We start from the raw sequence: 72,089 nt of genomic DNA on the forward strand, positions 1-72,089 counted from the left end.
CACTTTCAAAATGCCTTTTGTTGCATGCCAATTGTCATTTGCATTTGTCACAGTAGGTTGCTCAGTATTCAGGTATTTGTTGATGGATGCATTTCTGTCGTGCCCATGGATGTTAATATTAACTCCATTTTCCTCAAAATGGTCATATACTTTTCGTGCTCCTATAAGTTCATGTCTCTGACTTACAGGGTCATCGTCACGTGTGACTGTGATTGCACCTACTACCTTGTGTGTCGCAGAACCTAATGCAATCACATCTGACTGGGCTGCATTTTCCTCCATCCATGTCTTGCATCTGTCAGTATGTTTATACCTTTGTATTCCTCATTCTCTTCTTCACATTGGAGGATAGTGTGAGCCACTTCATCGTCAATTGCATCCTGAATACACGTTTTTGTTACATCAGATGTAATGTCACAGTACACATCATGCACACTTCCAAAAAAAGATTCTGAGCACATCCCAATTAATGCACTGTTACACACTCGTTCATATTGAGTATAACGCAGTCCACTGCCAAATACAGCATGCATCATCCGGAGGTTTACGTAATACTTCCCACCCTCTATATGAGGTGATGTGTCACATTTGAAAGTGTGTTTGTCCTCGCACATGAAAGTCACTTTTCCAGCATGTCCACTGCGACGTATGTCCTTGACATCAATATTCTTCCTGCATATCAGACTGTGTTCATGAATTCCAGCAGACATGTTTCTAATAGCAGACTTTTTGCCAAGAAAATTTCTTCCTGTTTCATCTTGAGCACAGTGCAAATATTGCTGAAAAGTAGTGTCACTGTTGCAATCTATGCTGCTGTCATCATATGTCCTCAAGTAAAGGTCAAGTGCTTCATTTAAAATTTCTGCGTTTGTAACATTAGACAACTTTCCCCGAAGCACACGTTTCGCTTTATCCATTTTGTTGAACATTGTTATTTTTTGATCTTCAGAATTAACATAAAATTTGATGTTTCCAAGAATGGCCTTGTTAGTTTTTTCCTTTCTCCTCATATTTCTACTTCTCATCATTTCTCCTGAATCAGATACATGGGTTTCTCTAGAGTTGGTGCTTGCTGGATTATGTTCTGCCATATTGGTCTCTGGAAGTTTACTATGAATGACCCACATGTACAACAGGTTTCTATATTTACTATACATTGACTGGAAGATGTCTACTTATTGAAAAGGGGTGTCAGATGTAAATTATGTACAATATGTTTACATTAAAATAACGAGTTTATATCGTTGTATATTTTGTACATTCAATAGAGCATATCTACATTGGTAAAAAAATGGGAAATGGGAAATGTTACCAGCGTTGCCGTGTACTAAAACATTATTTTTTGTGATGTAACACAACCTGGCATTCCTTGTCAGAATGAACTGACCAAGATCCGGTCATCTCCCGCCAACACATCAAAGTGCCAAAAGTCTTTCTTTGTCCAGTAGAAGTTTCACCACAGCAGTCTTAAGTTTATCACAGTGAGATATGGCAGATGAAAGGAGAGTTGTACAGCTAAGACTAACACTTGAACAGATAGATGTAATTGCATCCCTGTTCAATCATAATAATTGGGACTTTGATAATGTTGTGGTCAGTAACCCGTGGGATATTTCTGAGGAGGAAACACAGCATGTTATCTCAACACATACTGCTGACTACCATAACCTGGAACCACTTGAAACAGCATGTGACCAGAGTGATAAATGTACTGGTGTGGCTGATAATGATCAAGAAGATGAAATAATAGAAGGTTGTAGAGACTGTTTATGTCACCCATGCATTACTACATATGTGCAGGCATGACTTGGAACTGGTGCACCTGCACATGCACGGAATTCTGAAATAAGAAAAACAAGGTACAGGAAATATTGGACATTATTGTCCCGTAGAGGTATATGGACAGACAACAGATACAAACAGAGAAAAAGTACACAAATGGGTAGAAGTGAAAATGATGGTTGTGTGTGGACCAAACGGGAAATTATTTCTGATTGTGTTTTGACACAAGTTCGAAACTTATATCCAAATCCTTCTGGAAAACCATAAATGGGTCATAAATGGGTGTAGTGGTTATTTTTATTACAAGAGGACAGATACAGGGATTGATACAGAGTATAAAAATAGTGTACTTGTATTTTTGTGTATCAACATAAACAGGAAAAAAAAGTACTTTGTGATTAATTCTTGGTGAATGGAGAGATATATCCTTTCAAAGTTGGTGAAATATTTGATGAAAAGCTTTTGCTACAAGGTATGTAAGCATGCAATTTTACTTATCTATGTATACACACTGTATGCATGCATCATAGCTAGAGCCACGTGGGGAAACCATGTGGATTGAAATGAATGTTGTTGTATGGGGTTAGCAAAGGTCAACTTTCCTTATATGGAACAAGCAACTGTCAAATGAACAACACTTCAACATTTGTATTTCAAATTGCTACTTAATCATATTTTTTCAAACAGGATATTTAGCAGATATGTCAACCATACTTTGAGGCAAATGCATGCCAAATTTCAGCATAATAAATGATTGAAGTCTATTGTAATTAAGAAAAAATTGTCTCTGAGCTAAAACCTGCTGAAAAAGTGAAACATTTTGAAATAAGCTCCGCCCATTTCCTTTTATAGTCTCGGCCCCCCTTTAAATATGTGACTACTTATTAGCTATAGTGGAATTGATGTATTCCCCAAGCGGAGCAAATATTCAATCAATGCTATGATGATACAAAGTTCAACAGGATACAATTTCACTGATTGGTGTATTCAGTCAGCCGTACCAGGATACTTAAGTATAAAATATATTACAACAAGGCAAAGTATTGTAAGGCAATCCATAGTCCCCCACCGGTAAGGATTTCGATATTTAACAAACAGTACACTTATGTCAGGAAGCATAGGCCACACTGTGACAAAGATTGGGATGATTATACTTTCACTGCCAAGCGGAGCGAGGCGAATATTTTTTGGTTGAAGATGTAATACTGAACTGTTCAAGCACTGCCGAGCGTAGAAAAGCAAGAATGCATCTGACATTATTTTCATTGACAAACAGATCGAGTGAGGCATAAAAGGGTTTTCTGACTTTCCAAGTTATATTCTATTACTTACAGTATTTATATTTTATGTCTGTAAAAAAAATGGTAAAAATGTGGATGTTTGGTTAAAATGTTGATGTTTGTGTCAGGCCCTCAAAATGGTCATTTTTCGAAGATTAGGGAGGAGGCTTTTTTGTAGATTCAGCTGATAATGCTGTACTGTAAATAATACACTTTGTAACTTTGCGAGTCGAAAGATTTAAGGTAACTTGACATGAACATGTAGTTTAGGCGAGCATTTTGGCAATTTAATATTAATTTATTTTGTCATAAATATGCATTATGATTTGACTGTTTGTCTTTTATTGAACAAGGACAAAACCCTTACACATAATAAATTATGTATATTAAAAACTAATATAATAAAGGATGCACACGCCAAGCTTTTATGCTAACATTGGTTATTAGTCACATGATTAAGTGATGCTTAGGAGGGTGCTTCATTGTCTTTGAAATATATATGTTTTAATTGGTAAAATAAATCAGTCCTGGTGACCATATGTACTTGAAACCACAGGTGAAAATACAGGTATATTAATCATGAGGTAAATTCTACCTTTGAAATAACACTTTACCTATATACCTTGGTCCAGATTATGTTTGGGCAAAGAAAAAAGGGTGTTGCACGGGCAACTAGGACAACATCCGTGGGTCGGCCCCTGCACAGTGACCTACTTCTTGCACTCTGCCATCCCAAGATGTCCATGTGCACAAAAACTGCCTACTCTAGATGAAAAGTATAGAAGATATGACCCGTACAAACATTTTCAAAGGTCAAGGTCAATGGTCAACTCATAGGTCACAGTGACATAATACTTGCACTCAGCAATCCGTCATCCCAAGATGTCCATGTGCACCAAAACTGCCTACTCTAGATGAAAAAGTATAGAAGATATGACCCGTACAAACATTTTCAAAGGTGAAGGTCAAGGGTCAACTCATAGGTAACAGTGACCTAATACTTGCACTCAGCAATCCGTCATCCAAAGATGACCTTGTACCCCAAATCTAGTTACTCCAGGTGAAATAGTACAGAAGCTATGCCCCGGACAAACATTTTCAAAAGTGAAGGTCAAAGCATCCACAACATGTCTTCGGTAGAGCAAACCTAACTTCACCAGTTATGTATGATTTGTCCATAACGCAGTTACGTATGAAGCAATTTTCTTCTAGACAATTTTTTCTTGACCAATAAACTTTTACTGTTTGTACCCTCAGGAGTTACAATGATGACACTTGGTCGAGGGTTTCGTCCTTACTTAAGGGAGTAGTTTTGTAAACAATTTATTACTCCTAATTCTTCATTTGTGACCTTGGCCCAGGGACACTTTTGTTAAAATCAAAACTGCACTTTTAGACTAGTAAGAATTCTAATCCGAAAATTGTCTGTGAGATGTCAATGGGATGAACGTATAATAATCATTACAATCTCTTATATATAATTCATATTATATATAAACATATTTATTGTCATATTTCGTATCAGTTTTCTTCTCATCTTCGTTTACAGGCATCAGCTGCTGAGTGGGCTCCTGGAGCAGCCTTAAGTGCCACATTCGTTTTGGCACTATGCTCTCTACTTCTCCTGCCAGAAACCATAGGGAAGGAACTCCCACAGACATTACACGAGTTTGTGTTGATGGAAGAAAATGACCAAAAATCAAAATTGTGTAAACCATGTACATGTGCGCACTCTTGCTTATGTTGTTAGCTTGTGAAGTCTGTGGTCCAAATTTTAAGTTTCTCTGTAGTTATGTTAGCTAAGTTCAATTAAGTTACGGAACAATTCTTGATCAAAATTGTTCAAGCAATTATTAGCAGAAACTGCTTTCATTCAAATTTTGTTTTTGTTTTATTGAAGTATATATACCGTAATACACTTATCCCTGTATAGTACATGCACATATTAATGCACGTCTCTCTGTCATAAATGGAAACGTTATACTCATTCCACACATCTCTGGCCAAACATGAAGGAGAACCTAATGACTCCGAATATTGTTAATGCAGTAATCCTTGTTAAATATGCTTAGAAATTGCTGATCATCAAACCTGATAAGGCGGCTCGGATAAGTACTACATCAGACAATTTTGATCACAATCTGACTATTCCTTCACAAGATATCACACCGAAAGCAAAAGCCAGACAGATGGATAGACAAGCTGATTACTAAAGGGCAGCACATCTTCGATGCAGGGCTCCAATAAGGTTGTTAACGCCATTACTGTGACATGGCGGCTTATATTAGATTTTCTCTTTCTCTTATTACAAAAAATTGGTGAGTCTGCCCTACCTTGCTTCAAACACTGGATGAATGCTTGAAAAAGGGGGATACCTGAAGTTTGGTTGTAAACTAGTTGTTCTCGGGACGAGGACTTAGACAAGAGATCCCAGAAGAATCTTGGCGCCGACCGTTGTGCAATCTTCATTAGTTCTATGTCAGTTCTATCTTTTCTCTTATTTCTGCACCTTGAGGTAACCATTTTGTTTATTCCATCAAATCTCAAAAGTAAACATGCACAATTAACGACCAAGGAAAACCTACATAACAAATTTGAGAAAACATTTCCAGTATTTCATGTAAAATAGCGAAAACAAACATTCACTGTCAAAATCCAAGATGGCCTCCTGTCAGGCATTTTTTTATCCGAGCCGTCTCAAAATTAAACATGCTCAATTGGAAACTAAGGGGAACAAACATATGGAATTTGAGAAAGATACCCCAAATACTCCTTTAGTAATATAGGGAGAACCAACATTCTGTCAAAATCCAAAAGGGCCGTATGTCGGCCATATTGTTTATCCAATTAGTCTTAAAGAAACATGCACAGCTACAGACCAAGGAGAACCTACATATCAAATTTAAGAAAGATACCTCAAGTACTTCCTGAGTAAAAGCGGTAACAAACATTCAATGTCGAAATCCAAGATGACCACCTGTTGGCCATTTAATATGAAAAGGCAAAGCCTTAAAAGGGCGAAGCTTTTGTTGATCTCTGGTATTTACTGATTCATAATGAGATAATACTACTTTCAGAATGAGGTAAGAGCAAATTTATTTAAAGTCGGCTAGTCGAGGGATAACAATAAAACAAAAACTCTTATGAGATTAATACCGACAAAACAATAGGGGAAATCGGGGCAAATTCGGCCCTTTTTTAAAGTCCGTTTTGGGAAGTATAGCAGCGAGTCCGTTTTTGAACATTATTTAATTTTCCCTGTCGGATGATCGGATGGGCGAAGGAGCCCCGTCATGGGATAAGTTCGGATCGGCATTCTGTTAAGTTCGGCCCCCATTGGAATCAGCTTAATTATGACGTTAAAAAGCATGCAACGTCAGATTTACCGCCAATTTTACGACTTTTTATATGTTACATGGGCCGAACTTGCCATGGTATCATTGGCCTAAACTGTCCGGGCCCAAATTGATATTTCAATAAATTCTTATCGTACAGCAATATGGTTGTGAGTGCTTGGCTTGGCTTTTATGTATATCATTTGAAGCTATCAGTGTGTTACACGTTTGACCGTAAAAAAATACCAATTCCGTTTACAGAAAGTTCGCATAACTCAGTAGAAGCGAGATCGTGATTTTCTTTCTACCCTCTTAAAAGTAATTTTCTCCTATTTAGTAATTTCACATTAGAGTTTTCCTCGCCATTTTTTTCGTGTGAATGCCCAGCCAACTAAACTGCTAAGATATTTAAAGTTGTAAATATTAGCTCAAAAACAAACATATCAGGGGCGGCCGAACTTGCCCCGGTCTGCCGTATGTAGATTTTTTGTATATCGTTGATGATTGGTAAAAATGTATTCGCAATATAATTTTTGCATCAATGACGCCATTTTAAAATTAAAGTAGATATATGTTCCTGTGCGTAACGTATATGATGGGTCGGGTGGCGCAGTGGATAGCGCGCTCGTCTTCACCAAGATGGCCGGATTCCATCCCGGTTACCTGCCCGACCACGCGGGTTTTCTCCGGATACTCAGGCTTCCTCTCACATTAAGATTAAATCCTCTGCGAGCTTCCATCAGGTCACAAAAAGAATGATTGAAATAAGTTGGGGCAAAACTGTTTGGTAATTGCTATAGAAAAAAGTGCATATTACACATTTGACGATAAGTCTATAAAAGTAAATGTATAGAGATGTTAGTTAAAAAAACGAAATTAAAAAAAGAAAACATTGTAATACATTGATGTAACTGAGATTGTCGTTATATTGATATATAGTCTGAATTCCTGTTCCATCCTGAAACACCGGATGGAATTTCAAGTTTTGTAACTGTCACTGAGGTTTGATAGGTAATGATGCCAAATAAAAGTAAACACTTTCTGTCTGTTACTTGTTATAAATCGGCATGCGTTGTGAAAAAGTGATACGTTGCTGAAAAATGGCGTTGAACTCGGGTTCGTTGCCTAGACAATTATTGTTGATTTCGACATAAATGAAATTATCCATTGTTTCTTTTATGAGTGGCGATGCATACATAAATTATGTAAAGACTATAACCAGACTTTCAAAAACGTTAATTATTTCGTTCATATTCTCAACGAATCGAAATCAACAGCTGATGTAATTTTAGACGATGAAAATTAAATGTACACTATTGGTTCAATGCGGCTCTTTTTGAAAATATCTCCCGGTAGAAACATTAACAGAACCTGGTTGATGAAATCATCCGCGTTATTACTTTTTGTGCCTGTGCCAAAATCTGAAATTAAAAGTCATGAAGCACCGACAGAGAGATAAATGCAACGGCAATCAGTTCCAAGATTTTCCGGTTAGTTTTCACAATTCCGGAAATAACTGAAGTAATAGTATGATAATCACTGAACGACGTTGCATGCCTGCTAGTATCAAAATGTATGAGATAGATTTTTTTCACTCAGAATGTATACTAGTTTTTATCTGAATAAACAAGTAATAAAACATGGGTGTTGTTTTCACTATATGAAAATGTTCATGTATGGGTTGAAACACAATTGTCTTTGCTTCAAAGATACACTTCCTGTTTCCCAACTGGACGTCTACATCCGGACGAAAAAAATAAAAGGCAAGGTGTAGCAAGGGGAAGCAACTCTGTTTACGCACGCATGTGTTACCATTAAAGAGCTTCGCTCGGGCGCCTTCGGTGCCCGAGAGCTAAGCTCTTATTATTTTTTTCTTGCACAACTATAGACGAAGGGGAACCTACATATCAAATTTTAGAAAGATCCCTCGAATACTTACTGAGAAATAGCGCTAACAAACATTCATTGTCAAAATCCAAGATGCCCGCCTGTCAAAATATATGAGCCGTCACAAAATTGAACATGCACAACTAGGGACCAAATGGAACCCACATATCAAATTTGAGAAAGATCCCTTCAATACTTTCTGTGAAATAGCGACAACAAGAATTGTTTAAGGACGGACCACGGACGCAGGGCGATTTGATCTTATGGTGGGCTAAAAAAGGAGAGAAGAATCGAATGAAGCGGTACTGGACTAGGTCGTTGGTCGGCGACCAGGTAGTTCAATTGCTAGATAATCTGAGTTCGGAGGGTCCCAGGTTTGAATCCCAGTNCACCAATATTTCTGCGCCAAATAACAAATACAAAATGGTCTATATACATCTTTAAATTTTACTATTTCCAGTCTGTTGTTCTCTTTAACAGAGCCTGCGATCCTGAACAGGTCATGTCATCCATTGGGTATGATAAGGTTATCTAATATAAACAAAATTAAGAGTTTAATACACAAATTACCAAAAACTATCGCCAAACTGAAACTGAAATGTGACATGACCTGGTTGGACTTCGAAATGACGATACTCAAGCCGTCATGATGGTTATTAAAAGGTATCTAATTATGTCTTTCAGCAGGAGATATGCACCAGCGGTTACTACACATCAAATTACTTATAAATTGATATGTTTATGAAAGCAAGTAAATGTTTTATGTAAAATATTGCTAAAATGAATTGATGGATGCCGATATGTGCACACGAGTCATATATTTTTCAATTGATATAGTTATATTATGATCAGTGGTTTTTGGGGATTGTATCTGTTAACATTATTTTTTGAAGAGTATTGGAATATTTTTTAACCTTATTTTATTAGTAAATGTATAGCTAAGGGAGGTAACTGTTTTAATCAATCACATGTGTCAAGTAATGTAAAAGAAGTTAATATAATGATGATATTTGCATAGATCTCCGATATTTTTTGGCAATTTGCTTCAGATGTTTGATTCTTAAATATGATCAGCTGTATGCCAAAGAATTATCTGAATGTTATTTTTTCAAGCATGAAACTGAAAAGTATTGATCAGGATTAAGATACAAGTTTTATAGTGCCCTTTTTAGGAATATGATAACATTATGAGGATGAGAGAAAGGTAGTGAAACTGGTAATTGAATGGCTGTACAAATGAATGGGATGGGAAAATGTGTGGAACTGCTAACAAGAATGTTTTAGAAATATGTGAAGTGTGAGGGATTGAAAATATTAAAATATTTTCTGAATCAGGTTTAAATTTAATACAGCATTACTGTTACATATGTGTATGACCTTCTACAACAAAGTCACAATGCACAAGAATTTGCACATATCATTTTTTTTGCGAATCCCAATCCCTGCTATTTCTTCCGAAACTTTTGGGCAACACCCAAAAATAAATCCTTGGTCCCCCCTGGTTATACATTTTATGATACTGTATTAATTTGCGTTGTCATTTGGTGTCTCTATATAGAAGTTCTATATTAGCTAATCTGGTTCCCCCTGTAGCAATTCTGGCTGCCTCTAGTTGCACACTTTCTAATTTCTCACTTAGATAATTTGGTATATTGTCCTAAACTATATATGTCAGCGTATTCCAGAATTGGTCTAATAAATGATAAATACATTTTCATTATTATCTCTTCTATTTATAATCAGATCTATGTACACTATTTAAGGAAGAAGAAATTTAAACGGGAATCTTACGTGTTGCCATGAGGATAGACTGAGCGCAATATATTAGACAGACAGGCAGACAGACAGACAGACAATCAGAAATACTGATATAAACCATAACACAGACGGACGGACACAGAGAGAGACATATATGTGATTGATGTACTAGATAAACAGGAATCGTGCTGCTGTGTCCTACAGTGAGTGCAGTATACAAAACAGACAGACAGACAGACAGACGGACGGACAGAAATCAAACTTTCAACCTTGCTACAATATAACACATCAAAATTGAAAAACACACCTGAATATGTAGATTTTTTTGTTGTAAATATTTTAGACATGTATTTGATTGGTGTACTAGATTGACGGGAATCGTGTTGGCGTGTCACTCTTCGCTGAATGCAACATACAAATCCGACAGACAGACCGACAGGCAGGTAGGCAGGCAGACATACAGACAGACATCAGAATTCGCACCATGCCACATTATATATCCTCCCAAAAAAGTGAAAATACATCTGAATATATATGAGTTTGTTATGTCATATATATTTCAGACATATTTGTGGTTAATACAAATGATTCATTTTTCATCTTTAATTGATAGTTTAAGGAAAGTGCGAATTCTGATACGGCTCTACATAATGGGAGGCTTCCACGTGCATGCTAGAGCTGGACAACAATATCTAGTGATTATGAAGGCGGATTAAGGCCATTTTTGCTCCTTGTGCTTTGTCCAGATATGACCGTTTTCAGCCCCCATAGATAGTTGTTGACTAACGTCCCTAACGTCTACATGTTACATTTTGGAATAGCGAGTCGAAATATGAAATCCAAGTGATGAATCTAATGATACTAATTCTATTACTCCCTGGAACTGTGTGGTTTTACGTAAAGACTTCTTACGTAATGAATGTATCATTTTTGTGTCCTTGTTTTCTATGTCATGCTACACTTTCTGCAGTATTTTACTCTCTGTAAATGTATATGCATGACTACAGAGCTTCGTTTAGTTTATTTATACATCCACACCTAAACGGTTTAGATGTTTAACTGAGCTGACGATATAACACGCGCGTTTTCAGCTTTATATAATAGCTTATGTTTGAGAAGTAACTAATTTAAAAACATCATAACTGTGCCAAGTTTTAACAAAATCTCACAATTGCTCAGAAGACTCGTTCAACACCAGAAGAGTTTTATTTGAGCAAATACTGATAGTGGTGAAGGCTCGGGCGAACCCGATGTTACAAATAACACTCATGATTTCAGCTTAATCGTACGGTTGAGAAGTAACTACTTTCAAAACAACATAACCGGACGGTGTTTGTATTACAAATAACAAACGTCTGGCTCTACTCCAGCGGGTTGTTGCGATGTTACTTATTTCAAATAACCATAACTCGGTCAAATTTAATGATTTTTTCACCATTTCTTGATTACTACATTCATACTGTTACAAACGCCCGGGCGGTCAATATATGAATACCGGGCTATACCGGGCTGTAATTAGTAGGACCGTCCTCTTCCGGCTTGATTCCATTTTGTTGTAACATGTGCTTATTGTGCGTTGTGTCACATAGTCTTTATCATCAGAACACGGTGTCATTCCTTATTGGCGTGGTGGCAGCGCATTACCCATGCCTAGAAGACTCTAATGAACATGTAGTCAACCAACATCGTGACATCTGTACTTTGAAGTGTAGGCTGTAACGTCAACAACAACCGCGTTTACACAGGGGCTCGTAACGTTAGGGCCTACAGGATTCACATAATCAAATAAGAATTTTCATTCATTCCACGTCATTCCAGCTGTTTTTTCTTGTGAACTGTGATCCAATTCGTCCATTATTTTATGTATTCAACACGATCGTGAATTGTGTCTGTATTTTTGTGTGTTCATTTCATAATCCTGAGCATCTCAATACCATTCAGTGTGATATAGCGACATGGCTGCCCCGAGAGCCCCCAAACAATGGTAATTAACAAAACATGAGACAATAACATCGTATGAAGGTTGGCGACAGCACCTTGTGTATATTCTTTCACTGGTCAAGAATTTTGTTCCTTTCCTAGAGGCAACATGGCAAAAGAATACCGCTACAAACCCCCATAGGGGTTTCACTAATGATAACGACCCCATCCCGGCAGACCAGCGATTGACCGCCGCTCAGAAAAATGCCCACCTATACCTAATGTTAGGGCAGATTGCCATTTTTTTGCCCCGTCATCTCAAGAAACTCAATAGTAAAATGCTCACTTTCCATAAATGATATCTGGCAAAAAATCAGACAACACTACGGCTTCCAGTCCACCGGTGCTCACTTTCTAGATTTGTCGAGCATATCTTTACAGCCAGACGAAAGACCTGAGGATCTGTTCCAACGGCTTACAGCATTTTTTGAGGACAATTTACTTACTGCCAACTGTGGCGTTACACATCACGGTGAGGTTGAGGTAGACGAGGATCTTACTCCTACTCTAGAGAACACCATTCTTGTCACATGGCTCCAACTCGTTCATCCAGGCCTACCCATTCTTGTGAAGCAGAAATATGGTTCTGAGCTTCGTAATAAGTCACTCGCCTCCTTAAAGCCTGAAAATTATCAGGTCCTCAATTCTCTCCTCGATGAGCTCCGTTGTATAGAGGATACCAAGGCTATGCGTGTCAGCAACACATTCTCAAAGGGGTACAGTTTCAAGGGTAAGAACAGATCACGGCAGAGACCCGCATTTCATGCATCTGATGCAAAACAGCCAACCGAGCCTTTACCACACATGATCTCATAAATTGTCGCTTCCTTCCTGAACGTGACAGGAAGTCCATAAGTCGCTCGCTTCTTGTGACCGAGGGTGATGCCGAATCCTGTCACGAGGAAGAAAATGAAGTCATAGACTCTGATTTCGACAGCATCGCTCAGTCAGTGAGCGTTGAAGGGCCTGTCGCCCACCGTGTGAGCATCGTTCAATCCCCGGTTCTCCATACATTTTTCAATGAACACCCTGTAAAGCTGACATTGGACACCGGCGCTACATCTAACATGGTCCGGGCATCTGCTGCCCGTATGTTTGGTTTTCCAATTACCCCAGCGTCCCAGGTCGCTCGTCATGCAGACGGTGTTACTTCCATTGATGTTGTAGGAGAAGTGCACTGCTCCATCACTCGAGAAAAACTTAACTTTGAGCTCGATGCTCTAGTTGTGTGGCAGTTGGATGTCGATATTCTGGCAGGAAACCCGTTTATGTCCCGAAATGACATTGGCGTTCGCCCAGCGAAGCGGCAGATCGTGATAAATGGTACTGAGGTTATCAATTACGGCGGTTCACCTAGTCGATCTTCACATTCCAGCGTGCGACGTACCCAGGCTTTCCTACTACGCAATCCCAAACGCACTGTGGTTTTACCTGGTGAATACCTTCAGCTCTCTACACCATGTGATTTGGAGCCCGACGCAATTTGGGCCCTTCAGCCTAGATTGGACAGTCCTTCTAATGTGAATTCCTCGTGCGAGGCCTGGCCTCCACCACAAGACATTCTCTCCGTGGATCATACAGTGTGTATCATCAATTCCACTGACTCGCCTATTGTGCTGAAAAGTGGTGAACAGCTTTGCCAAATTAGACACGTTACCAGTCCTCCTATAAAGTCTGTATCGTACGACCCCTACCTTCCACTAGTGTACGTGATACGCCTTCTACCAATGCAAAGCCTTTTTCACGTGATGTCGTCGTTGACCCCGACTCCTGTTTAGACTCAACCACCCGCGATAGATTCAAGTCACTCTACACCGAGTTTGATGATGTTTTCAATTCCTCCATTTCCAATTATAACGGCGCGAGTGGACCTATCGAAGCTGTTGTGAATATGGGTCCAACTCTCCCTCCTCAGCGTAAAGGACGACTTCCCCAATACAACAGGGGCACCATGGAGGAGTTACAGGCAAAGTTTGATGATTTGGAGTCAATGGGTGTCTTCGCTAAACCTGAGCAGGTCAATGTCCAGGATATATATATTTACATGTATACATTTGTTGTGTAGGGTAAATCCGCTGTGTTTACATTTCCTCGACAAGTGCCTTGTTTATCAGAGTCTACTGTACACTGCTACCTTGGGCATTGGAGCTGACATAAAACATTTTTCTCCCTACATCATCCAAGCCTCGAGTACTACTCAGGTTCTGACGGACAGCAGACCATGTGTCCAGGCTTATGAAAAGCTGCAGCGGGGCGAGTTCTCTGCAAGTTCGAGGGTGACTTCCTTCCTGTCTATCGTCAGTCGTTATGCTATACACGTTCGCCATATCGCAGGAATCGCCAATCTCCCATCCGACTTTGCCAGCAGGAACCCCATCGAATGTCTCGACTCTTCATGTCAGGTTTGCAAGTTTATAGCGGAAATGGAAGATTCTGTCGTCCGCGATGTATCTGTGAATGATGTTCTTGAACTGACAATCCACATGCCGTTTACCAGCCGCACCGCATGGCTCGCAACACAACATGAGTATCCAGACTTACGACGCGTTCACTCTCCACTCAGCCAAGGTACTCGTCCTTCTAAGAAGGCCACCAAGATCCCTGATGTCAAGCGCTACCTCAGGGACGTTGTTATAGCTTCCGACGGCTTGTTTGTCGTTAGAGACTCTCAACCGTTCCAACCTACACGCGAACGTATTGCTGTTCCACGCACGGCCCTTGATGGGTTATTGACAGCCTTGTAAATCCGATTCAGCCACCCGTCTAAATATCAGACTAAGCGCCTTTTCAATAGGTACTTCTTTGCCCTGGACGTCGACAAGGCCAATACATCTGTGTCTTCTGCCTGCCATTTCTGTCAGTCTGTAAAGTCTTTTCCATAGCACTTTCAGCCTCAGTCTTCCGTTGAGGCACCCACCTCAATCGGAGTGACATTTGCTGCGGACATGATGCGTCGTTACCGTCAATACATTTTAGTTTTGAGAGAGACGGTTTCATCATACACATTAGCCTCATTGGTCCCAAGTGAGAAGCATGAGGATTTTCGAAATGATTATATCCGCGGAGCTACGCTCATTATGCGACGATGGCATTACCATTCGTGTTGATCCAGCTCCTGCCTTCTGTGCCCTCCAGAAAGACAAAATTCTTCTCTCCCATGGCATTCACATTGAGATTGGGAGAGTGAAGAACACCAATAAGAACCCAGTCGCGGAGCGTGCAATAGAGGAAGTTTGGTTGGGGATTCTTCACCTTTCCCCAGAGGGAGGCACTGTCTCGGCAGTCACTTTAGCCCTCGCCACTGCTCAGATGAATTCATGGATTCGGCGTGATGGTCTCTCTTCTAGCGAACTCTGGACTCAAAGAGACCAGCTTACTGGCAAGCAGTTACCTATCATCAATCGGCAGATCATTCACAGACAGAGTTTGTCTCGCGAACAGAACCACGTACCTAGTGCCAAAACCAAAGACGGTGGTACCATAAAAATATGCCATAGTAGTATTTCCGTCGGCGACTTAGTCTTTCTCATGTGTGATTAGAACAAAACCAAAGTACGCGAAACATATCTTGTCGTTCACATTGTCAATGATCATACGTGCCAGCTACGGAAGTTTACCAGTTCGCAGTACCGCAGTAAGGTGTACACCGTACCCATGTCGCAGTGTTACCCAGTACTACCAACACCTCTTGTGCAGTCGCCTCAGGGACCCATCAGAGGTCAAGTATCAGATGAAACTTTAGACTCTGATGATGACCAGTGTGGCTTAATTCCCCCAGGCCCTGCTCTGACATTTGGTCACCGGTCGTGTCCTCCTCAAATGCCCCCTACAGTTACTTCACATCAGCCGCTACACCTGCAACCGGTCTTGCCAGTACCTCTTGTGTTGACTCAGCCTCCCGCGCCTGCACAGCCTCCTGTACCTCAAGCTATCATCTCCGTTACCGATACGTCTGATCCGATGACTTCTGTTCCGCAAAGTGTGCGAGAGTATCCACTTCGTCGATCAACCCGCTCTTGTAGTACTCCTCATTGGCAAAACCAGGATTGGGACCTCAGCTGATGAAACCGTTGTGTGAACTGTGACTTTTTTCATTACTACAAATTGTATTATCATTTACTGACCCACTTTGTGGTTATTAGTACATGTATAGACATGTATTTTGCAAAGGACAGGTTAATGGACAGAGACACTGCACGTACCCTAGTTATCGTTTTCTTAATGTATTGAGTGTTCACCTTCTTCGTTTTCATGAATACTTGTGCCATTAATATAGGATTAGTTATTATCTCAAAAGGACATATTAGAGATAAAGGCAATCACGCCAGTACGTTATTTTCTTTCTCTTATTCAAGCTGCCTCGTCACTGACTGCTAAGCGGCCCCATGCTGGGCGCTTCCTCCTCCGGCTTGATTCCATTTTGTTGTAACATGTGATTATTGTGCGTTGTGTTACATGAAGTCTTTACCATCAGAACACGGTGTCATTCCTTATTGGCGCAGTTGGAAAAGTGTTTGAAAGAGTAATTTTCAAGTACTTGCATGATTATTTTATTGAAAACTCACTTTTCTTTAAGCACCAGGCAAAGCCTGGTCATTCTATTGTATATCAACTCATTGAAATTTACCTTAACATCTGTATGTAACTAGAGGAAAAAAACATGACTTAATTGTATGTATGGTATTCTGTGATATTTCTAAGGCTTTTGATCAGGTTTGGCATAAGGGTTAGATGATTAAGTTCAATTCCTATGACATTTTATGCGAATTTTAACAATGGTTGGACAATTACAAATTTCTTTTATACAGTAAATCTTGTTGAAAGTCCAGTTTGCAACTGCGGCCATTAATGTGAAAATGCCCTTCACATTTTTTGTGAGTACCTACTTTTTTACAACAAAAGACGCGTCCTGCTCCAAGATTTGAATGCCTTACATGTTGATTTCAATTTATAACTGCTTTTGTTCTGTAATGCTCAACTTTCAGAAAACCTCCACAAAAACAATTTTAGACATGTGCATCATTACATCAAATCCAGCGACAGGTTTTAAATATTACAATTATTTTTATGTAACCCGGGTATATACCGGTATATGATATAGATATATATGGTGTGTGTGTATATATATTACAACGAGTGCTGTCAACTGTCTGTATACACGTGTGTTGTCCCGTCTCGTAAACAGTGTATGTGACGTCATCAGTTCGGAATGTATGTACCTGTGTTGTTATGTTCTGTTTCAACATTCTGACTGAATTGTACTTACAACGTAGACCTTGGACCTGCCCCTTGTACGAATAAAGCACCCTATATTCCCGCCACTATATTTCGGCTACTGGGTAAATACTTACTGCCCAGTGGTCATTCTTACAATCCAACTCGTAAATGAAGGATATCTGCTCCAGATCGGCTGGTTGTATAGAGGCGTAAAGACACATTGCTGCCAGCATTTATTAACAAACTATCCTAAGAACATCATACATCATATCGTATTGCAGTATCAATGTAATAACTAACGTGTGATTGTTATATTTAGTTATTTGAATTAATATATATATAGCGGTCTGTGTTCAGAGGTCCGGTACCTTGGTCGGTGCTGAAGTTGTGTAGTACTTACTGTATTGTCCTGTATTGTAGGTTTCTCGGAGACAGTAAAAGAAAAATGATTGAATACACAACTTGTTCATGTTTTTGGTATTTATACTGAGCAACCGGTGACATTTATTAATCTGTGTACTGTTTTTGTATGTGTTTATGAAATTACATTTCATTATTTTGGCTGATTTCTTTTTTTGACATTTTTACAATTACTCTACCAGACTGCATCTTATAAAATTGTACAATTTATTCAAATGTGGACCCATTACACACTTTACATGATGTCTTTTGGTATGAAAGGGATAATGATGATAGGATGTTATGTTTATCTAACTCTATAGTTAAACACATTATTTATAGATGGAGCATCTCTACATTCTCTAATACTTTGAATGTCATCCATCCTGATGGAGATTTTGTGTCCAGTCATGTGGTTTCCACCACTCAGAAAACTGCAAAACTTTCTTTCTCTGTTCATCGAAACTTTCCTTCTGATTTTTCCTCCACAACCTTGGTTCCACATCCAGCATCCCTCCAATGATCTCCTGGAATTATATGGAGTATATTAGCAACACAACTAGAACTGAGGCTGCCTATAATCTAAACAATTTAAACAGTCCACCGTTTGATATTAAAGATATTCTCTATCAATCCCAATGTATCAACAAACTTGGCCCTAAAAACTCTAAGTGATGTGTTATTGTCTCAGCCAATAAGAGGCCATGACAGCCATCTTGAACCTCAACAATTGAAAGTTGATCATTTAATGTGCAATATATCCCCTATGTATAACTCCTACGAAGTAAAATTAATAAATAAATATTCAACATTTGATATAGCACCCTATCTAGCTAACATAAGCCACTCTAAAGCACTTTACAGTAAAAAATATATACAATTAATAAAATTAGCATATACATTAATCAATACAATTTTGAGGAATTCGCAGGAGCTGCCTTATACTAGTCCTATGCCATCTGGCTAATATCTCCCTATGTGTATATGCCTGCATGTGTGATGGAGATATGTAAGTATACATTTTTCTCTGGACAGGGCTTGAAATGATGAAGTACAGGAGACCTTAAGGGGCCTGTATTCCTCACATGGATAATTGAGCAATCATGGCAAAATATCTCATTTTAAGGAGTATTGCAGATAAGATCCAAAGGATTTGGCCCATCACTGGAGCCCTTATTATATAAGGGAGTAGTTGGATCCAAGACTCAATTCTAATGTCATGGTCGTGTTTGTATCTTAATGTTCAGCAATTGTGGTTATGGAGTGGGTATCTTCACCTTTTCAAAGTTATAACACAGGGATTAAATCTCCAGGGTTGGTTCAGACTCCAAATCCATTTAGGTAACAAAAGTATGTTCATCTCTTGAAGAATAATTGTTTATAGTGTGAGATTTCAGTGGTTTAAAGTTATGACCAAGAGACTAAGTCTACTAGAGTGGGGCCAGATCCTGGCACATAGTGGTAGCATATGTGTATCCATGCCATTATAATGAGCAACTCAATATTTGATTATAGGGAGGGTTCATCTCAACTATTTCTAAATTTTGAATCAGGAACTATATCACTTGGGGTGTGGCATACCCCAGGGTCAATTCATTAATATCATGATTTATTTCATGTCTTTTTACAAAGCAATTGTATATATAGTGATTGGTTTGGGACCTCATCCACTTCATATTGATGACCAAGTCGTCAGGGGTGGGGCCATACCCTGGAAAATCCTGGTAGCATATGTGTATCGATCTCTTCATGCTCAGCAATTGTGCAATTGTTTATATAATTATAGGGGATCTCAACTGTTTCTAAGCTATTAACTCTTTTTTTTTTGCTTCCTACCAGAAATGGCTAATTTCCATTTAATGTTCTAAAGGAAAAGGGTTTAAAGCGATATGACAAATTACCCTTTTAAAAGAATTCTTCATCTGCTGAAAGTATTTCATTTTGTCACCCATTAATTGATTTCACTCTGTTAACTTTGAATAAGCAAAGTCAATGACAACATTTTGATTTTATTCCACTGAAAATTTAAAACAAGAGGCCCAATGGGCATGCATCGCTCATCTGGTATTAAGGTAATAGGATTGTGTCACCATTTCTCAGTAGAATTTCTTCAAATTTTATAGTCATATGGCTTTGAAGTAAAGAACATTTTCTGTCACAAAAAAAAATATAAGTTGTCAGAATTTTAAGGATTTTAAAAGGAAATTTATGTAAAAAAGAGTGATTTAAAAAAAAAAATGAAACACAATTTTTTGCAAAATAATGTCAGTAAAAATGATACTGACATAGATTAGTATTGCATTAATGTATAACAATTTCATAAATGCTGAACTTGTGAATAAGTAATTATCTATAAACGATTAAAAATTGTCATTTTATAATAAAACCATATACACATAGTAATTGCATGTAAGAGTTATCGTTCTTGAACAACTTCACACTAGTGAAATAGATAGCCGGTTCCCTTAAGTACAGAAAAATGGACACATGTGACTCATTGATAAAAAACAACTGAATTAATGCCTGGATTGCTTTGAAATACTTTAATATTGAAAGAACACACTGTTCTAGCTCTGTCAATAATAAACATACAATATTCATCAGTTTAATATTAAACATTATAATACGCAGAAATTGTGATACTGTGTCTCCCTACATTGGATTTTCAACTAGGGATGTACTTCCTATTTCTGTTTATCAATACACTCTTATGACCTTAATCTCTCACTTGTAACTCTAAAGTGGACTAAATTTTATGACTGAGTCATTTGTAACCTTAAAGTGGACCAACATCTATGACTGAGTCATTCAAAAGAACATGTTCAAAGATTTAAACACATTTGACCCAGCATGCAACTTAAGCTTGCCAAATATCACCATCATTAGATATTTTGTGTATTGAGATAAAGGTTTATACACATTTCGCCATATGTGACCTTGAAATTAAAGTGGGTCAAAATCATCCACATGAACAAACTTGATAGCTCATCATCTGAGCATGCTACTAGCAAAATATCACCTCCTGTTGTTTTTGATTATTCAGAAGTTGTTTGAAAGTTTTCATCACATTTGACCCCTGTGACTTTGAATATTAATCAAGGTAATTAATTTGAACAAACTTGGTAGCCATTTGTCCAAGCATGCTACTGGCCAAATACATAATCCTGGGGCTTTTGGTTATTCAGGTGAAGTTGTTAAAAAAGGTTTTAAATATATTTGACCCCATGTGACCTTGAATATAAGTCAAGGTCATTCATTTGAACAAACTTGGTAGCACTTAATCCCAGCATGTTACTGGCCAATTATCATTATCCTGGGCCTCTTGGTTCTTGAGAAGAATTTGTTTAAATTAAAAAGTTCATATATATATATATATATATACTTATAATGTACTTCATAATTAACACATGTATATTACTAACAAGAGGACCATTTCGATTATTAGCCCATGGCTAAACATGTATTTATCCACAATAAAGAATGTCTATTATTATTATTATAAAGTTGATGCCGGATGGACCGAAGACGCACCACGGCGTAAGCGTATTTGGTCCTACGGGCTTGTTGAGCAAAGGAAATCCAGTGTTAGAAGATTCCCGAAAAATAGGCCAGCCCCTTATCCTTCACAAAAATAGGTCAGCCCCTTATCCTTCACAAAAATAGGTCAGCCCCTTATCCTTCAAAAAAAAAGGTCAGCCCCTTATCATTCACAAAAATAGGTCAGCCCCTTATCCTTCACAAAAATAGGTCAGCTCCTTATCTTTCACAAAATGAGGTCAGTCCCATATCTTTCACAAAATGAGGTCAGTCCCTTATCCTTCACAAAAAGAGGTCAGTCCCTTATCCTTCACAAATGATTCCGTCACCTAGGAATAATGTCTACAAAATTCGGTTTAATCATTTTCATTATTTAACTCACCTTTTGATGAGGTGAGCCAAATATTTGATTGACAGAAGACAAATGCCATGTCATGGCATGAGCTCACTAAGCTAGGGTGCTAAATATATACCAACTGCAATGGCCTCTCAATTTTGTTTGTTAGTGTGTTTACCATTCTCTCAACAGCAAGGGTCATATGATAAGGAGTGGACTCGAAAACTACTTACCTTACCAAAATACCTTGGAAAAACTTGCTCATCTTCAATAACATGGGCAAACCCGCCCTGTAGACCAAAGTCCACACTAAAGAATGGAAAGCCCTTTGGTACCTGTAACCAAAACAACAATTTTTTTCAAATCTTTAAGCAATTTTTTTTACCAAATTCGTTAAGACTTTGTTTTAGAAATGTTTTTCTATAACTAGACCTACGGGGAATGTTATAATTCAGATGATTAAAGATTAGGTTGAGTTCTAGAAGTAATGGTCTAATCTTTGTAAATAGGTTTCCGTTTGTAGATGGCATTATCAAAACTTACAGCTCTCCTTATGCTTTTCTGGCTCAGATCAACAACCTTCTTGTTCTGTGTCCATTCTGTCTCCGAATCCTGGATAGCTTTCTGAATAAGAATCAAAACAATGTACTTCACATAAACTAATACATAAAGGTCATTTCACAACAAAAACAAGAGGCCTAATGGTATTTATGATTAAAAGTCATTCAAAAGAACCTGTTAAAAGATTTTAAAACATTTGATCCCTGTGACCTTGAAAGTCGAACAAGGTCTTTACGTTGAACAAACTTTATAGCCCTTTATCTCAGCATGCAACTTGCAAAATATCACCATCCTAGACCTTTTATTTATTGTCCTTATATAATGTCCTTATTTGGAAATAAAAGGAGCATAACTCCACAAAAAATGCACATTAACTTCTGAAATGTGAACTCGTTCAAGCTATATTGGTATGCAATTTGTGTACCAAGTTTCATCAGACGACGGGCGTATAATAACCAGAGATGGTGTCAAAGTCATCCAAAATTTGTTTGTTTATTGGGGTTAAGCGACCCTTTAACTCATGTATAGGTCATATTGAGACGGTGTCTGCTTGCGACAGGTAGACTTATGGTGACTTTATAGTGCTGTCTCACTGAAGTATCATGTCATTGGTGTGCGGCATGATATTTTATATGGTTTAAAAATATGTTTTTTTTATAAACCATATTGGGTCACATTATCCTTAGCAAGGAGTGAGAAGAATGCCTTATTTTAAAGTATTAGGTTTTGACCCGACCTAGATTTGATCCTGTGACCATGGATTCTAGCACCAGTCTACCAGCATGAAGGGAGCGCCCTAACTACTGCAGAGAAGTCATACCATATATCATTACACTAGTCTTTTTTTTTATAAACCATTGCAGTTAAGTCTGACCTAAATGATATTTAATCAATATGTTTTTCTATAAATATGATATTGCCATCAGTAAATGATATATGGGTAGATATAAAACATAAGAAAGAAAATATTGATCAAAACTTTTTAAAAATTAAAAAAAAAAAAGGAAATTTTTTAATTGTGCCTTTGCTACATCAATATTATACCCCACAGGAACATCCATGACAAATATCAGCATCCTAGTACACATATTTAATGAATGAAAAGCTTTTAAATAACTTGCAGGTAAAACTTGAACGTTGATGTGCTTCAAAAAAGGCAAGTACAAAATAGGTCAAAATATTTCAAAATTGAAAGTAATTTTACATTTTCACTTCATTACATCAATATTATACCCCACAGGAACCTCCATGCCAATTATCAGCATCCTAGTACACATATTCAATGAACGACAAGCTTCTAAATAACTTGCAGGTAAAACTTTAACATTTTCACGCTGACACCGACGCTCGCCAGGGGTATCGCTATAGCTCTCTGTTCTTCAACAGGCGAGCTAAAATTGTGAGATTTTGAGGACTTTCCATAATTTCATGTCAAATTCATGAGACTTTAAATCTGTGAGATTTTGTCTCCCCACATTCTATTTTTAGTATCAGTAACCTTGACCTTAGAAAATGTTTAAACTCCTATTGCATGTCCGCATATAACAGTATACATGTGTGTATAACCATGCAATTTCATAATTTTTAGTTGAGTGGTAATTTATGAATATAAGAAGGAAGTTTTTTGACTTAAAAGTAATCTTTAAAGAGCTTTTGCACCTTTCCAACATCAACAAAAACAAGAGGCCCAATGGGCCTGAATCACTCACCTGCTATTAATCTTACATTTTTTTATTTTAAGTGGACTAAAATACAGCTACAGGCAAAATACCAAAGTGTCTGATTCCAAAGAATCTATTAAAAGATTTAAACATGTAACACATGTGACCTTGAAAGTCAAACAAGGACATTAAGTTGAACAGACTTTATAGCCTTTCATACCAGCATGCTTCTGTCCAAATATCATTACCCTAGACCTTTAAATTATTCAGAAGTTGTTTTAAGATTTCAACATATTTGACCCCTGTGACCTTGAATATAAGTGAAGGTCGTTCATTTGAACAATTTTGGTAGCCCTTCATCTATAGCATGCTACTGGCCAAATATCAATATCCTGGGCCTTTTGGTTATTAAGAAGTCGATTGAAGATTTTGAACATTTTTGATCCCTGTGACCTTTAATAAATGTCAAGGTCCATTCATTTGAACAAACTTGGTAGCCCTTCATCTCAGCATTCAATGTCACTAAGAAGAAGTTGTTTATAGTAAAAAGTATACACTGGACGGACGATGGACTACAGATGGACGAAGGACGCCGCACCGTGGCATTAGCTCACTTTCCCTTCGGTTAAATTGACTCAGAGTTAATGGTGATGCAAAAGGAGTTGTATCAGATCACGGAATTCACATGTAAGCTATTCTTTAGAAGTGGACATTCTTTGAAAATGGTAAACCATGAAAAGTTTCAGGTTATACGGTAAAAAAACCTATATACCCATACCTTGAAATAGATAGGTGCAAGGTCACCAGTTTCCCGTTGCATTGGCACACACTCTAGGTACATGTGAGGGGAATGCTTCAGGCCCATACTTGTCTCCATGAACACCACATCCTGGTCCAGGTCCAAAAACAGCTTGGTCAAAGTCTTCCTGAATAACTACAGCAACAGTAAAAGTGACATTTACTTTTGTAAAGTTCACAAACAATAAAAGGTGACTCTGATTAAGGTCACAAAAACGTAAAGGCGACTCCTATTATGGTCACAAAGACTTTCATTAACAGGGAACTTTCATTTTCAAATACTTGGGGATGACAATTTAGGGGGACGACAGGATTAACAGGGGTTAGTATAGATGGTCCAAGCATTCCTAGTATGTTCATGGCAATGTGTAGGGTTGGCATTATTCCGTCTTTGCGTATTGCCGAGTTATCTTCTTTTGGGAGCAGGGATTGATTGTTACGTCACTTGTTTGTGAGAGTAACGTCATCAATTTTTGAGAAAACGACGTAATTTTCTCACACAAACCAATGACGTAACAATCAATACCTGCTCCCAAGGGAAGATAACTCTGCAATACGCAAAGACGGAATAGTGGAGGGTGGTTAACTAGGAACTAAGTGTACCTGTACTTCATTCCACACATCCTCATCCATGGCTGTACTGGAGGCCACATGCTGCATGGGCACGACCAAACAGTGACCCTCAGTCAGCGAACAGTGGTTGGGCATACACAAATACACCTATAGTATAACACAAACAATATACAGTGATGTTAGCAGAACAACATTCTTATTAATGATATAATCACTTTCCATTAAAATTCAAAGGAATCTGCAAATATTCTCTATCCTTTTAGCTGTATGGTCACAAGAATTAGCCGTACCAGCAAAGTCAAAACCAACACTAGGCTATTATATCAAGAACATCACTGACAACATAGGGCACAACCTACAATGTACTGTACATCACTTACAGTTGTGGGATCGCACAACGTTACACTATGTGTGAACGATGTGTGAACGATAAAAAGTTGGACGATCATTGCTTTGCGCACATTTGTGCGCACCATGGCATGGATGAACATTGTGCGATTAACAATTGTGGTTGGTGTAAGTTGAGGAATGCCTTAACAATATATACGGTTTCGTGTTCAAACATATAAACTTGATATTTATGTATGTGTCTATATTCTACCTACATCTGTGCTTATCTTATGTCTATACTTTCTTAAATTTGGAAATTTCATTTTCAGTATTTTTTAAACAACCTTTATCGACACATGTGAAATTACAACACAGTCCCGTATACAGGTAAACATAGCCACTTTGTACATGTACCTAGACCGTAGTTTTCCCCCTCCCGGGGCACTTACGTATTTCGTCGGGTAGAGCCAGGGGTGTGAAAACACAGGTGAAGGGGAGCTACATGTATAGGTAAACCGAATGCAAATAACAAATACTAAACGGCCAGTTGTGTTTTCATTACGATCATACGGTATCGCATATCAGCTCTGTGTCAGGTACAGGCCAGGTAAAACTCTGGTCACTCATCAAATTATTATTTATAAAAAGTACCTGTTCTGTTACCTTGGAGCCAAACCCATTCTTGACAGTTTAACGATCACTGTAATGCTGTGTTACACGCATTGTAATTCTGAACATTATCTTCATTATTGTGATGAGACATTACGGTAATACATACACTTTTAATTATTGCATACAAGCTTTCCGTATTTTTTTCATTCCGTAATATTGATCTTCAAATTGTACCCAATCGCACAGTTGTGCGGAGAGAAGCGCACAACGGCGCAAACAATTGTTAAATCGTACAGTTGTGCGTACCATGTGTGGAGGATATGCGGATGGTGCGCGAACGATGTATGCACAGTGTGCGCACGCTATTTTTTGTGCGTTGTGCAGTCACAAAACTGTACAACATAGAGCACAAACTACAATATATCCTGTACATCACTTACAACATAGGGCACAAACTACAATATCCTGTACATCACTTACAACAAGGGGCACAAACTACAATATCCTGTACATCACTTACAACATAGGACATTGACTACAATGTACTGTACATCACTTACAACATAGGACACAAACTACAATATACTGTACATCACTTACAACAAGGGGCATAAACTACAATATCGTGTACATCACTTACAACAAGGGGCATAAACTACACTATCCTGTACATCACTTACAACAAGGGGCACAAACTACAATATCCTGTACATCACGTACAACAAGGGGCACAAACTACAATATCCTGTACATCGCTTACAACAAGGGGCACAAACTACAATATCCTGTACATCGCTTACAACAAGGGGCACAAACTACAATATCCTGTACATCGCTTACAACAAGGGGCACAAACTACAATATCCTGTACATCGCTTACAACAAGGGGCACAAACTACAATATCCTGTACATCACGTACAACAAGGGGCACAAACTACAATATCCTGTACATCGCTTACAACAAGGGGCACAAACTACAATATCCTGTACATCACTTACAACAAGGGGCATAAACTACAATATCGTGTACATCACTTACAACAAGGGGCATAAACTACAATATCCTGTACATCACTTACAACAAAGGACATAAACTACAATATCCTGTACATCACTTACAACATGGGACACAAACTACAATATCCTGTACATCACTTACAACAAAGGACATAAACTACAATATCCTGTACATCACTTACAACAAAGGACATAAACTACAATATCCTGTACATCACTTACAACATAGCACATTGACTACAATGTACTGTACATCACTTACAACATAGGACACAAACTTCAATATACTGTACATCACTTACAACATGGGGCACAAACTACAATGTCCTGTACATCACTTACAACATGGGGCACAAACTACAATGTCCTGTACATCACTTACAACATGGGGCACAAACTACAATATCCTGTACATCACTTACAACAAGGGGCATAAACTACAATAATTGTCCATATTGTGATAGATTGAACCCTGCTTAACCACAGTTCTGGTTAATATTGAGTAACGGATATTCTTTAAATTATTTATAGATATGCCACATGTTAGCAATGATTGAGTTTCTTTCTTGTAAACACGGGCAAGCTCCAAGTAAACAGGCCCGGAATTTGTATGATATATCCTTTCAGTAAAGATGCACAACATGCTGAGATAACAGACACATGTGTATTGTCATGATATTACTGTGTTTACAATTTGATTCTTAGACTCCTGATTTATTGCTTAATTGATTTGTTACCCATACATGTCCAAAAGTAAACAGGTCTGACCAGGTGGTTGGTCCAACTAATTAATCCGAAAGTGCAGTTTCAATCCATACTCCACTTTCTGATACATTAAAATGGACTTCCTTCAATACGCAAGAAAACATGTACTGTTTTGAGGCTAACATACTTGCCTCAGATTTGCGATATGGACAATTGCTAGTGCTAATTGAGCTTGTAAAGATTATTAATTTAATATGGAAGACATATGTGACAGTATTCTTTGTCCGATTAGCAACTATATTGTAATAGGAAGTCGTTTTCCCGTATCAACGACTTCTCTGTTTGTCATGATTTTTGCCAATATCGACTTGGATTGTTCACACCATACTCAACCGCAACTTCCTGTAATTTGAACAGGATTGACAATATTTATTTTATTTGACTGCAGATTTACCGTACTTGGATACACCACAAGACATATCACTCAACAAGATTATTTGTAGAAAGCGTGTTTATGTTTGAATTGAGCTACATTACCTTTGTCCCGATCGCTATTATCAGGTGTTTAGGAACATTGCCAAAACAGAACTGACATTTTTCCATAACTGAAGCCATTTTTCTGTGCTCTGAAAAAACAAAAATCCGAAAAAAAGCTCACATCAACATTACTGATTTAAAACATTTGAACAACAATCGTTACAGTACTACAGTGGTGGAATAATATATACCTGTCCAATACGTATACAATGTAGCACTCACTTGACTTAAATAATAAACAAACCTATTTACAGTCCTTGTGATGAGTTTGTTTACATGGTATTAATATCACACCAGTATCTTTTAAAAGTTAACCAAGGCAGATGTATTAAAATGGTTTAAATTAAGCTACAGATCAGATATCACCATTCTGGGCCTTTTGTTTATTAAGAAGAATTTATTTTAAAGATATTTTTAAACATCTGACTCCTGTGACCTTGAAAGTGTGTAAAGGTCGTTCATTTGGAAAAACATGTTGCCCTTCATCCCAACAAGCTACTGGTCTAATATATCAACATCCTGGGAATCTGGTTATTGAGAAGAATTGTTTAAAGCTTTCAACATATATGATCCTTGTGACTTTAAAAGTAGGTCAAGTTCTTCTTTAGAACAAATCTGTTAGCCCTTCATCTGAAAGACACTGGTCAATAATTATCACCCTGGGCATTTTGGTTATGAAGAACTTATTTTAAAGATATTTTTTAAATGATTGACCTGTGACCTTGAAAGTTTGTAAAGGTCTTTTATGATCATTTGAACAAACTTTGCTGTTCATCAGCATAACATGGTACTGGCCAATTATCATCACCCTAGGCCTTTTGGTATTCAGAAGAAGTTGTTTAAAGTATTTAACATATATGACCCCTGTGACCTTTAATATGGGTGAAGGTTATGCATTTGAACAAACTTGGAAGCCCTTCATCCCTGCATGTTTCTGGCAAATTTTAATCAACCTTGCCAGTTTGATTATTCAGGGGAAGTTGTTTAAAGCATTTAACATATTTGACCCCTGTGATCTTGAAATACAGTGCAGGTCATTCATTTGAACAGACCTGGAAGCCCTTCATCAGAGTATTTTACTGGCCAAATATCATCATCCTGAGCCCATCAGTTATTGAGAAGAAAAAAGTTGATGTCAGACGGAGGGACGACGGACGCCATGCCATGACATAAGCTCACTTGGACCTTTGGGCCAGGTGAGCTACAAATGGCAAAACTGTACCTCCCATGGCTAAACATCTCTCTTTTTCTTCGGTACGTGAGTCTGATTGCTTTTTCCCTGCTCTGGATATAAACATGTCATCCAGCTGGTAATCATCATCTGTCTTCTCAACAGCCTACAGTTTACAAAGAGAACAATATACAGGAAAAAACATCACAGCCTAACGGTACCTTACAAAGATATGAAAAACAGGACCAGATACTACAACCTAAAGTAACAAATACAAGAAAAAAAGGAACAGACATCACAGCCTATAGGTAACAAAGACATGAAAAACAGGAAAAGTAACACAGCCTATAGGTAACAGAGAAATGAAAAACAGAAAAAGTAGCACAGCCTATAGGTAACAAAGAAATGAAAAACAGGAAAAGTAACCCGTACAGCTTATAGGTAACAAAGAAATTAAAAACAGGAAAAGTATCACAGCCTACAGGTACCAAAGAAATGAAAAACACGAAAAGTAACACAGCCTAAAAGTAACAAAGAAATGAAAAACAGGAAAAGTAACACAGCCTATAGGTAACTATAGGTAACAAAGGAAAGGAAAAACAGGAAAATTATCACAGCCTATAGGTAACAAAGAAATGAAAAACAGGAAAAGTAACACGTACAGCCTATAGGTAACAAAGAAATGAAAAACAGGAAAAGCATCACAGCCTATAGGTAACAAAGAAATGAAAAAAACAGGAAAAGTAACACAGCCTATAGGTGACAAAGAAATGAAAAACAGGAAAAGTAACACGTACAGCCTATAGGTGACAAAGAAATGAAAAAAAACAGGAAAAGTAACCCAGCCTATAGGTAACAAAGAAATGAAAAACAGGAAAAGAAACACAGCCTATAGGTAACAAAGAAATGTAAAAAACAGGAAAAGTAACACAGACTATAGGTAACAAAGACATGAAAAACAGGAGAAGTAACACAGCCTATAGGTAACAAAGACATGAAAACCAGGAAAAGTAACACAGCCTATAGGTAACAAAGACATGAAAAACAGGAAAGGTAACACAGCCTATAGGTAACAAAGTTTTGGTTTGTTTGTGTTTTACGTCCTTTTAACAGCTATGGTCATTTAAGGACGTGCCAGGTTTTGGTGGTGGAGGAAAGCCGGAGTTCCCGGAGAAAATCCACCGACCGACGGCCAGTACCTGGCGACTGCCCCACGTAGGTCTCAAACCCGCAACCAAGCAGTGGAGGGCTAGTGGTAGCAGAAAGGTAGCAAAGAAATGAAAAACAGGAACATACACCACAGCTTAAAGTAAGAAAGACAAGAACAAGAGGCCCAGAAGGCCCTTATCATTCACCTGGATATCTAAGTAATCATGGCAAAATGTTCTCCAAATAAGATCCAAGGGAATGGGTCAGACCCCAAGGCCAATCCTTGTAGCATATCTGTATTAGATTTTTCATGCCCAGAAATTTTATGTATTGTTAATTATGGGGAAGGGATCTCAACGGTTTACAAACTGTGACTAAGAAACTAGGTCCCTAGGCATGTGGCCAGACCCAAGGGTCAATTCTATTATCATGACTACATTCGTCTCTTTATGCCCAGCATTTGTATAATTAGTTTTGGGGTGGGGATCTCAACCACTTCAAAGTTATGACCCAGGGGTTAAGTCTGCAAAAGTGGGGCAGACCCCAGGGTCAATTCTTTTATCATGACTGCATTCATCTCTTTATGCCCAGCAACTGTATATTTAGTTTTGGGGTAGGGATCTGAACTGTTTCCGAGGTATGACCAAGTGGTTAAGTTTCCGAGGGTGTGGCAGACCCAGGGCCATCCTGCAAGTACATGTGCATGTTCATCTCTTTTAACTCAGCAATTGTATATATGGTTATAGGGTGGGGATCTGATTGTTTCCAAGCTGTGACTCAGAAACTAGGTCCCTAGGGGTTCGATCAGACCCCAGGATCAATTCTAATATCATCACTGCATTCGTCTCTTTATGCCCACAATTTGATGTCCCGATGAATTTGCTCTCATTACAGAGAAAACAAGTTATATATTAAACTATGGCAAAAATGTCCAAGTATGCAGAAATATGATCTATCATCATATATGGTAATTTAGGTGTCAACTCTTGGTACTTACCCTTCCTGCTAGTCTGGCAAACATGGAGTTCTGGTCCTCAGCTGTGCCCATCTTCTCACGCAGTACCTGTAGAAACCATTAAAACATATATCAATGTTGTGATGAAAATCAATTACTCAAAAGAGTAAAAAGTAAAAACAGAACATTACCTGATGATACGGTGTTAACTTACCAGAGTATTCAAATCAAATTGGTCATCATCATCGAAGTATCTCTGGCGGTCTCCAACCTTGTCATGAGTCTCCACCTTGAATCAATAGGACAAATGTTTATCATAAAGACATGAAACACATTTGACACGTAAGTAATAGGATGTTTTAAGACTAACAAAAGGCCCATGGGCATAAATGGTCACCCGAGTAAAATGAAGTACTCAAATTGTAGCATGTTCTTTTTTTTAAATTGGCACATAGTTACTTTGGAGAGAGGGCATACACCCATACTAACCTGGAGACCAGATATACACATGCTGTATAGATGAATTAGATGATCATTTAATGGATTATGTACAGATGAAGTTATAAATGTTCTAGTCAATCACAGGCCAGGGTGGCCATCTGGAATTTTACAATCAGTATGAAAAGTAACAAACTTGGTCGAAACCTCATAAGGAACACTTCTACTAAGTTAGAAGTCAATTAATGTAGCCTTTCTGTTAATTGAGAGGAAAATCAAAAACATCTCAGTCGATGAGAGGTCAGGGTGCAACATGACCATCTTGCATAATTGGATTATCTGATCGGCACAAAAAGTAAAAACACTTGTTAGGAACCTCATAAGTGAATTGCTGCAGATAATCTTGAGTAGTCGAGAATTTCTTGCCTTAGCAAATCAGAGGCCAGGATCGGCCATCTTGTATTCTCCGATTGGCAGTAACTTTGCAAGGTACTGTCTGATCAGGACCATTTTCAAACTTGTCCAAAATTTTATTGATATAAAGCAGCATAGCAAAAGTTATCGTGCTCACAAGATAAAAGTGAACGCACAACGACAGACAAAAACGAATGGCAATAGGTCACCATGGTCTATGGTCAGGTGACCTAAAAAAAACACTTTGTGTCACCCAATAAATTTGATTAACAAGAAGGAAGGTTCGGTGTTTCAATATAACTGCTATTACTGGTGTCTGGAAGGAATGAAATAGAAAATTTTATAAAAATAAATTATAACAAGCCAAAATTTGAATCAATTAAATGCAATTATTATTAAAGAAATCACTACAAATTAAAATGTAACCAAGAGACCCAATAAAACATTAAGCTACTTATTCATTTTGAACTCTAAAATACTGGACTTTCAGAATAGCACTTAACCTTGCAAAAATGGATCTCAATGTATTATTATATATCAAACACGTTAAGAGAACATAAGTATGCCCACTTGGGGATGAAACAGCAAAAGTTTAACCCAATGGGTCAGTATCTAGCCAAAAGTTTGTCGAGATATGTACAGCAAGAGGCCAAGAGGGCCTGTATCATTCACCTGGATATTTAATTAATCATGGCAAAACACTCTCACTAGAAGTAGTATTATAAACATGATCCCATGGATATTTATTATAACTAATGACCATGGATAGGGCCAGTTCCTTGAGCCAATCCTGGTAGTCTATGTGTATCCAACTCCATACTCAGCAATTGTATATTTCTATAGGGGTTGGTTTTTAAATGTCTCCATGTTATAACCTGATGATATTTCCAACCAAATCCAAGTTTTGCTGATATTCATAACATAATTTCAGAATAGAAGTTAATGATATAAATATGGTCAAATTATCTCTTTTACCCAACCCTCAGAAGAACAATGTATGAAATATTAAAACTACCTAGCATTGAATATCATACTGAGAGATAATGTAGGATAATTGTACCTTGTAAAAAACCATACAGTTGGGATACCTAACTTAATATATGGAGTGTCGAAATGATTTCCTTTTTTAGAGAATATTTGTTGCACCTTTTCTTTCTTTCTCCTACGTTTCCCCTGTTCTTTAGGGTGCTGTCTGTCAGGGAGTGGCTGGGCTATTCCATCTGGCCCCGTCCGTGACAGTACCACATATTCATCCTCAGCCTCTTCCTCCTTCTCCCCGACTATCCTTGGCATAGTCTTGTGTTCCTCCTTCAGCTTCCTTGATGCCTCCATCTGAGCTTTTATCTTAGACACCATTACCTTTTTACAAATATGAATGAAAGCACCATAATTCCAGCACTGAAAACAGAGGTATAGTTGCCAACATTTTTTATTGCATCATTAATAAGCTTTAACTGCCCTTCGTTAAGACTCCATCCTTTAGAAATGGCAGTAACACAGTTGAGTGATAAGACAATGCACCAAAACTACTGGGCGTTTTCGTCACATTGTGCACGCAACAAGGTGATTTAATAATCGATCGGCCTTCTGTGAAATAAAATTTGCATGCATGAAATGCACATATGTGCACTTTGGAAAAAATTCAGAAGAAACATGTGAAATAAGATACATGATAATTATGATGTATTTTATTTCTGATCAGTATTATTTTGCACTTTATCAGGTTTCTGCAATACGCGAAGGCATCATTACAACGACTGTAAAGCTATCAGTAATGGGTCTATACTCTCAGGTACTGTAGCAGTGCATAGTGAATTCAATGGAATGCATTGCCCATTAGAGTTGATCGTGGTAGATATTTGTCAACTGGACCTTACTTGTGTTGATCGTGGTCGATAATTGTCCACTGGACCTTACCTGTGTTGATCGTGGTAGATAATTGTCCACTGGACCTTACCTGTGTTGATCGTGTTAGATAATTGTCATCTGGACCTTGCCTGTGTTGATCGTGGTAGATAATTGTCTTCTGGACCTTACCTGTGTTGATTGTGGTAGATAATTGTAATCTGGACCTTACCTGTGTTGATCGTGGTAGATAATTTTCAACTGGACCTTACCTGTGTTGCTTGTGGTAGATAATTGTCATCTGGACCTTACCTGTGTTGATCGTGGTAGATAATTGTCAACTGGACCTTACCTGCGTTGATCATTGTAGATAATTGTCATCTGGACCTTACCTGTGTTTATCGTGGTAGATAATTGTCAACTGGACCTTACCTGTGTTGATTGTGGTAGATAATTGTCATCTGGACCTTACCTGTGTTGATCGTGGAAGAAAATTGTCATCTGGACCTTACCTGTGTTGATCGTGGTAGACAATTGTCATCTGGACCTTACCTATGTTGATTGTGTCGGTTATGGGTGTGAAAATTTCACAGATACAGATACAACTTATTTATTAGTCTTATTCCTTCCCCATACGTATATCAACGTGCCTAATGGCTAGGAGTGTTTGTGTTTTTTCTACAGATTTTATCCTGAATTGGCAGGCTGGTATACATTCACATGGAATGAAATAAAACAAAACTTGGCCTGTCTTGATCCTGTTACAAAACCGACATTAGTTTTTGTTTTACATTTTACTTCATGACTGTATCCTTATATAGCCAAAGTAATACATGAAGCATGCATTAACAAGAGTACAGTATAGAACTCCAATGTCTTGATTTAACTATTGTTGGGTTTTATCCGACATGGTTATAACATGGTAAACATTATCAAATTGATACTTTTAACATTTATGGTAAGTTTCATTGTGCTGCAACATGATTATTTTTCAAAACAGTAATAAATTATAAACCACAGCCAAAGAAAGGAATTTTAAATACAAATAAAGCCCCAATTGCTCTAATAAAGGCAAGCGATCATGTGTTCATGTATTCTGCTTTCGGTTTAAAGATCATCAATTTAGTAGCCAAATTAATTGATTTTAAAAGTTGACATACCTTTACTTTCCTAGCCCTGTCGACCCTGGCTGGTTTGCACTTTCAAGTCCAAACATTCAATATTAAATAGTTATTTAGAGATGCAATACTGTTAAACAACAGAATTAGATTTGCTATCTAAGTTCGTGGTTAAACGTGATGTTTGATAATAGTTAAAGGAATATTTGGTTAACTGAGTTCATTGTTTTACCTCATTCCCCATCAGCTCCGCTTTCACTAGTTTAGCTCCTAGTAGGTTCATTTCCTGTTCTGAAAGAACCTTGATTTCCTGCTTTTTGGCGGTTTCAATTGATGGATTTACAGCATCCCTTTTACCACTTTCATCAGCAGAATCGGATTCGGATGATGAACTGCTGTCTGAAGAAGTGCTGGAAACTGCAACATTAGACAAAGATCATGATAGGAAAATTACCTCACGGTTAAACTAGTGCGTACTACAATATATTCACAGGGTAATCATAATTATCTTTCCATTTGTAGGAAATTGGGCTAGTCCTACGAGCCAATCCTGGTAGCAGTTCAGATGTTTAAAGTTTTTAACATATTTGACTCCTGTGCCCTTGAATATGGGCAAAGGTCTTTCATTTGAACAAACTTGATCGCCCTTCATCCCAGCATGCAACTGGCCAAATGTCATCACCCTGGTCCTTATGGCTATTCAGAAGAAGTTGCTAAAAGGTTGTATAAGACAGTTGACCCGTGTGACCTTGGATAAGGGTGAAGGTCATTCATTTGAACAAACTTGATAGCCCTCCATCCAAGCATACTACTGGCCAAATGTCATCCCCCTGGTTCTTTTGGTTATTCATAAGAAGTTGTTTCAAAAAAGATTTAAATATATTTGACCCCTGGGACCTTGAATATGGGTGAAGGTCACTCATTTGAACAAAGTTGGTAGTCCTTCATCCCAGTATGCTTCCTGTTGTATAGCTACTGTTATATAAACCAGTGACCCAAATTCGCCATTGTGTTGTCAAAAGTATAAAGTGACTGGTTAGCTCATTAAAATTATCACCAGTAAGGAGAGGTCACCTTTAGTTGCCTAGGTAACGGGACACTTCTGAACGTTTGTTGCAGGTTAATTCGTAATTAATTTAAGTGTATGACAGAATTCGCTTATGTTTATAAAAAGTTAAATATCTTGGCCAAAATCCTTTAATCCCTACAATATTCCAATGTATATGTGTATACAATGTATCTACCGTTTCCAAGATAATTAGCCATGTCAATAACATAATGTACCGTCTACAGAAGTTAAGGGCCATAACTCTGGTAAATATTAAAGGAACATAATGGTGTTTGAGGAGACAACAGTTCATTTGAATTATAACATGTGTGCGAAGTTTCATCAAAATCCATGCATAAACCTAGGAGGAGTAGGAGGTACAATTTGTTTCCAGCAACAGACAGTCAGATGGACGGACAGACTTATTCCAGTATATCCCCATCCTCCCCCCGTTGCGGGGTGTATAATTACAGTTGGATAATGGTGGTCATTGAACTTGTCCCAGCTATCATGGCAATGAACCTCCCTTTGAAGTTTGAAGTTAATGCGTTGAAAACTTATGGTCCGATAATTAAGGTTATCGAAACTATCCGAGCTATCATGGTAATGAAACTTTCAATGAAGTTTGAAGTTAACTACTTGAGATTTCGACCGGACACTGTTGCGGCAATTGAATAAAGGACCATTACTCTGTAAATTACGGTCCGATAATTTTGGTCATCAAACTTGTCTTAGCTATCATGGTAATGAACCTTCTTATGAAGTTTGAAGTTAATCTTTTAAAAAATCCTCAAGATATCCACCAGACACTGTTCGTGCCCGCCCGCCAGCCCACTTGATAACACAATACGCCCCGTCATTCGACAAAAAAAAGAAATTAATTGCAATTAACAATACACCAGCAGACATCATATATAGCAGCGCTTTAGGCACTATTATATACAGATATTCTATAAGGAGGTATCAGGGAGGACACACCTGAAGCTGTTCTAGATGGATATACATGTAGCCCTTCATCCCAGCAAACACACTGAACATATATTTCTTAACATTTTCTTCAGGTTGGTAATTATGGATTATGAAAAGATTCTTGTAACACAACCAATAAGTGTTTTTATGTGACGTTTCAATGACTAGTATGGTATGTACTCACCTTCATCAGACAAACGGAAAGTGAAGCGTATGCACACAAAGATGTAAAATGTGTACGAATTGTTAACAAATAGATGTTGATTCAGCTACGCTGTAAGCGTATGTGTGTATTAGTTGTTATATATGTACCGAAATGACTCGATTCAGCTACGCTTTGTTTAATACTTGGTCATAGATGTAGGAGAGTCTATGAGCCCCCTAATATACTTTATCAAATCTCTTTCAACACTTACCTGAAGAAGAGATATTCATTGAAGGTTTCTCAGTTGATATTTTTGATGAGTTCTGTTCAACCTGTTTTGTTTTCATAAACTCCTTCTTTCTCCAAGATGGTGTGTAATTGTCCTCTTTGCCAGAGTTCCTTGGTGAGAAACTAGTGGACCTATCTCGGGAATCATCACCTTCTGATGGTCCCCTAAACATTGGCCTGCATTTAGTCTTTACATCTTCATCACTATCGCCTGGTCTTCTGAATCTTTTACTTCTCTCTCTTGAGTCTCTATCACACAACCTTGATTTTTTTTCTAGCAACTCTCTTTCACATGATCTTGACCTTTCCCGTCTTTTATTCATGAAGTTTGAACTTTTTCTATATTTATCCTTTGACCTTGACCTGTGTCTCTCTCCTGATCTTGACCTTGACCTTTTCCTATCTCTTGCTTGTGATCTTGATTTAGATTCATCATCACTGCTGCCAGGCTTTTTGAAACTCATTTTCCTTGATGATGTTTGATAGTCATCACCAAATGTGTCACTGTTATCTGGCTTTCTGAAGCTCTTTCTCCTAGCTTCAGGTGATCTGCATGTCCTTTCACCTTTACTCAGCTCTTTATTTGCTTTTTCTGCAGCAGCCAACTTCCTTTTTAATGATTTTAATGACTGAAAAAAGTAAATTTAAATAGAGAACTTTTTTTACATAACATATACCCAAAATGAACTTAATACAGTTGCCAATTTCCTCACCTGATGTGCCCAGGGATCATGCGATCATGTCTATGGCTGAACGGTTTAGAGAAAATGTTTCAACTCCAATTGAGCCAATTACTATGGTTTTACACTACACCAAATTTGGTTTAAATCCCTTCATTCATACAGAAGGAATAGGATTTTCATCATTTCCCCCTTTGCACTCCTTAATGGGCAGCGTCCTAAAGCCCCCAGGGTATCCACATCCTCAGTTTACAAAAAATTAGATTTGCCTTGTCCAAGGATGTTCTAGACAAAGTTTAGTTAAAATCTATTCATTTGTACAATGGAGAAGAATTTTAGAAGATTTACCTAAATTTCCCCTATAAGGGCCCCATCCCTCTGCCACCAGAGGGACCTTATCCTCCATTTATACAAAAATGGGTTCCTTTTGCCAACAAATCCTCTACACAAAATTTTGTTTGATCCATACAGGAAAAGAAGGATTTAAAACATTTTCCCCTTTGTTCCTCCGTATGGACCCCTGCCCCTCTGCTTCAAGGGGGTCCACACCCTCAGTTTATACAAAATTGAATCCCCCTAGCCCAAAGATGTTTCAGACAAAATTTGATTAAAACCTCTCCATTTGTTCACAGAAGGAGGAGAAGTTTTAGGACTTACCTAAACACCATTTGTTTATACAAAATGTAATCCCCTTTGGCCGATGGATGAACGATGTGCCACAGCATAAGCTCACCTTCGGACAGGTGAGCTAAAAATCCCTCCAGCACTTTCCAAGAAATAGAGTTAACAAACCTTAACTGTCAAATCCAAGATTGACGTCAGTTGGCCATTTTATTGTTTTGGGATTAGTCTCAAAAGTTAACATGCACAACTAAACCAGAGAAACTTACATATTCAAATTTGAAAAAGATATCTCCAGTATCTAGTGTGAAATATGGATATTTATTACATACTTACTAATAAATACGTTTTTTTTGTATATGAGATACGACACAATGGCTCTTACCCATATCAGCCCTCGACGTATCACACCCCAAAACCTGTATCAGCCCCCACCGTATCACACCCCAAAACCTGTATCAGCCCGCACAACCCATATCACACCCCTTTTGGACATTTTTCGTATTTCAAAAGAAAAAATAGATCATAAGATAGTAGTTTTATTAGTAAGTATGTAATAAACAGAATAAAACATACCATTTTCCATATCACACCCAGTATCAACCCTCGACCAATATCAGCCCTCGGGTTGATACTGGATGTGATATGGAAAAAGGCATGTATTATTCTCTATACAACATGTGGCCAAGATTGCATTATTTGAGCAATCATGGGAAAATATTCTCCATAAAAGTACTTTTGCAAATATTTCAATATATTGAGTCTCCATGTCTTAAGAATGATCCAGACTAAATGAAACTTTATATTACTCTATCCCAGCATTCTTCTGGTCAAATATCATCACCCAGGGACTCCAGAAGAAGTATTCACATATTTGACCCCTGTGACCTTAAAAGTGGGTCAAGGTAATATATTAAGGGAGACTTTATAGCACTCTGTCCCAGGTACCTACTAGCCAAGTATTATTACTCTGGGCCTCCTGATTATTCTGAAGAAGATGTCTAAAGTTTTTTTCATATTTGACCCCTGTGACCTTAAAGGTAGTCCAAGGTCATTTATTTGAAGAAACCATAAATTATGTACTTTGTCCAAGGTTCCTACTGGCCAAAGATAACTTATTGCTCTAGGCCTCTTAGTTATTCAAAAGAAGTCGTTTAAAAGGTTTTATAATTATGAACCCAGTGACCTTGAAAGAAGATCAAGGTCATTTATTTGAGGAAACTTTATATCTTTTCATGTGAGGTACCTACTGGCCAAGTATCAGTACTCTGGGCCTCCTGGATATTCTGAAAAATTGTTTAAAGGTTTTTACAATTTTGAACCCTGTGACCTTGAAAGCAGGTAAAGGTCATTTATTTGAGGAAACTTTATATCATTTCATGGCAGGTACCTACTGGCCAAGTATCAGTACTCCTGGTTATTCTGAAGAATTTGTCTATTTTTTATCCTCCATATTTGACCCCTGTGACCTTGAAAGAACGTTGAGGTCATTTATTTGAGGAAACCATATAGCACTTTGTCCCAGATTACTTCTGGTCACATATCATTGCTTTAGGCCTCTTGGTTATTCAGAAGAAGTTGTTAAATTGTTTTTACAATCTTGAACCCTGTGACCTTGAAAGTAGGTCAAGATCATTAATTTGAGAAAAGGTTAAAGCACTCTGTCCTAAGTACCTACTGGCCAAACATCATTACTCTTGGCCTACTGGTTATTCAGAAGAAGAAGTTTAAAGGTTTTTAAACACATTTTACCCATGTGACTTTGAAAGGAGGTCAATATAATTTATTTGCAAAAACTTTATAGCACTTCATGCCAGGCACTTACTGGCCAAGTATTATTACTCTGGGCCTCCTGGTTATTCAGAAGTTGTTTGAAGGTTTTTACATATTTTTACCAGTGACCTTGAAAGTAGGTCAAGGTCATTTATTTGAGGAAACTTTATAGCACTCTGTCCAAGGTACCTTCTGGCCAAATATTATGGCCCTAGGTCCTACAGTTCTTAAGAAGAAGTCGTTCAAAGAAAAAGTTGAGGGATGATGGGTGACGGACCACACACCATACCATAAGCTCAACTGGCACTTTGTGCCAGGTGATCATCTAACAAACCTTCACTGTCAAAATCTGAGATGGCTACCTATTGGCCATTTTGTATTTTCAGATCAGTCTCGAAAGTAATATGCACAACTAAGGACCCAGAGGAACTTACACATGAAATTTGAGACAGAAAACAGCATAAGCTCACTTTGCCCTTCAGGAAAGCATTCCATTTTTAACAGACGTTAATTGAAAATCCCAAAGAATGAATCTCCTGTTCAAGACTTAACAAAACATTCGCTTGTCAATAATTAATTGACTAAATAAGAAAAGAAATTGAAAACATTGTAATCTTGATTTGCTGAGAGAGTTATTTTCTTTTGGCATGATTGACAAGCCAAACCTTTCAAGGTAAATAAAGAAATAGGATATTTAAATAATTATGAAATCAATTAGTTATATAAAACACACCCCATACGTGTCTGCAGCAACTTCCTCCACTGTTTTGTTCTCTTCTTTTGCCTTTTGGACACACCTGTCGTAGGCCTTCCTCAGCCAGGACACGCCTCCATCCCCCATCAGTGCAACAGGTTTGTCTTTTTCCCCCTCATTTGTCGGTAACCCGGTGCCTCCTTCCTTCCAATAAGGATTTAGTTCTAAAGCATGCTGTCCAGGCTGCCATAAATAACAAAAAAATATATTTTAGGCAATTACCTTTTTCACAAGTCATTGAAATTTCATAATCAAAGTGCGGCACCATGGCACTGGAGGATTGACAACATGAATGTGTGTGTTTTTTATCCTATAAATTTGATCTTGAATGGGCAGACTTCACAATGGTGTCTGTATACATTTTATGCGAAATGAAATAAAGCAAAACTGGGCCAACTCGCTCCTGTGCAATAACATTGATTTTTGTTTTACATTTTACTCAATGAATAATAGCATGCATAAACAATTGTACAATGCTACCTCAATGTTTTCCCCTTTTACTAAACATTATATTTTTTATACCTTTATTTGGCTCATAATGCTATAGTTTATTTCAATATATTTGACCCCTGTGACCTACGATATGGGTGAAGGTCATTCATATGAACAAACATGATGTGCTTCCACCAAGCATGTCACTAGCCAAATATTATCACTCTGTGTCTTTTTGTTATTCAGAAGAAGTTATTTAAATGTCTTTTTAAGATGATTTATATAATTGACCCCTGTGACCTTGAATATTGGTGAAGGTATTCAGTTGAACAACTTGGTAACCCTTCATCCCAGCATATGACTGGCCAAATATCACCATTCTGGCCATTTTGGTCAATTAGAAAAATTGGTTTTAAGTTTTAAAGATATTTGACCTCTGTGACACTGATTACTCGTCATGGTCATTCATTCGAACAAACAGCATGTTTTGCTGTTTTGACCTACCCCTGTCCCAGGGTGTTTACCTGATCTAGAAGGTTTTACTGTTTTGACCTACCACTGTCCCGGGGTGTTTACCTGATCTAGAAGGTTTAACTGTTTTGACCTACCACTGTCCAAGGGTGTTTACCTGATCTAGAAGGTTTTACTGTTTTGACCTACCACTGGCCCGGGGTGTTTACCTGATCTAGAAGGTTTTACTGTTTTGCCCTACCTCTGTCCCGGGGTGTTTACCTGATCTAGAAGGATTAACTGTTTTGACCTACCACTGTCCAAGGGGGTTTACCTGATCTAGAAGGTTTTACTGTTTTGACCCACCACTGTCCCAGGGGGTGTACCTGATCTAGAAGGTTTTACTGTTTTGACCCACCACTGTCCCAGGGGGTGTACCTGATCTAGAAGGTTTTACTGTTTTGACCCACCACTGTCCCAGGGTGTGTACCTGATCTAGGAGGTTTTACTGTTTTGACCTACCACTGGCCCGGGGTGTTTACCTGATCTAGAAGGTTTATCTGTTTTGACCTACCACTGTCCAAGGGCGTTTACCTGATCTAGTTGGTGTTGCTGTTTTGACCTACCACTGTCCCAGAGTGTTTACCTGATCTAGAAGGTGTTACTGTTTTGACCTACCACTGTCCCGGGGTGTTTACCTGATCTAGAAGGTTTTACTGTTTTGACCTACCACTGTCCCAGGGTGTTTATATATAATTACCTGATCTAGAAGGTTTTGCTGTTTTGACCTACCACTGTCCCAGAGTGTTTACCTGATCTAGAAGGCTTTACTGTTTTGACCTACCACTGGCCCAGGGTGTTTACCTGATCTAGAAGGTTTTACTGTTTTGACCCACCACTGTCCCAGGGTGTGTACCTGATCTAGAAGGTTTTACTGTTTTGACCTACCACTGTCCAAGGGTGTTTACCTGAACTAGAAGGTTTTACTGTTTTGACCTACCACTATCCCAGGCTGTTTACCTGATCTTGTTAGTGTTGATGTTTTGACCTTCCACTGTCCCAGGGTGTTTACCTGATCTAGAAGATTTTACTGTTTTGACCTACCACTGTCCCAGGGTGTTAACCTGATCTAGAAGGTTTTACTGTTTTGACCTACCACTGTCCCAGGCTGTTTACCTGATCTTGTTAGTGTTGATGTTTTGACCTACCACTGTCCCAGGGTGTTTACCTGATCTAGAAGGTTTTGCTGTTTCTCTTTCTCCTCCTTGTCCTTTTGGATAGACTCCCTTATTTCCTGTCGTGAGGTCAATGGAATCAGATCAATGGGTGCCTCCATCCAGCTGTCTCGCTGTCATATATAAGGAATAGGACTGTTCAAGTCTGTCTGTTTTACTTTTTAAATTAAATTTCAAAAGTGGTTGGTTCAGACCTGTAGGGACCCAATCATCTTGCCCAATCTTTTTATTCCATGTGACTGGCTGTTTAGGACGATCAAATAATGTACAAACCTATACCACAGACTGTCGAAAAGATCAAATTATGTACAAGTCAAAAACTACATAATTTTCATTGTGTATAAAATATCAGTGTTTACATTTTACCTCATTTACTCAGCTCAGGCCTTCTTGAATTTTATATTTATTTATTTGAAGGTTATAGGATATTTAAATTTGAAATAAGGTTTTTATTGATTGTAATAAATTGAAGTAAATATTTTTCACCTGGAGTTGTGGTCCTTTGACAGCTGTTAACTGCTCTTCTACAAATTTATTTCTTTCCTTTGGTTTCTCAACCCAAATCTCATCAGCATCCTGTTAAACATGATAAACTTCATCTAAATAAATACACATATACAAAAAAATATTTTATATAGCTATACTACTATGTAAAATGTTGAAAACTGTCAAATCTGTTAATTCTCACAGAATGGAAAGTTGGAGGGTTTCTCCTACTGAAAACATAGGAAATGCATGTAATCAGTCCAGCTTAATTTGGGCACAGCAAGAACATGTAATTCTCAGATGACAATATCCCTTTCAACAGGATTTTCGAAGTTTTACAATGTACATATCACTAAAAACAATTGATGTAACACATGTAACAGTCAGATGTACTACCATCAATCTTACAGTCAGATGTACTAACGTCAATCTTACAGTCAGATGTACTACCATCAATCTTACAGTCAGATGTACTACCGTCAATCTTACAGTCAGATGTATTACCATCAATCTTACAGTCAGATGTACTACCGTCAATTTTACAGTCAGATGTACTACCAGCAATCTTACAGTCAGATGTACTACCGTCAATCTTACAGTCAGATGTACTACCATCAATCTTACAGTCAGATGTACTACCATCAATCTTACAGTCAGGTATACTACCATCAATCTTACAGTCAGATATACTACCGTCAATCTTACAGTCAGATGTACTACCATCAATCTTACAGTCAGATGTACTACCATCAATCTTACAGTCAGATGTACTACCATCAATCTTACAGTCAGATGTACTACCATCAATCTTACAGTCAGATGTACTACCATCAATCTTACAGTCAGATGTACTACCATCAATCTTACAGTCAGATGTACTACCATCAATCTTACAGTCAGATGTACTACCATCAATCTTACAGTCAGATGTACTACCATCAATCTTACAGTCAGATGTACTACCATCAATCTTACAGTCAGATGTACTACCATCAATCTTACAGTCAGATGTACTACCATCAATCTTACAGTCAGATGTATTACCATCAATCTTACAGTCAGATGTACTACCATCAATCTTACAGTCAGATGTACTACCATCAATCTTACAGTCAGATGTACTACCATCAATCTTACAGTCAGATGTACTACCATCAATCTTACAGTCAGATGTACTACCATCAATCTTACAGTCAGATGTACTACCATCAATCTTACAGTCAGATGTACTACCATCAATCTTACAGTCAGATGTACTACCATCAATCTTACAGTCAGATGTACTACCATCAATCTTACAGTCAGATGTACTACCATCAATCTTACAGTCAGATGTACTACCATCAATCTTACAGTCAGATGTACTACCATCAATCTTACAGTCAGATGTACTACCATCAATCTTACAGTCAGATGTACTACAAACCATCAATCTTACAGTCGGATGTACTACCATCAATCTTACAGTCAGATATACTACCGTCAATCTTACAGTCAGATGTACTACCGTCAATCTTACAGTCAAATGTACTACCATCAATCTTACAGTAAGATAAACTACCATCAATTTTACAGTCAGATGTACTACGTACCATCAATCTTACAGTCAGATGTACTACCATCAATCTTACAGTCAGATGTACTACCATCAATCTTACAGTCAGATGTTTTACCATCAATCTTTATAGTCAGATGTATTATTATCAATCTTACTTACACTGTCAGATTTACTTTCACTGTCAGAGCCTTTTTGATGTTTTTTCTTTCTTTTCTTTTCTTTTTTCAACTTTCTCTTTTTTTTCTTTTCTTTGCTTCTTTTCTTGGACTTGACTTTTTCCATTTCCTAAAAAATACACCTTATTAGCCCAATATTCCCTCCCCCCTTCCTTAGCAAAAGTATGCAAAAAAAGGGGGAAAAAAATGTGTACCAGGTAAAGTTATAATTACATGTATCTTAAACACATTTAGGTTATTAGAGGAACTGCCTATTAATAAATTATAAAATGCAAGTATAAATAAATGCAACTGAAAAGTTATGACAACTAAGGTTCCAATTCCCTAAAAATTCAAAAGATACAACTGACAAGTTTGCACTGATATGACCTTTGATTTTGAGATCAAGGTCACACTGACCTAATGACAGCACTGCACTGCACATAATCTATGGCTACTGCAAGATTCATTAAGATATCTAATGGTTTCAAAGTTGCAGACCATTCTAAATGTTACTGAAAAATGTCATTTATTTGACCTTGAGGTCTAGGTCACATTCGACCTAATGACAGAGCAGTGCACATCATATGTTGGTGTTGCAGCTATACTGCAAGTTTCATCAAGATATCTTTACCGGTTTTAAAGTTACAGTTTGGAAAGTTTTTCTTGACCTTGAGGTCACAGTGACCTAATGACAGTGCATTGTGTCGTCTGTTTCATCAAGATAACTTTAACAGTTGAAAAGGTATGACTAGGCCAAAAAATCATCGGGAAAAGAGCAGGTACTAAAATTTCATTGGAAGGGGAGACATATCTATCATTTGAGCATGCAATATCTTATCGTACGTGAAAAGGTATAGGGTCACCTGCCCGACCATGTGAGTTTTCTCCGGGTACTCCGGTTTCCTCCCACACTGAGACCCCCGCGCACTAAGATCCGGGCCAACAAGAGTGATTAATATAAGTTGAAATAACTTGTTTCATAATTGTTTTTAAATAAATAAAGTTTGGTTATTTTTTTTAAGCAATAGCTAGCTAGGTTAGGATTCTAACAAGGGTTTCTTCATACTATATAGCAGCATATTTCCACAGAGATTATATTTTCGCAATTTCACAAGTCAATAATGTGTTTGCAAAAATATGATCCACACAGAGAAAAAAAAAAACTTCATAACTGTAACATCGCCAAAAACAAGCATTGTGATGATTCATATACACTAGGAGTCACGATGTTTGACAATAGATTATATCACACACAGAATAGTTTTGTTGATGATTTAATTAACAAAATGCAGGTTCTTATTGTTGCTCAATGACAATATGCTGTCATAAGGCATATTCATTTGACTATTTGACATTACATATGCCAAATGTCCTATCTGTATATATATGCTAAAACACAGCAAAAATTTAGTTTCTTTGCATATTTAGATAGCAAAACTATAATCTGTGTCAAGATATGTATTATACAAAGACACTTAGAGAATGAATATGATTACTTTTTCTTCTTTGTCAATTCTGCTTTGGATCGAAGGTAACATCCATTCATCTTCTCCACGGAGTTTTGCTTGTTCTTTTCTCCATTCAGCTTTTTCATATTCTTTCTTTGCCTAAAAATAAAACATATTAAATTCAATTCAACAACTTTTGAACTTACTTCTAACAACAAACACAGACTTTTTATATCAAATCATAATAACAAGAGGTCCTAAGGGCCTGCATCACTGACCTGTCTATTAAAGCAACAATGGTAAAATATTCTCATTAAATATCATTTTCCAAATATTGGCTCTGTTTCTCAGCAACACCAGATCCTCATTGGGTTCCCTTTGTTTGCCTCTATGAAGTGGGGCTGATTTTAAACATTATTGTCAAGTTTCTGTACTTTTACAGTATCTCAGAAAAGTATACATTTGCTGTATATTTTAAGTACCTAGATAAAGTTATATCTTGATTGTACCTTTTTCACTAGTACTGCTGATTTGTGGCTAAATGTAACTTTTGTGTACCTTTTTGGTTTTCCAATAAAGTAATGATTGAACTGAACAAAGTGTTTGAGTGTAACTTTTCAGTACCTTTTTGTACCTTTTTAGTACTAGATTGAAACTCTCTTTCTCACAAGGTTCCAATCTAGCATCAAAAGTTATAACTTTTTTGTACTCAAAAAGAAATAACTATTTTGTAACTTTTTTCCGTATGGGGATCCCCTATTGAGTCCCAGCCCTCTGCCCAGGGGGCCACACCCTCAATTTCTACAAAACCGAGACCTCTTTGTTGTCCAAGGGTACACACATTTTTGTTTTAAATACCTCCAATTTTACTAAAGGAGAGGGTTTTAAATAAGTTCCCCTAATGGCACTCAACCCTCTGACCCCAGGGAGCCACACCCTCCATTCATTTACACAAAATTGAGTTCCAAGAATGCCCCACACAAACATTCATTTAAAATCTCTCCCATTCCACTAAAGGAGAAGGGTTTTAGACTCTTATCACTATGTCCCCATGGGGACCTGCCCCTCTTATGTTCAATCCCTATATAACACGTTTATACCAAATTTCAGTTTGCTATTTGAAAAATTGACCCAGTTATCGTGAGGTAAAATGCACCCCCTCCCACTTGACTGTTTACTACACTGCTCAATAAATGCGTTTTCAGTAAAAAAAAAAATATGGATAATCTAACATGTTGTAGAATTAGATTAGATCTAAGTCTGTGATTAACGTAGTTTTACTTCTTTTCGTTACCCAGGTATTAATTGTTTATGCCTTCGATGGAAGTATTGTGATATATTTACTTTTAAATGTTGATAGCTTTATCCAGACCGTAGGTCACATGTAAACCTCCCTAAAATCCTTTAAAATGTCAAAACATGTTCAATTTTGGTTTTAATAAAGTAATTGTAATTCAGAATAACACAAATGATTTAATACTATGTTATATGCAGTATAATTTATGATAACAGTTTTGTACTGTATGAGTACGAAATCGCAGCACGGAAACCGATAACACGAGGGTACCTGTGGTTCGTTGAAGTCGGATACTACATGCAGATCCAGAACAGGTTGGGCACAACGGCCCATATGGGTAACAATCCTGCATTTGGGTAACAGTTACCCATTTCAGTAACAATTTTATTACTGAAATGGGGAATAATGTGAAACAAAAACACACAAAGTTCTTTTAAACAATATGAACAAAAAAGGACGATATTCTTTCAACATAATCCAATAAAAAATACAATTAGATACAATTGTGCACACAAATGTGTTAATTCAGTTGTCTAAATTTTGGTGAAAATGACCAACAATTATATAAAATTGAGACCTCTTGGCCCAAGGATTTTAAAGGTATTACCTCTATTTCCCCTATTGGACCCCGACCCTCAGGTCCAAGGGGGGCCACACCTACTGTTTATACAAAATTGGTTCCCCTTTACCCAAAGATGTTCCACACCAAATATGGACCAAATCCTTTCATTCCTACAGAAGAAGAAGGATTTTAAAGAATAATTTGCTATGTTTCCCCTATTGGCCCCGCCCCTCAGGCCCCTGCCTGTCCAGACCCACCGTTTATACAAAATTGGTTCCCCCTCACCCAAGGATGCTCCAGACCAAATATGGAACATTCCTACAGAAGGAGACGGATTTTAAAGAATTTGCTATGTTTCCCCTATTGGGCCCTGCCCCTCAGGCCCTTAGGGGGCCAGACCCACGGTCTATACAAAATTGGTTCCCCTTCACCCAAGGATGCTTTAGACCAAATATGGAACAAATCCTTTCATTCCTACAGAAGAAGAAGGATTTTAAAGAATTTGCTTTATTTCCCCTATCGGGCCCGCCCCTCAGCCCCCAGGCTGGCCAGACCCACTGTTTATACAAAATTGAGTCCCCTTGGTCCAAGGATGCTCCACACCAAATATGGAACAAATCCTTTCATTCCTACGGTAGAAGAAGGATTTTAAAGGTTTTACCTCTATTTCCCCTATTGGGCCCCGTCCCTCTGCGCCCAGGGGGGGCACACCCACCGTTTATACAAAATTGAGTCCCCTTGGCCTAAGGATGCTCCAGACCAAATTTAGTCAAAATCTACTTGGCCGTTCAGGACTAGTAGCGTTTTAAAGGAAAAGTTGACTGACAGACGGACGGATGGGAGACGGACGCTGCGGTGTGGCATAAGCTCACCCTGGTCCTTTGGACCAGGTGAGCTAAATATCATGCTTACCTGTCACATTTGCACTGGATGATCCCATTGACTACACACTGAAGTCAATGGAGAACAAAGTTATTGATATGGTTTGTCATTTTCAGAAAAGTTAGATATCAGAATTGATTACTTTTTGCAGAGACGTATATTACAGAGATTGGCAACTCACGCAGATCTCGCAAAAACATACATGATTGTATTGTTCAAGCAGTGGAATTAGAAACGCCGCGAGACTTGGGTTGCGGCTGTGCAATCACGCAAAATCTGATCGATGAGTGTTTGTTTTGTCAGCTTATCGATCCTGGTGACGATAGTCTGGTCAGTGAGTTACCTGTGAGAATTTGATCGTGTATTCGTTAGTTCGTGTCAACATATCACATATCCAAGATATATGGCTCATATAAAGAAGCTGGTTAGAAATATAATGTAATATCTGAATACGTTTTTGAAATAAAATAATGAACGAAAAAAGTAGTGTCAGTGTCATAAAAGGAATTAACCCTCGCACATCACAGCTGCCATTTTCAGTTTTAAAGTGTATTTTCAGAGCTCAATTATCAAACTTTGCAAGTTTTGTAAAAACCTTATTTGAAAAAGCTGGCTAGAAATATTATGTTTGAATAAATATCTGAAGATGTTTTTGAAATTAAATAATGAATTAGAAAGGAGTTCGTGGTTTAATGTGTTGAGAAAGAAAAAAATCCTCACACATCACAGCCGCCATTTTAACTTGTTTACTCAGAAAAACCTGTATTTTCATAGCTAAATAATGAAACTTTGCAAGTATTGTAACAACCTCATTTTAATTTCCTGGTTAGAAATATTATCAAATAATTAATATCTGAAAACTTTTTTGAAATTGTCTAAAGAACAAAAATGGAGTTTGTGTTCTCCTGAAGCCAGAATCATTACCGATATGTAAACACAGCCACGATGTGCAATCTTTCAATGTTTGCTGTTTTCTAAACTTAATCATTCAAGTTTACATTCAATGTAGCATTCCCAAACCGCATGGAAATCTCAGCTAGCTACAGGTTTAATATGATGTTGATTTTCAATGTTTTCTCATGGCATAATTATGTTTTGAACAGGACAGGATTATTGATTGCAGCGAACCGTATATCCAATATGGTGCAGGTGAAGCATAACTCGCGATATGACATCCGGTTACCAGTGACCAATGTTAAGGCCAAGAGCAAGTTGCCAATCCCTGTATTAAACGTCTCTGCTTTTTGTGTACAAATGTACTTCATTGTGTTATTTATTGGATTTAGTTGAAAGAATATCGCCCTTTTGTTTAAAAGAACTTTGTGTGTTTTTATTTCACTACATTCACCATTTCAGTTATAAAGTTATTACTCAAATGAGTAACCAAAATACAGGATAATTAATGCGCCGTTAATATGTTGTGCCCAACCTGTAGAAGTCTGGGAGGATCGAACCCTGGCCGCGTGGAAGGCTGGAGTGTTAACCACTCGACCAGTCAGCATTTATCATAACTCTTTCAAATCCAAGGTAAATTTAACATACGACATATTGTTCTGAACGACTTGAATAAAAATGGGCCGAAATTGCCCCTGTCCCAATATGGGGACATATATTTTGAAATAAAATCCCACACTGGCTGGCAGGGGTTGTCAGGGATGGGGGGTGAGAGATCCTGGTTTAACCCCTTTCCACGAAAAAAATATAATGGTTAATTCATTGAATTATGCGAGGACTTGATGTTCAGTCTGCTGACAGTACATAAAATGTAATTGTTAAATTATGTAGGAAACAGTAATTTCTTGTGTAGGCCCGCTGTTTAGGTCTCGCCTATTTCATAGTATACAGAATTTACATGATACGCAGCTGGTTATCACCTTTTCCAAAACAACTGCCCTGGCTCTCTGTTTTTCTTCTCTCTTCGCATCTTTAACTTTTTCACTTTCAAAGGGAACACACGTAGCCATGTCGGAAGAGTGTCGAAGAAGAAGACAGTTATACCGTAATAATCGCGTTCAACTAGACACTTGATCACTTGTTGGCGAAACTTGCAAAGACAACAAGAGTCTGGTTGAGCAAGACTAATACAGGAAATGTATCATGTATACTAAATTTTGAAACTTTCGTCAGAACAGGGGACTGTTCGTTTATGCGGAACAACCGGTTTGACCGTTTGTAAATGTAACAATTTCGGGTATAAATCCTGGCGGACCTGCAAATGTTTATGCAGGCCTTACAAGGCTATTTGCAAGGCTATGTCAAGAATCGCCTGAAAGCAGCATCAGATAACTAGTTCCGACTTTATTAAATAAACGAAAAACTGTGGTTCGACCGGTTTGACCGTTTAAACGAAAACGGTCCACCTGTCCCTCACATGGACCGGGGCTAGTGAGAACCGTCAAGATAGGATAACTCGTCCGGACTTCGATCATTATATCTTTAGTTGAATACGTAGATGGTATATATCTATATATTGTAGCAGGCCTGGCCTTGGTTTTCTGTGGTCATCAATTAGAGCAGAGACGTATACTACTGGCTTTATACGTCTCTAATTAGAGTCACTTCACAAACACAATAAAAAACAGTTCACTTGTTTTTATTTCACATCATATCGTCAATCATATATTTGTACAGGGGTACGTGTTGCAATTCTCTCAAACATCATGCTCTCATACTGTCAGAGGTCAGTGTGGTGGGAGACAATAATGTACTGCATAAAACTTCAAATATAGAATTACTTGTGTCGTTTATCAAGAAAACAAGCTTAAAGGGACATCACGGTGAAGTATATTTTGTTTTTGTCTCTCAGTATGGCACTTAAATCAATTCCTATACCACCCAAGCGTATGTTCATGGGACTTCACACTAGCGTATATATTATGAATGTATGTGTATTTATACAAATATTTGATACACACAAAGTTATGACAGTGGTCTTAGACGATTAAGACCAGGGTGGGGGTGGGATCTCTCAGCAAATTCGTCTCACAGAATTTTTTATCGGAAAGTCCCCCACCCTTCATAACTGTCCTCATTTAGATATACGTCTTTAAATAGGTGGCAATTTTCAACTTTAACCTATTTGGATTTTAATATTGGTTGGAACCTCAAATAAAGTTCTGATTCCAGGACATACCCATAAAGGGACCCCATGTACTGTTGCAAAATGCAACAGCCAATGCGGAAAGTGCCCAGGTGGGGAGGATATGTGAGGGAGCTATGGTCTCAACCAGAGGGGGGTCTCCCTCAAGGAAATTTTTGAGTTTCTGATGAGAGATCATGTATCTCCAGTGTGTCTAAAAAAAACGGCTTTGTTGGACACTTTTGGATCCATATTGGGCCACATCTGCACAGCATGTATACGATGTCTCATGCAGTCCATTTAATGATCACGTATAAATCTTTATTGCACATAATAATATCTTCAGTTTCAATCCAGTTTTTATTGGTAATTGCAGCCTCTTTGGATTTATTCACATCTTCCAAATCTTCCTGCGCTGCCTGAAATACAAAATAGAATGCATCATTTAATGTTTTGGTTGTTTTCATTGTTACAAAGCTTATTATTCTATATAATATTTAACAGTCTTTTTTATTAGTGATGCCTTTTCCATGTTCAATATTTTTTATCATATTTTCTTTAGACCTGACCAGGGGCGGATCCAGATTTTTTTCGGACAGATGTCACCATTCCAGTTTGTTTTTGCTACACACGTAATCTGAACCATATATAGAGTTGCACAAACTTAGATACCTGTCTTGGCTAGCCACCTTAAACCTTCCCAACTTCTTTCTTTCTTTCTTGCATTTTTTAAAGTAAAATGCCAGAGCGGAATGAATCATGGATATATTACTAATTTTTTTAAATTATTTCATGTAAGAAAAAGATTCTCGGATTAAAAATTCAATTTCTATGTATTTGCTGAAAATGTCTAAAAAATGTCTAAATGATTATTATGCAATCTGTCAATGGGCAGGATATGATTATTCATAAAGAAAACTCTTGAATGTGCTATTTTTATGTAACTTTAACACTTGCGCCCTGTTACTACTACAGACCACTAGTACTGACCTTACACGTAACAAAATTAACGTCTCTATCATGGTTCGCTGACCAATTCAATTGATGCTGGGGAAGTGTCAACAGTTCAACACCGACTTTATAAACATGTTAGAGGGGAGGGGACAGATATTGCGCAGGCAGTGCAATACACAAATGGTTACAGAATCATTACTCAAGAAATGAAAATATCAAAATCAGTTAAGCTTGCTCGCTCGGAATGAACCCAAAACATAATATATTGACTTCAACATCAATGTGATAGTGCGTCAGAGACGTAAACTATATATTGGCTTTATACCAGCTTGGGGGTGATACATAATATCATTCTGGAGTTTCATTTATATTGCACACTGTTTATGTTGGAACAAATCAACATGTTATTCACTGATTCATAGTACGTACCTTGCCACACAATCTTTACATACTCGATGATGCATCTGTTGGCTAAACTCGGCTTCCACAGCATTATTGTACAATGTACAATTATGTTGCCCTGGCCCGAGCTCTCCTGACAGCTAACGGTTCCCATCCGAAATAGTCCATCATGGCTGTCATACTACCTTCTTCTCTGGAGAAGGAGTTGTTGGTCACAAATCTCGCCGCCTGCTTTTGAACTCTCTCCAGCTTGTCAGTGTGTTGGGCGTGGTAGGGGTCCCATACCGCTCCAGCGTATTCCATTATGGGTCGAACCAGAGTGGTATACGTCCTTGCCCTAACTTCCTCAGGGCAAGCACACAGGCTCTTTCGGAGGAAACCTACATATTTCTCTGCCTCTGATGAGGTAGGACTGGTGTGGCTGGTGTGGTCGTGCCAGGATCGGAGAGGTCATTGCTTATGGAAACACCGAGGTATTTGGTGTTCTTGACCTCTGCAAGATTTACACCGTTCAGGTTGTAGATGGTCTTCTGCTTGTTTTTTCTTCGTGTTATGTGCGTGACGACGCATTTGTCCGGGTTCAAAGTCATCTGCCAGTCGCATGTCCACTGACGAATAGCGTTGAGGTCGGTCTGCAGGTTGGGGCTGCCTCTGTCAGAGCTGATTGGTCGGTATATGATGAAGAGCGTTGAGGTCGGTCTGCAGGTTGGCGCTGTCTCTGACAGAGCTGATTGGTCGGTATATGATTAAGAGCGCTGAGGTCGGTCTGCAGGTTGGCGCTGTCTCTGACAGAGCTGATTGGTCGGTTTATGATGATGAGCGTTGAGGTCGGTCTACAGGTTGGCGCTGTCTCTGTCAGAGCTGATTGGTCGGTATATGATGAAGAGCGCTGAGGTCGGTCTGCAGGTTGGCGCTGTCTCTGTCAGAGCAGTCGTCAGCAAAAAACTAACAATTTACCGACTCAGAAAACTGAAAACTGCATTATGGACAGGTGGTATTACCTCTAAAGATTGGACACCAGGGTGTGACTAGGTTTATGACCCTATAATTATGTCGGACCCTGTGTTGTCAAGAAAGACCTGGACCTCAGGTGCTTTGTTTTTGATGCTATGGAAGTTTACCACAACATTTCTCGCGGATGTTTTTAGTGAGGAGGCTGCTTATGGCGTACCTATATGAAACGTGGTAGCAGTTGGAGACGTAATGCTATCCTCCGAAATGCTGTTCAAACTGGCGAAAGCATTGTCGCTGGCACTCAACATGGTGTAAAGAGTGGTATGGTTAGATGAATCACACTTGACGCACGACCAGACTGTTGACTTTGTTGGCTATATGGGGATCCCAGCATCGTGATGAATGACGAAGGATCCATGGTGATGTTTCATATCACATTGGTCACAAAAATAGATTCAGAATAATGGTGTAAAATGCTACGAATGGCGGTCCGAGCATACGCACACCAGGTATGCGCACAATATCTAAACATATTAACCTCGCTCGTATCTTTGTCTAAGTTGGAACACAGATGATGTAAATGGGCATGTATCGGATAGAGTTTACTTTGTGTTTCTATATACAGTGGTTTATGCGAAAGGAAGGGATAATTGACTGGTTAGTTTGATTTTTATATGGGACCCTCCAAGGGAAAACTGTTGTGATGACCACGGCGTATACTGTCCTCTGTCGGTACTCGGGGTCAAATGAGATACGTGCGCTATTAGATTTACATAATTTATCATATTTCCGGTTTCAGTAAAATGGTATGATTTAATTATATTGTTGAAGTAAACGATTTTTTTTATTTACAGATCCTACTTATAGTAAATAGGATCGCATAACAAAAATGTATGATCAATTAATTTTCGACTTCGGATAGAATCGGAATACGCATTGAAAACGGAGAAAAAACCCATTTGTTTACGTTATAAAATCGAGGCGTGCTGCCGATAACTACGGCTTCTGTTTCGGACAAAAAGAACTGATTAAAAAAAAGTTTTCTCAACATAAAAACGGATCCATGTACAAGTATACTTTAATCTATGTAAAGTAGTGAAAAACAAATAATCATCAAGTATCTTAACACGTTCTATATCTGACACACATTTGTACACGTAGTGGTATTGCCATACAGTTTATTGTGTGTGATGGCTTATATGACTTACTAAGTGTTAGCGTATGAAGAGGGAAGTAGGAAAGAGAGTATGCGTGCTATACATGAATACATATAATGCATGGTCTAGAAAACAACATTGAGTTAATCGAAAGTGAAATGGAGGCTAAGCTACCAAAACTGAACGTTGGAACTGGTACGGGGACTATTTATTCAACACTTCGACGTACACCGTATTGGAATTATGACGTACACCGTATTGGAATTATGACGTACACCGTATTGAAATGATGACGTACACCGTATTGAAATGATGACGTACACCGTATTGGAATGATGACGTACACCGTATTGGAATGATGACGTACACCGTATTGGAATGATGACGTACACCGTATTGGAATGATGACGTACACCGTATTGGAATGGTGACATACACCGTATTGTAATGATGAGTTACAGAATCTAGTACACAAGCTTGCTGGGAGTGAAAGGTTATGGTTGACGTGTAATAACGGTCATGTTAGTTTAAAGCGTTAACAAAATACTTAGACGTGATAAACGACGATATCAAAAAATCAAACAAGACGAACTGATTGACATGTGTAATAATTCCCCTAATGATTTCAGGAATAAGATAGGCCAGCTAGGTATGCAAAAAGACCGACTGAATACCATACCAAATACAATGAGAGATGCGAATTGTAATATTACGAAAAATTCTAGTGAATCTCTAAAGCTATGATACGACTCCTTCCAGAACCTTCAAAGCTCTGACATGACAAACTTTACTAATGGAAAAGATGATATTTTAAAATAAGTTGTTGGGACCCAAACTTGATATCGACAGCAGTCAATTGAATTTACCAATAGCACGTCAAGATGTTGAAGATTCGGTTTATCGTGCCAAGTTAAACAAAGCGGCTGGTATTGACAATATACAGAGCAATGTTCTCAGAAACCCAGCTTGTATTGACCTTTTACATACTATAATTGTTAATTATTTTGATAATGGTAGAGTTCCGGATATGTGGACTCCAAGTATTATTAACCCTATTCTGAAAGCAGGAAAGGATCCTCTAGATCCAATAGTTATAGAGGAATTGCACTCATATCAATCCCATGCCGATGTTGTAAATAATCGGTTGTCAAAAGGGTTAGAAACAAATGAATGACTAGCAGATGAACAGAACGGTTTTAGAAAGAACAGAAGTTGCTTAGACCACCAATATCTATTGTACACTACTCTGTTTTGAATATCAAGAAAAAATCCACTATTGTATGTTTTGTTGATATGAAAAAAGCATTTGATTGTGTGAACAGAGATCTTTTATGGGCTAAGCTAGAACATTGTGGTATAAATGGTTGTTTTTTAAATGCTATCAAATCTTTATATTTTAACTATGAATGTAGAATTAGAATAAATCGTGTTTTAACCCCACCCATGGATATGAAGCAAGGTCTGAAACAAGGTTGTAATGCCTCGCCAACAATTTTTTCTATGTACATAAATGATTAACCAAAATATATTAATGATTTGAAATGCGGTATAGATATTGAATCGTGTATTATCTCCTACTGTATGCTGATGACATTGCACTCATTGGCCCCGATGAAAATTATATGCAACGGATGCTAGATGTTTTAAATAAATGGTGTGAAAAGTGGAAGATCGAAATTAATCAAGACAAAACTAACATAGCCCGTTTTAGAAACAATTCCATCCCTATTACCGATTATAAATGTTTTATGTGGTAACATAACTGTAACTTTGAATAGCAAATATTAGTACTAAGGACTCTGGTTTGAGGAACATTTAGATTTGCATTTTGCTGTCAGAGAACTCTGTAAATATGCTAGTAGAGCACTTACAACTTTATATATAAAGTATTCACATGCCGGTGAAATGTCCTATGACGTATTTAACAAGTTATATGAAACTTTAATTGAGCCGGTCCTTTTTTATGGATATGGATTATAGGGTATAAATAAATACCGAGAGGTTTCTGTCATACTACACAAGGCAAGTAGATATTTTCTAGGAGCCTCCCGTCGAGTAAGTAACTCAGCATTCAGAGGTGATATGGGATGGCACTCTTGCAATGTAAGTCAAGTTTTAGAAACGACACGTTTATTCTTAAGAATAAAGTTTTGTGATGATAACAGACTCATGAAAAGGGTGCACTATGGTCCGTTAGTCTGAAGAAATCTTGGGATTCTAGAATTTTGAAAATGATTGATGACAAAAAATTGAATGAAAATGTAAACTCAACGTTTTCTGTTAAACACAAGATTAGGCGAGTAAAAGAAAAACTAATATTTCAGATGCTGATGAATGGTACGAGTCTATATGGAATGATAGTTTTAAAATAAATGGTACCAAGCTGAGAACTTACAGAACGTTTAAATCAAATTTAATACCAGATTCATAGGTCAAGCTTGTTAGACAAAAGAGCAAACGAAATGTACTTTTTAATTTTAGATGTGGTTCTCTACCTCTAGCAGTGGAGACTGGCAGATGGAACGCTTGTGTAAGATATGTACAAATGTAAATAACTGTATAGAGGAGGAATTACACCTTTTAATTGAATGTAATGTATATAATGACATAAGATCATCCTTATTTCATGTAGCAAATAATATAAGAAATGATTTTGCAAGTCGTAATAACACTGACAAATTTAATTTTATAATGTCTTCCGAGGAATTACAAATTCCACTTGCAAACCACTTATATAATATGTACAGAAGACGTAGCAGTCTATGTGATTAGTTATAATTTTAAACAGTGTCTTGTAAGCTATTTTAGGCTGAATATCATATACAATTACATTTTCTATTCTATTCTATTTTATGCATTTGTTAAATATGATACCAGGTGTCAATCAGAAACATTTTTTATGAAAATAATCTTCCGTTTAAATTATAATTAGCTACTAGTTAGTGTAAATATAACAGGGGGCTCCCCAACCCTTGGAAACCTAAGTTTCACTACAATGTAGAACTAAGAAATTATTCATTTGATTTATCACCATTGTTATTTTTATTTTTTTTAAAGACATCATGTTTTAAGGCAGTAAATGTAAAAGAAACCTTTTAACTATTATAGTATTGAATATGTAAGGACAAAATCCAGTAGTTTGTTAGGTAGGAGCTGTCCCAATCACCTGCTTTCTGGATTGGCACATGTGATAGTTTGTTTTAATTTATTAATTTATTATGTATAATAGCTGTTCTTAACAAAATAATGATATGGTCTATATATTTTTACATTAAGATTAGTGATCCCTGTTATGTAACTATATGTTTTTATACTGTGTAACTATATACTTGTACGATGTAATTGTGATATATGACACTATAATAAACAAAATTGACTTGACTTGTATCATGTAATAAAAAAAAATCACAAATGTTTCTCTTATTTATACTTGTCAATGCATATATACACTTTTTGAAAACATTTGAAAAGGGATATTCGTCTCGTGAATATTCCTTTTTGCAGAAAGGTTTGTCCCATGGTTGAGGGAAGGTGTTTAGTCCCGTACCCATTTGTACCGGTCACATTCCGGTAATAGATATTTCCTAGTGTCTATAAATAATGCCTAGATGCAAACAACTATTTCTTCGTTTAAATCATGAATATTGGCATGTGTGCAATAAACCTCTGATGACGAATAAGTACTGATTCCATGGGACATAGCTGGGATATAAATCTTGCGTAGGCGCTTGAGCAATTTGCTGAAAAATATACTGTATTTCCCAGTTCAACGACAACAGTTTTCAAGTTAAATAAAATCAATTACTAAGTGTACCAGTGTGCTTTCTTATTAAATGTACAGAAAGAACGAAATTATATATGAATTAATTGTAATAGTTTTCAACTAATTTCCACTAACGACAATATTTATGAAATGATTTTAAAGATGAAAAATCACTCATTATTATCCAAAAATCTATAAACTGATTTTAAATTCTTATAAATGGGGGAGAGTTTCTTAAAATAAATAAAAAAACGTAAACAAAGTGAGAACTCAAAATCGATAAAACGAGGGCAAATTTTGAACAAAGACATGGAGACCCTTGAAAAAATACAATGAAAATAAGACCAGGTGTCTGTCAGCAGTCTACATTTTTGTTATCATGATGAAGTCTTAATGTTATGGAGTCATGCTTTTTGCAACAAACACTTGAATACAGACCGAGTCAATAGCAACATTGGAATGGGGATGTTATTATCAAGAAAGAGAAAGATCACAATCGGAACATCAAAATAATCACGCTGATCTAAACGTAGTTTTAAGGGGTCTCTTTTCATTTTGTTATGAGTAAAGATTGAGGAAAGTGACTGAGGTAGAAAAACCTGTAGTATCCTTTAATTCAAGCTCGGGATTGTATATTAGACCGACGTGGTCAATAATATTGTTATTTAAAGACAACATATTGTTGCTATATTTGAATATTAAATTAAAGGACTTCCAATTCGCTGAGGTTTTTTTTTGTCCGGATTGCTTATCAAATAAATTAAGCCTTCTATGAAAAGCAAAATAATCGGCCAGAGGAGAGGCACAGTTTCTTCCTATTGGAATGCCTACAGTCGGCTAACTGGTGGAAAGTCTTGGCTCCGGACTTAATAAAGAACTCAACCAGGAACTCATTCCTTCTCACAAATTCAACATCTGATCACTTATTTTAGCCTTTGTAGTGCTTTTCAATAAATATGCTCAAGAATTATTTACACCATGTATTTATATTGCTGTTTGCCATTCTTTTGAAAAGAAACCTCTCATAATAAGAAAACGAAGGCGTTCTTCCCTCGTAGGCATTTTTATCGACGTATTTCGGTACTTTGCAATATTACGATCGAACTGAAATTTTGCACACAGCTAGGTAATTGAATATTATATATGAACCAGAAGAATTTAAAAAAAAAAATCTGAAAAAGGAATTCCTTGGCGTGCGAAATCCTCACTTGACACTCCTTATAGTGTTGCCGTTTAAAAGTTACTTCCCCTGACATCACTGGCGAACAAAATCATTGAAATTTAACACAGGGACCCGATAATATGTCACACCTGTATTTGGACCTAAACTAAGGTGTTCAGAGTAATTTTACATGGTTTAGGGGTTTAGATCGACTTTCGGTAAAAATGACACCACAATGGTGATAGTAGTATATACCAAATGAAAAAGAGTTTCAATGATGACTTAAATAAGATTCAATTTCCTATGACATATGTCTTTGATGAAGCTGATGACGTGTATTGGGCACACGAACTACTTTTAAAGGAGGTGATAGAGGAACATATACCCGTCAAAGAGAGAAAACCTAAAGTGAATAAACCTCCATTTTTTAACAGTACCCTGAGGAAAAAAATTTCCTTTTCAATAAATACAAATCTCAGAAAAACAGCCAAGAATTGGGAAGCATACAGGGTGCAGAGAAATTTGGTTATTAAAATTAAACGTCAGTCAATAAGAAATTATTTTCTTGAAAGTGTGGAGGAGGTCCTAACTCTAAGAATGTTTAGCCAACTGTAAAGCCCTTCATTTCTAACAAATGTAAACATGACTTAGATACAGTTTTGAAAGAAAATGACAGCATCATTACCATTCAGAGAGATGTTTGTACAATGTTCAACGATTATTTTTGTAATGTGGCCTAAAACATAGGTACAGAGGTGGATGGAATCGCTGACCATCCAAGATATCCTCTCACCCTAGCATACAGACTATCAAAAATGAAATTTTAACCGAACCAAAATCTTTTACTTTTAAAACTGTACTTCCAAATAATATTAGAGATGTGATAAGTTAGCAGGGTACAAAGAAATCTGTCGGAGTTGATAGTATCTCTGCTAGAATGATGAAAGCTGGCTCTGAATCCTTATGTCAACCACTCACAAATATTTGTAACGTTTGCATTGCTGAAGGAAGATTTCCACACTCACTTAAACTAGCCAAGGTCATTCCTATCTTCAAAAAGAAAGATCCATTAAACAAGGAAAACTATAGACCCGTGAGTGTTCTTCCCACAATCTCAAAGGTCTTTGAGAACGATAATGCATGACCAGCTAAGTGAGTTTTTTAATGATATGTTTAACCCCTTCCTGGCCGCCTTCAGACGGGGCTACTGGGTGTCAGTCGTCTGTCCTGTTGCGACTCTTGTAGGATTGGCGTCAGGCCTTGGACAACCACAAGCACATATGAGCCATCCTAATGGACTTGTCCAAGGCTTTTGACTGCCTCCATGGTCTGTTGTTGGGGAAACTACAAGCCTATGGGCTAGATGAGTCAGCAGTTGCACTTGTCAGTAGCTACCTCATGGACAGACAGCAGCGGGTCAGGCTTGGCCCCATGGTCAGCGACTGGGGGTGGCTCAGTAAGGGGGTCCCACAACGCTCTATAGTGCTCATGGGGCCTCTTATTTTTAATGTATTTATGAATGACATTTTTACTGTCTTAAAACGTGGGTCTCTGTTCAACTATGCCGACGACAACACTTTGTCTCATATCACTGATAGTGCTCTTGATCTTAGTGATGTGTTATAAAGTGAAAGTAATTTATTAATTAACTGGTTCACAAAGAATGGCATGCAGGCAAACCCAGAAAAATTCCAGGCCATCTGCATAGGAAAGAAATCTAAAGAGCAAATTTCATTGTTCACCATTGGAGTTCACAAAATTACATGTACAGATAGTATGACTTTGCTTGGGGTTGAAATTGACAGTGATCTAAAATTTGAAAATCATATAGCAAACTTATGTAGGAAGGCTTCCAAACAACTATGTATACTCGAGAAAATTTGAAATCATCTGACAAAAAGGGCAAAGTCACCATTTTTAAATCTTTTATTTTATCTAATTTTAACTTTTGTCTTATCAACAAAAACCAAGTTTTATATAAGTTTAGGAAAGTTGACACTGTGACTATACCAAGAGTAAATTCTACCACATATGGTAAGAAATCTTTTCGTTTTGAAGCCGCCCAGGTGTGGAATAGCCTACCAAATGAGATTAGACAAGCAGAAAACAGAAAACTACAGGGTTTCCTGTAGGCTGTTGCACACCTGGGAAGGTGACCTCTGCCAGTGTTCTATATGTTCGTGACTTTCATCTTATTGATCCCCCATTTTTATTTGAGATTTTTGCTTTTATTTTGCTTCTTACTTTACTTTAATTTATCTGAGTATTTTATTCATCATTTTCCAATATAAAGTATCGTATTAACCATCTGTGATATATAAGAAATATATGTGCTTGCTAAATCTGTTTTATGCTTATGATTTATTATTTGTTATAATTAGTACTGTTCCTGCTTTTAACATGAATGTGCTATCATCAAACTGTTTTCTGATTATTTTAGTAGTTCAATGTATATATATATATATAGTTTTGCTGCAAAATCCTACCTTTTATACTAGCATGCCTTTTACCTTGTTTATTTTTACTCTGTTTTTTTTTTTTTTTTACTTATACTGAAGTTTGTTGCAAAACTGAATAGCTACACAGAGCTAATGTTCAATGTTATGCCATATACGACACTAAGTAAAGTTTCTTGTATCTTGTACCTCGTCTTGTTGGACCTTAACTAGCGATAGGAGTCGTGTAGAAATTTGGTTGGTTCATGTACATGTGCCTAGTGAAAATATGTAGTGCACAGAGCAGCGTTGCCTCAACCAATCAAATGCGTACATGTCACTGGCCCATGTGTTGCCACCACACTTCCGGTACTAAATTGAAACCAACAAACTGAAGCCCCGGGAAGTTGTCGCCGCTCTGCGTCGAAGGAAATTTGTAGTTATGGCAGGGGCAGGGATTGGATGTGTCTTATTGTTCCTTTTACCAGCTTTATTGTCAGCTGGCAAAGCGAAGGGACCGAAAGTAACCGATGTTGTAAGTAAATTGCTCCGATAGCGCTTCCTCTGGCCCGGGTGGAGCAATTATCTATAGTGACTGCGTTAGGCCTAACTTATGGGTGTAGAACACTGTTGTTTTGTCAATGAATATCAGAATATGAATCGCAACAACTTCAACGTGCAAACTTTATCTGATATTTCGTAGTTCTGGACAGATAGCAACACATGACAAATTTAATTATGGAAGGAAATATTTGTGAACTGAAAGTAGAGATCTCGTTCTGGGGGCTGGTGTAAGGGGAACCAAAAACCTAATGTACGTCTCGCTACTACCCTACTCACGGCGCCTGTCAAATGTATCTCGCTGTGTTAAACCTCTAACATTGTTCGAGTAGCTACTAGCTATGCCTAACCATTTTTGTGGAAGGATGTTTATTGTTTTAATTAGTATTTTTCATATATTACCATCTGATGACAACAGAACTCCAATGAACAGGTAGGGGAAAACCACCAACTTGCGTATAATACGCAAACTCGCCTATTATACGCCAGTTCAGTTGGAGTATGGATTTGTTATCAAAACTAACACAAGTCGCTTTTACAGTAATTTTTGTAATATATCATTAAAAATCCCATTTATTTACGACAAGGTATACTATATTTTGCTAAAAGATGTTTACTGAAAGCGTTGGCTACTTCGAAACTTGATGTAACTCTACCGGAAGTATTGCATCTATTTTTGGTACTTTCCTACATGGAAATAAAGTTTATTTTTGCATTTGTATGATGTTTCATTGCAAAATAAATGCGAATTGGACAAACAATTTGAAAAAGTTAGGATTTAGAGTGATTTTTCTATTTTTTAATAACAAATCCATACCTCAATTGGTGTGTAATAGGCGAGTTTGCGTCTTATACGCAAATTAGTGGATTTCTCCGACCTGATGAAAATAACTTTACCTTAAAATCTGAATTCTTGAGAGCAGTGTTTGAAATTTTGAAAATGCACCTGCATAAAAGTGTTTTCGAGATATTCTCCAAAATGGCGTATTCATCCTAAAAAAATATTTTTATACATATTTTCATAATTACATGATATTAAGCAGACAGTCTCATACTAATATGAAGGCAAAATTTCCTTGGTCAAGGTGTGGTTTATGAAAATTTCAGTAGATCGTCTAGGTCTATTAGAAATCAATATTAATTTTAAAAGACTAGGGGACATGTATTATGACTAGACAATATATGTCTATGGTAAGGGACATGTATCAAGATTAGGCTATACATCATGGTAGGGGATATAACTCGTTGTACATCATGATTAGACATTATTTTATGCTTGGGGACATGTATTGTGGAGGTGTCATCATACACACTTACTTGTGATTAGAGATGTATTATAAATGACACAATTCAATCACTTTTTAAATAATGTAAAATGTTAACCTCCAATTTACTTAACATTTTAAAGTAACTCCAGATTGAAGATCCTGGCCTCTTGCATTATTTTGACCAAGTTTAGATTGCAATGCATCATGTAACTTTTTGCAAATATTTCTTCACTTGCCTTTCCTATTGCCAAGTGACATATCTTTTCTATTGCCAAGTGACATGTCTTTAATGCTTATTTTGATCTTGACAGGTATTCTTCGACATAGAAATTGGGGGCGAAAAAGCTGGAAGAATTGAGATTGGTTTGTTTGGTAAAACTGTACCAAAAACTGTTGAAAATTTTAAGAAATTGGCAACGGGTTCAGAGGTAAATATATGTGATTGTCTTCATCACCTATTTCAAGGTTTGCAGATATACTGTATTTGACCTAGTTAGTCATATATGCTATCACTTTCCCGTGCAAAATAGTGAGATCAGTGATTATTTTTAGTGAGATTTGGTAAAATTTTAAATATAAATTATATAGCATGATATAACATAGCTTTTAAAGCTTTTAACATTTAAAAGTAAATATATCACATAAAAGGCAAAAAATAGGAGTTATTTATAAATGAGTCTATGAATTTTTAGGTCACCTGAGACAAAATCTCAAGTGACCTATTGTGATTGCCTTTTGTCCGTCAAGCGTCCGTAAACAATTTACATTTTTGACTTCTTCTCCAAAATCCCTAAACCAATTTCAATGAAATTTTGCAGGGACCCTCCATGGACAAAGGTCAACAAAAATAGTGGCCGTTTTAGCCCCCAGGAGCCTGAGGGCGGGCCAAAAAGGGTCAAATTGACTAAAATTTCAAAAATCTTCTTCTCAAGACCCAGATATGGTAGAATCAAATACTCTTCATATATGGAAGGGTCTTAAGGTGCTTTACCAAAATTGTGAATTTCTTGACCCTGGGGTCTCACGTTTCCCCCTGGGGAGGGGGTAAACTTTACTATAGTTTATATAGGGAAATCACATTTTGGACCAACATTTGTTTAATTTCCATTGGAAGTAATTCAATTTGGGTTAGCATTATCAGTATTAGGTAGCAGTTTGATAGTATGCACCTATGAGCCCTGACTGACCCCCAGGGGCTGATGGGTGGGGCCAAAAAGGGTTGAATTGACTGAAATTTCAAAAATCTTCTTCTCAAGACCCAGATATGGTAGAATCAAATACTCTTCATAGATGGAAGGGTCTTAAGGTTTATAACCCTAGGGTCTCAAGTTTACCCCCTGGGGAAGGAGGGGGGGGAGGGGCAAAATTTATTATGGTTTATAATGGCAAATGATACTTTGAATATTACATGTTAATAACTTGATTGGAATTATAACCTTGAGTTGACAGTTTGATACTTTGAAAATTTTGAGCCAGCCCTACCCCCAAGGGCTGTAGGGTGGGGCTCAAAGGAGTCAGTGTGCTAAAATATCTTTATTTTCCTTGTTTAGAATCAGAGGTGCTAGTTTCAAATACTTTTTAGTCTGAAATCTGTATGCTAGATATCGAATAAGGTGGTTTTATTGTTTTTTGTCACTTTGAATAATATTTCTTTTCATGTTAAAAACAAAATCAACTCTCTGTATAAATATATCAGGTGACCGTTAAGGCCCATGGGCCTCTTGTTCTATTTAGCGAGCCTCTGGCTAGCTAAAATGAAAAATTTGTGACAAGTTCCATTTTGGAGTGTAAGATCCTTTTTATCACATAATCAAGATTTGTGGCATTTATTCATGTTAATCGACTTTCAAGCAACCTTGAATTGTAAAAGGCCACCATTTTGACTCTAGTGCGTAAATCTGTGACATCATGTACGTGTCCTAGGCGTGACGTCACAATTGAAACAATTGAAACTTACAAACAATCACAGGGCTGATAGGTCATATTACACGGGTTAATACGCAACAAAATATGACATGGGTATATTCACTGGATAACATAGTACATTATGTGATAAGATATATATCTCGGGTTGTATTTATCAGGACCCACAGATATTATATATCCGGTATGCGAGATATTCCTCATCAGCAGTTTGGTGATCATGCATACACAATATATTGTGAGATTATTATCAGTTGTGAAATCTATAAATAGGCACCTGAGATTTCAGTCACTCTGGCTATCCCAAATTTAAACTAGCATGTCGAATTTCAAAAACACTTACTCATGTAGACACTTTTAAATACGTTATTTGAGTTATACCAATGTTTGTACGAAAACTACCAATAATACATATTTGAACTAACAAGGACTCATGCCCTAAGAAGGGTGCCTCCACTCTTTTTCTGAGGAACAAAAAACATGATATGATATTGGTACTCCTAACTGGTTTACTTTAAATTTGTTGATACTGCCAGTTTACTGCTGTAACCTGTTTGATACAGTGTTAATCCAGTTTATTGTAAACCTGAATACATTACTACACATTTACTGTAAACCTGAATACATTACTACCAGTTTACTGTAAACCTGAACACATTACTACAAGTTTACTGTAAACCTGAACACATTACTGCCAGTTTACTGTAAACCTGAATACATTACTACAAGTTAACTGTAAACCTGAATACATTACTACAAGTTTACTGTAAACCTGAATACATTATTACTACAAGTTTACTGTTAATCTGTATGAGTACCACAAGTTTACTGTAAACTTGTGGTACTCATGCAGATTTACAGTAAACTTGAGGTACTCATACAGATTAACAGTAAACGTGGAGTAATAATGCATTCAGATTTACAGTAAACTTGAGGTACTCATACAGATTAACAGTAAACTTGTAGTAATGTAAATCTGAATACATTATTACTACAAGTTTACTGTAAACCTGAATACATTACTACAAGTTAACTGTAAACCTGAATACATTATTACTACAAGTTTACTGTAAACCTGAATACATTACTACAAGTTAACTGTAAACCTGAATACATTACTACAAGTTTACTGTAAATCTGTATGAGTAGCACAAGTTTAATGTAAATCTGAATGAGTACCACAAGTTTACTGTAAATCTGTATGAGTACCACAAGTTTACTGTAAATCTGAATGAATACCACAAGTTCAATGTAAATCTGAATGAGTACTAGTCTACAGGTTTATGGTAAATCTGTATGAGAAATACAAGTTTACTGTAAATCTGTATGAGTAACACAAGTTTACTGTAAATCTGTATGAGTTCCACAAGTTTACTGTAAATCTGTATGAGTGCCGCAAGTTTACTGTAAATCTGAATGAGTACTAGTCTACAGGTTTATGGTAAATCTGTATGCATACTTCAACTTCAATATAAATTTATTTGAGTACTAAAAGTTTACTTTAAATCTATATGAGTACTACAAGTTTACAGTAAATCTATATTAGTCCTACAAGTTTACAGTAAATTTGTATGCATACTTCAACTTCAATATAAATTTATTTGAGTACTAAAAGTTTACTTTAAATCTATATGAGTACTACAAGTTTACAGTAAATCTGTATGCATACTTCAACTTCAATATAAATTTGTTTGAGTACTAAAAGTTTACTTTAAATCTATATGAGTACTACAAGTTTACAGTAAATCTATATTAGTCCTACAAGTTTACAGTAAATTTGTATGCATACTTCAACTTCAATATAAATTTGTTTGAGTACTAAAAGATTACTTTAAATCTATATGAGTACTACAAGTTTACAGTAAATCTATATTAGTCCTACAAGTTTACAGTAAATTTGTATGCATACTTCAACTTCAATATAAATTTATTTGAGTACTAAAAGTTTACTTTAAATCTATATGAGTACTACAAGTTTACAGTAAATCTGTATGCATACTTCAACTTCAATATAAATTTGTTTGTGTACTAAAAGTTTACTTTAAATCTATATGAGTACTACAAGTTTACAGTAAATCTGTATGCATACTTCAACTTCAATATAAATTTATTTGAGTACTAAAAGTTTACTTTAAATCTATATGAGTACTACAAGTTTACAGTAAATCTGTATGCATACTTCAACTTCAATATAAATTTGTTTGAGTACTAAAAGTTTACTGTAAATCTGTATGAGTACCAAAAGTTTACTGTAAATCTGAATGAATACCACAAGTTCAATGTAAATCTGAATGAGTACTAGTCTTCAGGTTTATGGTAAATCTGTATGAGAACTACAAGATTACTAGAAATTTGTATGAGTACCACAAGGTTACTGTAAATCTGTATGAGTAACACAAGTTTACTGTAAATCTGTATGAGTACTGGTCTACAGGTTTATGGTAAATCTGTATGAGAAATACAAGTTTACTGTAAATCTGTATGAGTACCAAAAGTTTACTGTAAATCTGTATGAGAACTAGTCTACAGGTTTATGGTAAATCTGTATGAGAAATACAAGTTTACTGTAAATCTGTATGAGTACTACAAGTTTACAGTAAATCTGTATTAGTACTACAAGTTTACAGTAAATTTGTATGCATACTTCAACTTCAATATAAATTTGTTTGAGTACTAAAAGTTTACTTTAAATCTATATGAGTACTACAAGTTTACAGTAAATCTATATGAGTGCTTCAGATTCACTGTAAACCAGCTGAGTACTACAGGTTTACTAATAATTAATCAGTTAGAGTATGGTTATACTTGTCTGGTTATACTTGTCTGGTTAACTGTAAATCTTTATGCATACAATAGGTTTAGTTTTAATAAGTAAAAGTACTATAGGTTTAATATAAATTTGTATTGTTTTTATTATTACCAGTTTAAAGTTTTATTTTGCCTTCTGTAAACCTTCAGCTATATTTATTTTACAGGGGAAGGGACTATCATACAAAAAAAGCAAATTTCATCGAGTTATTAAAGATTTCATGATTCAGGGAGGAGATTTTACAAAAGGTGATGGAACTGGAGGTAAGTAACATAACAGTATTTCTTTTGCATGTAATTACACATAAATATTATCTTAAAAGGTTTCAGTCCAGGGTCAATCTACGGTAAATACATAGAGTTTGGCACCTACGTCATATTGAAGTAGCTCTCACTGCTTTTGTACATATGTATATGTAGGCTCGGTAATGACCAAAATATTGATATTGTTTCTACTATTAGAAACCATACACTATGAACGGCAATAAACGAATATTTGAATCAGTCTTTTTGCGCTTATTTCTTTGCCTCTATTTCTTTCCTTTCCTACATTTTTCAAACTTTCTCTTTTTTCCCCCATTTCTGCCTCCTTTTTAGCTCACCTGGCCCTGGGCCAAGTGAGTTTATGGCATGGTGTGGCATCCGTCCGGCGTCAACTTTTTACTTTAAACAACTTCTTCTGAATAACCAAGAGGCCCAGGCTGAAAAATATTTGGCAAGTAGCATGCTGGGATGAAGGGCTACCGTTAAATGAATGACCTTGACCCACTTTCAAGGTCACAGTGGTCAAATGTCTAAAATTCTTCAAACAACTTCTCCTCAATAACCAAAAGGCCCAGGGTACTGATATTGGGCCAGTAGCATGCTTGGATGAAGGGCTACCAAGTTGTTCAAATGAATGACTTTGACCCGCTTTCAAGGTCACAGGAGTCAAATGTCGTAAAATCTTCAAACGACTGTTTCTCAATAACCAAAAGGCCAAGGGTACTGATATTGGGCCTGTAGCATGCTGGGATGAAGGGCTACCAAGTTTGTTCAAATGAATGACCTTGACCCACTTTCAAGGTCAAAGGGGTCAACTGTCTTAAAATATTCAAAAAACTTCTTCTAAATAACCAAAAGTCATAGGGTACTGATATTTGGCCTGTAGCATGCTGGGATGAAGGGCTATCAAGTTTGTTCAAATGAATGACATTGACCTATGTTCAAGGTCACAGAGGTCAAATATGTTAAAAAACCTGTAATACAACTTCTGAATAACTAAATGCCTAGGATGATGATGATATTTGGCCAGTAGCATGCTGGAATAAAGAACTACCGAGATTGTCCAAATGAAAAAACTTTTTAACAACTTCTTGTGAATAACCAAGACTCACCAAGAGGTATAAGGTGATGATATTTTGATGACTGATTCATGTCTACCACTGAAAATAAAAACAT

At 37.1% G+C, this 72,089-nt stretch overlaps 2 protein-coding genes across 2 annotated transcripts in view; one reads left to right on the forward strand and one right to left on the reverse strand.

Moving 5' to 3' along the window:
- Positions 1-16,542: 16,542 nt before the first annotated feature.
- On the reverse strand, positions 16,543-52,218 carry LOC110448104 (CWF19-like protein 2). The gene is made up of 18 exons (XM_021494164.1): positions 52,058-52,218; positions 47,491-47,601; positions 45,996-46,121; positions 44,279-44,368; positions 43,786-43,905; positions 41,655-41,858; positions 37,831-38,476; positions 35,630-35,814; positions 33,581-33,793; positions 31,797-31,871; positions 31,625-31,690; positions 29,530-29,644; positions 28,308-28,396; positions 25,136-25,252; positions 24,513-24,668; positions 22,056-22,136; positions 21,746-21,847; positions 16,543-18,165 (listed from the first exon to the last, which is right to left on the reverse strand). The coding sequence occupies exons 1-18, from the start codon at positions 52,145-52,147 to the stop codon at positions 18,016-18,018; spliced, it is 2,736 nt and encodes a 911-aa protein (XP_021349839.1). The 5' UTR covers positions 52,148-52,218; the 3' UTR covers positions 16,543-18,015.
- Positions 52,219-64,429: 12,211 nt separating this feature from the next.
- LOC110448105 (peptidyl-prolyl cis-trans isomerase B-like) overlaps positions 64,430-72,089 on the forward strand; it is a 9,741-nt gene continuing 2,081 nt past the window's right edge. Inside the window, exons 1-3 of the mRNA XM_021494165.1 lie at positions 64,430-64,624; positions 66,230-66,346; positions 70,817-70,913. Coding sequence (XP_021349840.1) covers positions 64,532-64,624; positions 66,230-66,346; positions 70,817-70,913 — 307 coding nt within the window. The 5' untranslated portion in view covers positions 64,430-64,531. The remainder of the gene's footprint in view (positions 64,625-66,229; positions 66,347-70,816; positions 70,914-72,089) is intronic.

Source organism: Mizuhopecten yessoensis, unplaced genomic scaffold (genome assembly GCF_002113885.1).
Source record: "Mizuhopecten yessoensis strain PY_sf001 unplaced genomic scaffold, ASM211388v2 scaffold3829, whole genome shotgun sequence".
In the NCBI taxonomy this organism is placed as follows: Eukaryota; Metazoa; Mollusca; class Bivalvia; order Pectinida; family Pectinidae; genus Mizuhopecten; species Mizuhopecten yessoensis.

What these genes read in the sequence shown, in the direction of transcription:
- LOC110448104 (XM_021494164.1), bottom strand. Translation starts at nt 52,147, where the DNA reads ATGGCTACGTGTGTTCCCTTTGAAAGTGAAAAAGTTAAAGATGCGAAG. An exon ending in TCAAAGGACCACAACTCCAG is followed by an intron (nt 43,906 to 44,278) that starts GTGAAAAATATT and finishes TATATATGACAG; the next exon opens with CGAGACAGCTGGATGGAGGC. An exon ending in AATTTGATTTGAATACTCTG is followed by an intron (nt 31,691 to 31,796) that starts GTAAGTTAACAC and finishes TGGTTTCTACAG; the next exon opens with GTACTGCGTGAGAAGATGGG.